The sequence below is a fragment of the Apium graveolens genome, chromosome 8, assembly GCF_009905375.1.
Source record: "Apium graveolens cultivar Ventura chromosome 8, ASM990537v1, whole genome shotgun sequence".
Taxonomy (NCBI): domain Eukaryota; kingdom Viridiplantae; phylum Streptophyta; class Magnoliopsida; order Apiales; family Apiaceae; genus Apium; species Apium graveolens.
Window position 1 is genome coordinate 234,314,677 of NC_133654.1, and position 72,089 is coordinate 234,386,765.

General features: G+C 34.6%; 4 protein-coding genes across 5 annotated transcripts; 2 read left to right on the forward strand and 2 right to left on the reverse strand.

Annotated features, from left to right (window-relative positions):
* Nucleotides 1–18,425: 18,425 nt before the first annotated feature.
* Nucleotides 18,426–24,969, reverse strand: LOC141680452 (uncharacterized). Its single transcript, XM_074486676.1, has 5 exons — nt 24,421–24,969; nt 21,989–22,110; nt 20,194–20,283; nt 20,043–20,084; nt 18,426–18,858 (listed from the first exon to the last, which is right to left on the reverse strand). The coding sequence occupies exons 1-5, from the start codon at nt 24,967–24,969 to the stop codon at nt 18,426–18,428; spliced, it is 1,236 nt and encodes a 411-aa protein (XP_074342777.1).
* Nucleotides 24,970–26,590: 1,621 nt separating this feature from the next.
* On the reverse strand, nt 26,591–27,358 carry LOC141680454 (uncharacterized). Its single transcript, XM_074486677.1, has 2 exons — nt 26,972–27,358; nt 26,591–26,884 (listed from the first exon to the last, which is right to left on the reverse strand). Exons 1-2 carry the CDS (start codon nt 27,356–27,358, stop codon nt 26,591–26,593), a joined length of 681 nt encoding a protein of 226 aa, XP_074342778.1.
* A 21,231-nt stretch (nt 27,359–48,589) lies between these two features.
* On the forward strand, nt 48,590–51,045 carry LOC141676566 (cullin-1-like). 2 transcript variants are annotated; one of them, XM_074482236.1, is made up of 5 exons: nt 48,590–48,784; nt 48,873–48,972; nt 49,682–49,867; nt 49,976–50,026; nt 50,802–51,045. In XM_074482236.1, exons 1-5 carry the CDS (start codon nt 48,651–48,653, stop codon nt 50,886–50,888), a joined length of 558 nt encoding a protein of 185 aa, XP_074338337.1. In that variant the 5' UTR covers nt 48,590–48,650; the 3' UTR covers nt 50,889–51,045. The 2 variants fall into 2 exon arrangements, with proteins under 2 accessions (XP_074338337.1, XP_074338338.1); XM_074482237.1 differs by having other exon boundaries at nt 49,976–50,022.
* Nucleotides 51,046–69,189: 18,144 nt separating this feature from the next.
* Nucleotides 69,190–69,710, forward strand: LOC141678899 (flowering-promoting factor 1-like protein 3). The gene has a single exon (XM_074485321.1). The coding sequence runs from the start codon at nt 69,224–69,226 to the stop codon at nt 69,548–69,550; it is 327 nt and encodes a 108-aa protein (XP_074341422.1). The 5' UTR covers nt 69,190–69,223; the 3' UTR covers nt 69,551–69,710.
* Nucleotides 69,711–72,089: the final 2,379 nt, after the last annotated feature.

Consider the following 72,089-nt stretch of genomic DNA (forward strand, 5'->3'; position numbering starts at 1 on the left):
TCCACTGTCCAACAGAATACTGATAAGCTTGTTTTGAGTATCCCCTTATATTTTCAGGGTATTAGAATCCTTCCATCCTGTCAGTGGATTCAGGGAAACCTTCACCTCCTTCTCTGGAATTGTAGTGGCAGCATCATCACCCTCCCAAACTATAGCTGTCTCTTCATTGTTCTGATCAGATTTTCCTCCTTCCTCTCCTATCATAATAAATAGTCTCTTCTTCCTACAGTTCTGGCCATGTTCAAATTTCTGGTCACAATAAAAACAAAGCCCCTTTTGTTTCCTGTAAGTAATTTCTGCCAGTATAAGTTTTTTATACCCCTCTGTATTGGTTGTTGTTAGGGTATTCTCTTGGTAAGGCTTAGTAGGTTTATTAGAGGTATAAGAAACTGAGTTTGGTTTCTGATTCTGGCCTGCAGACTTGTATCTCTTGTCAAGAACATTTAGGTAATGGTCTTGCCCTCTAGCTAGTTCTCTAGCTTCTTGGAGATTTTTTGGTTTGTGGTTATAGAGGTGTTGTGCTATCTCTTCCTTCAATCCACTGATAAAGTTATCCTCATAATATGACTCCCTGTGGAATCCCTCATCCACCATCACATAGTTTCTTAACTCGTCAAACTGATAGATATAATCATCTACTCTGCCTTTTTGCGTGAGCTTATTGAACTGTCCTACCAAATTCTCGTAACCCGACTTAGCAAATCTTTGGCATACTAAGGTCACAAATTCGGGCCACAATAAGTTGTATTTTCCCTTCCCCAAACATCTGTACCAAACATCTGCTTCACCCTCCATGTGTAGAGCAGCACATAAAACTGTGGACCTTAAATCAGTATGGGGGTGTAGTTGAAAGAATTTGTCACATTTACTGATCCATCCCCGGGGATCCTTACCCTCAAATTTGGGGAAATCAAGCTTAGGTACTTTATAAGTGAGATGGTTGGGGTTTGGTGGTCGGTTGTGAGTTTGTTCCATGTTGGTGTTTGTGTGTATTGCAGTGCTGGAAGATATAACACTAACAGGGGTGGTGCCTTGGGCGGAAAACATGGTGGAGTAGGAAGGGGGTGGGTACTGTAGATATAACGGTTGTGCAAAGGAATTGAGAGTTGAAGGTATGTATTGAGTGGAGTGGTGTGGCTGTTCAGTTTTAAAAGGTGGTGGATGAGTGAAGTTTCTAGGTGCAAGATGTCTGTATTCAGGTAACGAAAATGGGTCAATAAATTTAGCAGATAACTCGAAGGGCTGGGTAATAAGGTTGTAAACCTGCCCTTCCCAGTTTATGCTTCTAGATTTAGACTGCATATTACTAGTAGAATCATTAACTGTATCAAAATGAGTAGGGGTTTGGGGTGTATGACTTACAGTAGTGGTGAATAACGTGGTATGTGGGTTTCTTTGTTGTTCGGTGTCCCGCTCCTTGTTTCTCAGTAAAAAAAATCCCTTTTGAATAGCTCAGTGAGTTCTGCAATACTTTTCTTCATTTCCTTATCTTGAGAAATGGTCTCAAACTCAGATCTTAAGGAAGAGATCTGTTTTTCAGTAAAAGACTGACCTTCTTCAAACATATTCAGTTTATCGGCCATGGTAGAAATTGAGCTTTCACATTTCTGTAGACTACTTTCTCTGTCATGGTGATTGTGAGTTTTTGGGTAAGCAGCGGCCGAGGAGCTAACGCTCTAATACCAAGTGTCAGAGATAGGGTTAGGATTTTACAGTTAGATGTTTACATTACGAGACAAGACAGAAGGTAAAAGCAAAAGATAATTCTCAATTTATGATTTTACCAATAACATCCCCTGGACTATATATAGAGGCTGTAACACGATATGTGTCAGCAAACTACTAGTCCAATACTAACAACCACTAGTACTGCTATTTAAAATAATACTAGTTGAAATGTTAGCACATGATTGAGCACGTGATAATTGATAGACCAACAACATCATTATAACAATGCAATAATCTCATTCAGAGTAAATCATGACAAACTTCAAGGATGGTGTGTAAAATGATGCAAGACATCCGTACGGTTAAGAGGATGAGTAAATAATTCCCTTGAGTCACTTGAATATCTAATATCACTATCATTAGTTACAACTATGGGTTGGGAATCTTGATTTAATTACAATTTGATTTTTGAACCGCCCGTTACAAAATAGTGTTTTCTATTTCGTCCGACTTACTCTGACGACCCTACTATCATGTCATTACTTATTAATCAATTTTGTATGGTTTGACTCCCTAATGCTTAAATTGTGTGATGGGGTATATATGTTCTCTGCGTTTGTAAATTACTAATTGATGTGCCAACAATATTATTATTATTAGACTATAATTTTAGAAGATGATATATTTGCTTAATTTGCCAACCTCCTTCGATAAGGTTGTTGTCCTTTATTTATACCAAGTCTCAAATGGGCTTTATCTTATAAATTGGGCCTTCTTGGTCTTTACATAATGTTTCATAATTATTATAACTGTAATAACCCCCAAAATTTTGAACTTTTTGTAACCCTTGTGAATAGTGTTTTAGCTGAATGAGGAAACTTTTCATGCCACACTATGTAGGGGTTCTGTTATGGATATTCTGAGATTTTATCAGTACTCTATATGATATATGAGTGTATGTAAAGATCGTCAGAATCCAATTCCGAACACTTTGATTTTTCCCGGAAATACACTAGATACGGAGAGAATTGAGTATAAGGTAACAGGATATGAAGGATTTAAATTAAAGGATTATAAGAGAGGATCATAAAAAGGAAAATAAAGTATTTAGAAAGGTTAAGGGAACCTAAGTAAGTGTGTTAGGAAGTTGGTAAGACACCCGCGAAGGAATCCCCTTAAAACTCGTAAAGGTTAAATTATTAAAAATGGTGGAGCCGAGGGTACTCGAGTGACTTAAGAGAATCAGTAAGCGCAAAACGAGCGTTAGAGTCTGAGTTGGCTAGAGTATAGATTTACAAGTGACTTTGGTTTAATTCCAACTTACTTCTTGCTTATAGGTTACCAGACTCGTCCCAAGCCATTCGTAACCCCCAGTTGCTCAGGCAAGTTTTCTACCCGTTATAACTGTTGTTGTGATGTATATATGTATATGCATTATCTTGCGATAGATGCATGTTGGTTAATTAGCAAATGTTGCAATATATTGAAGCATGCTGCTATGGTATATATATATATGCATGCCTGTTTCGTATTCTTTCCATATATATCTGTTGATTCAGTTGATAATACCTATGCTAGAGGATAGCGGTAATTTGCATATACCCTTAGTATAGGGACCCAAAGGTGAAAACATATTTCTAAACCGGGAGTCGATGTTCCCGAGGATAATATATATATTTTTATATATATATGGTTATAGTTTTCAAACTATTAATCGAATAAGGTTTATTCGATAACTTTAACTTCATTTTATTATTGAATATTATTTGAATATTCATTCGAGGGCTTATGACTCAGTTTATATTATTAATGATTATTAATTGGATATTCATTTGAGGATGTATGACTCCTTTATTTCATGAATATTAATTATAGTATTCATTCGAGGTATTATGACTCCGTTTATTACTTAATAATATTCTTTATTGTATTAAAGAATAAGGTGTCGATAATCAAACTTATTTTTGATTATTCAAATAAAGATATTACTTTCGTATAAGTATATCTTTGATTATTTGCTATTCATTCAAGTATAAGTTTTCCAACTTCTACCTCAATTATTCTTATGGGAATATTATTTAAATAATAATATTCAGATATTCCTTTCATATCGGGACTGATTTATTTTAATAAATCAGTATTACTCCAAACACTCTTTAAAGTGTTTTCGAGTCTTCAAAATGATTTTTAAAAGTTAGAGCGGATCCCAAAACTCATTTTTTTATATTTAAGATCTTCCTTTTTAAGGGGATTTAAATACTCGCTCAAAACCTGAGGGATCCGGCTCTGTGGTGTATTTTATATTCGCAACAAGGTTGCAGTTTTGGTAAATGAATTGATTACTTACCCAACGTTCGGGAAGTAAGTCCATCTATTGAGTCGGCATAAGCAACATGGGCTCAGTGGGCGTCCATGATAGTGTAAGTGGCTCAGTGGGAGTCCATCAAATGCATAAGTGGCTGAATGGCAGTCCAGCATAAGGTCCTATTACGACCAGGGTGATGACCAGTGGGGAATTCGTCCATCTACTAGTAGAAAAGGTTACTTATGGGTATCTTTGCCTGATCAGCAAGATATCTGGTTTATGCCAAAATTCTTTTCCTTTCCAAATTTATTGGATATTGCAATTTTGTTCATACTTTACATGGCAGAGGTTTTCTGGAAATGTATAAAGGAAGATGTATATGTGGATATATATATATATATATATATATATCAGAACTTAATGAAGTATGTCATAACTTCATTTCCTTTAATAATATTTTAAAGATTTAATCTATTCAAATCTTGTCTTGTAGTCTCATCTATGTGATGAACTGTTGAAAGCTCATTATACTTTGAACAATGGTAGTTCAAGTAGCTTTATAAATGATATAAGTGTAGTGAAGTATTTGGTAACTTCATCTTTTAAACTTATATCTAGTTAATAATTGTCTTATGAATGACAAAGATTTTCAGAAAAATGTTGAGACAAGGTCAGATATATGAGATCACCTTGCAACGATATTTTTTTATACAGTTATACACTGGAACTCTGTGTGTATTATGCATGGAAGAGGACTTCCAATATTTTGAAAAATATATATGTATATATACTGAATATTTTGCGACTTCATCGCATTAAGATATCAAACTTGGTTCATTTCTTTTGACCAAGACTTTCATGAGTACTATGAGAAGGCTCATATTGTTAATCATTATACATATTATCTTGGTGGGCTTGCTACTCACCCTTGCTTTCTTCTTTCATCACACAACAACAGATAGAAAAGATGAACAGGACCAAGCTCCCGATTCGCAAGCGATTAGGAGACGTTCCGCAGTTTTCTAGAAGCATTGATGCCGCCGTAGCTGAGGTAGGAACTACCAATAGGCTAGGCTTTCAACTTTTGATTTACCAGATTTATGTATATTTATGAATTGTAATAATGGCAAAGAAATGTAAATTTATTCAGAAAACCTTTTAAGGTGTATGGACAGATAATTGTGGAATAAAATGACTTGTGGTTATTTTTGGATGTTCATCTCTGAGACTATAACGTGTGGTGTGTGTATTTATTGTGGGGTCACAGTACAGAGTAGTTGAGTAATTATTAAGATTGGGTGGTATGTTGGGAAATGGAACTCGTGACAACCCGGATCCCCGACCCCGGATTTGGGGGTGTTACAGAAATGGTATCAGAGCTAAGCGTTATAAACCTCAGAGATGATGTGACGTTAAGATAATAAGTTCACTAAGATAATAAGAACTCTTGCCAAGTTCATAGTCGGGCTACCTAACGTAGCACTGACAGTTAAAACCCTTACGGAAACCCTTATAAGTATCGTGATAGTAACATAGTTCGTTCTCGTATAGGGCAGCGGGGCACCGAACCTTGAGGTTCAGGAGCATCAGCATGAGGATGTTTTATTACAAGTTGGAGATCAAATTGTGAATCCGATGGAGTACCCTAATGAGGGACCGGATGAGGTTCAGATAGAGAATGTTGCGGTTGAGGATGTTATTCCGGAAAGGATTGTGGCTGAGGAGGATCTCATGGAGGATCCTGATGAGAATGAAGAGAGGACCGCTGAGGAACAGATGACCGTAGTCAGGGCGACTACCAGAGCAAGAATGGCCGCAAGGGTGGCACTAGAGGATGAAGAGTTACCAAGGGCACAAAGGTTAATGAGGGCAGAAGGAGTGGGGCCTTCCACGACCCCAATTATACCAGTATCAGACCCTCTTCCAGAGGCTCCTGTAGACATCCATGAGGTTCCACCAATTCCTGTTCCCTCCCCTGTACAGAGCCCAGCACATACTGAGGAAATGCCACCTTTATCCCCTGCACCATTGTCACCTGATACCGTGCTTGGTTATCCATTTGGATCTCCTGGGTCTGCACCACCTGCACCCCATGGACTGCTAGATGCTACCACTCAGGCTTCTCTTATCGCTGATTATCATATGACTTTGGGTGGCCTATCAGAGGCCCGGAATGTTAGGAGTGATCTGTTGGATCGACTTACTGCACCAAGGATTGAGGGTGGGATACTTCCGGCAGGATTAGCGTATAGCATGGAAAGGATTGAGGCTACCACCCGTGTTACAGCTAGAGGCCATCTTGAGGGTCAGGTTGATCCAGCTCTACTTGCGACTATCTTAGACCTCATCACCTCTGTGATGGAGCAGGTTAGGGATGTCGTGCGTGCTCGCATCTCTTAATCCATGGTAGTGTGCAGAGCCAGAGCAATCAAACAAGGGTTTCATGTAGCACCGCTTTTGGAGGATTAGCCTAAGTTATGAATGATTAGTTTTAATGACGAGATGACTATCTATGGTAGTATTTTTGGGATAGGAGCGATAAGTTCATATGATGTAATCCTCTTTAATATGTTCAGTTGTTGTACCCTCGAACAAATGGTTATGTATATATTCGTTAATTTCAGTTCAGATCAGTTTGTTTGTGATAAAATCACATTGTTAATTGCTCTATTAACACTTAAGAGAGTGTCATAAAGTTTATCGAACTTGAGAATTCATAATTTGCAATCGTGCAAGGACTAAACGAGGGGAAGACTTAAGCAAAGTAAGTAAGACAAATATTCGGAGATTCTCAAAATTTTCCAAGTAATATGCCCCCACAAGGAATAAGATTAGGGGCAAACCTTGAATGTGATAATCAGGGAGGTCGCAATTAAGATATAAAGAATCCGGAATATAATAAAGTGGAAAATGAAGATTTTAAATTAAAAGATGACCCCAATTATGGGGAGTAGGAAGAAATATTTAGACTAAGACAGCAGAAGTCGAGCGAGATAAGGAGACCCGAGATGGTACTCCTATACGGAAATTCATGAACCTGTCTAAACAGAACTTATATTTTATTCCCAACCACCACCTTGAGGAAACAATGTGGTGTGAAATTCTTTCAGGACCTCTAAGTCGCTAAGCTCTCAGAGTTCCAAGGAACAAGCTGACCTAGTCGAGGCAAGAGCCTGGCTAAAGGAAATATAGGAATCATTTGAGATTCTAAATGATTGACGAATCACAAAAGACTATTTTTATCACTTACCCTCCTAAGAGAGAGACCACCCGCTGGTGAAAGACCAAGGAAGGCACGGAGCAAGAGATTATAATAAACTGATTTAAGTTCAGTCAATTGTTTTCAGGAAAGTACTTCCCAAGGTTATAGAGATAGAGTAAAAGCTTTAGAGCCAGAACAAAGGCAGACGAGTATGATGAATTATGAATCTAAGTTGTAAAAGTTGTCAAGATTCGTTCTAAGGACACGAATCCAGAATGACGGGATGTTTGAAATCAATGATTATGTTGTGTTGGTTCATGAAATAATGATAAGAGAAAGGGAAATAAAAAGGAACTGAAGTGGAAAGGGATATAAAGGCAATAGAGTTTGAGGTATGATAAGGGAGTCGGGTATGAGGAAACCCTAAAGACTCGTAGCAATAGAAATAGGAAAGTATGTAATCATTGGTATGGGGGTGATTCACCATGAGTTAAAGTTGATGGTTGAAGGCATACGAGTTATGTACATTTTATCCCCTTTAAGTTGGGAGGATTTAAGGAAACCTTTAGATAGTTCGAAGGATAAATAATAAGACGCGGATAGACTAAGGAGACAAGAAAGTAAGAAAGGTGGAAAATTGGATGAAGGAAGTGACCTTCAATAATGTGAAATGTAAGACCGGTGGCTCGATACTCAGAAAGGGAGACGCCAGGTATGAGAGGTATCCCAACATTGAGATGACTGTTGAGATAAACAACAAAAGTAAATAAGGAATTATTAAGAAGAAGTTCACGTTGAACATGACCAATATCTTCCAGAACATCCATGTTATCATTACCAAATCAGGAAAGAAAAGCGGATGACCATTGTTATCTTTTGGAGGCCATATGGATTGACCTCAATTTGAATAAGGATGCTATTATGAAGTTAGGTATAGACTATCGAGGTGGGAATGATGAATAAGATAATCTATCAAGGATATATGACTTGATTTATCCATGGAAGGATGCAGGTACCTTTTAAAGGTGGAATTAAGGATAGAACATTGGTAACATAAAATGAATCCTAGGGGACTGCATAAAGGTTGGCATGTCACCCTTAATTGGGACAGTATGAGTTTTGATAGTATAATTGGGATAGGGTTAAGGTAACAACAACCTTTAAGAATCAGTGGAGAAATTTTTCAGAAGAATATAGACAATGGTTCTAGTATTAGTAAATGGTATTGTGATATGCCCTGTATCGAGGGAATACTGGAGGAACGATTGAAGGATAACCTTAGAGGTTTTACAAGGAAAAAGGTAATATTCAAAATTCTCAAGAATAGAAATGTGGATAAAGGAAATATGACGTAATTATAATGATGCCAAGTGGGGCACGTGTTAAACCACGAGAAAGTATGGATCGAACCAGTAAAGGTCGAAATTGTTCAGGGCAATTGGGACTTAAGATAAAAGATGTTCTAATTATGATTGAGAGTCAGTCATTACAGTGATTAACCTCTAAAGACTGAGGGGATAACTTATGGAAAAATGGTAATTTTTTTTTCTCATCAGATTTTAAGGAAAGCATTTTCACATAAGTTGTGATTGAAATAAGGTAGAAAATTTATTTGGAGGTGGTTAAAATGACATTGACTGTAAGGAAATTTTACTATCAAGAAAGGCCAAAGAGGTGGCCGACACTTTAAAGGTAAGAGGATAATTATAGGCGCTTGTGCCAAAGGAATGCCGTGATGATGGTTAAAGCTGTGAAGGTTGTATTATGGTTTGGAAGATTGACATTCCTTCTGATGACTGTGCAATACCCAACCGTAATAGTAGTTGGTAAAGGTTTAATTCCTGTAATCGCCATGAGCGGGCTATCTATCTCAGAAGGCACTATCTTGAGATAAGCCAGGACCATGTTATAAAAAGGACTAGACGAACCTTTGAGTTAAGTCTTCTATTGAAGGCATATGCTTAAGAATGGTATTAACCTGCTATCATTGCTTTGATTGAAACTCTTCTGCAATTTTATCTGCTTCATGTCATGAAAGTACGTCAGGATCTGGGGTGTTCTTCATGAATTATGAATGGTAATTATGTTAACTCCTTAGAAGAATTTGATACGACAGGTATGGACTCCATATGGTTAGCTATTAAGATTCCAAGGAAAATGAATGACGACAGTAGGTCAGTGGTGGACCATAGTAATGCAGAAACGATTCTTTGAATAATGAGCCGATTACAACCGTGTGAGTTGTATTGGAATGGATGTTGAGATTGAGTACCACTAAACGGGTCGTGGTAGTGTATAAGCTATCATTGATAGACTAATTAAGTCGATTATCTACCTATTGAATACTTATTCCTTCTTATCAATAGAGAGTCGTATTACTATACGAGGAAGGTTGTAGTGCAAGCATAGAATTTTAGTAACGGTGATGTCTAGAATGAAAACCCAGATTCGATTTTCGATGTCGAGGGAGTTTCAAAGGTGATTGTGTATAAGCTCGAGCAAGAGCATGGGTCAATAGAATGATGGACGGAATAGCAAAAATATTTAGGCATGAGAAATAGGATGCTATAATACTTGATGTTGATATAAATACATATATGTTTTGTTCTCCTATGACAAACCTCTATAGTTCAGAGGTAGGTTCCAAGCCAGATATTTTGTGGCAGTATATTTTTTTTATATATACAATTCTCTTCAGTTCGTTCTTTTTTCTTCTTTTCATTTCATGTAAGTTGAGAAGAACAACCCTTCCAGAAGGGGAGGTATTGCCGAATGACTGTCTATCTGTGTGATAGAAGCCTAGTAGGATACTATCTATTGTTTAATTGCTTGTCAAGTACTAAAGGCTGGCCATCTTCTGTACTAACTATGCGATATAACAAGTGTTCATGATCATAGTGATCTCTCAACAAATTCCTTTACTTCTATATGAAGGATTAAGCTTTCGAAAATAGAAACAGCTGAAAAAGGAGTAATAAAGTTTTGGTGGTATTCGGAATGGAAACACATTCGTGATACTAAGGTTGACGTGGTTATTAAAAGGTTATAGAACGCTAACAAAAAAAATGTATAACTAGTATAATATTAGGAACGGAAGGTTGTAGCGATTACGAACTAGAAAAGAATGGGTATTGAGAAGCAAAAGCTCTAATGCTAAACGCTATAATGAGAGTCTGTGCAATAGACTTGAAATAATTTGGAATGATCAGTTATCACGGATTGAGTTTTCTTACGATAATAGATCATATGTCAGTATTGAGATATCGCCTTATGAGATCCTTGAGGGCAGACAATGTCGATCTCCCTTATGTTAGGATGAAGTTGTAGAGCGTAAGATGCTCAGACCCGCAGTAGTCCAAAGGATCAAGGATATAATAGATCTAATCAGAGGACGGCTGGTAGTAACCCAAGATGGACATAAGAAGTATGTTGATTTGACACGAAAGGACAAAGAATAGGAAGTAGGGGACCTAGTGTTGTTAAAGGTATCCCCTTGGAAACCCTTGGAAAGGATTGATGAGATTCAGAAAGAAAGGAAAGCTAAGTCCACAATTTGTCAGACCCTTGGATATATTAAGAAGTATTGGGAAGTTAGCGTATGAGCTAGCCTTACCCCAGAACATGTAGCAAGTCATAACGTGTTTCACGTATCAATGTTAAGGAAGTGTAATTCGGATGCCAGATAAATAGGGGCATATGAGCGCATAGACATGCAACCAGACGTAACCTATATGGAGCAACCAGGAAGGGTTATAGAGTGAAAAGGAACAAGTACTTAGGAGAAGGGTTATCAAACTAGGCGGAGTTTGGTGGTAGGACCACAATGTGGGAAAATTTACTCGAGAGTTAGAAAGTGCAATGCTAAGAGAGTATCCCTATTTATTTTCAATTTGATTCCGGGACGGAATCCTTTTAAGGAGGGGAGACTGTAATAACCCCCAAAATTTTGAACTTTTTGTAACCCTTGTGAATAGTGTTTTAGCTGAATGAGGAAACTTTTCATGCCACACTATGTAGGGGTTCTGTTATGGATATTCTGAGATTTTATCAGTACTCTATATGATATATGAGTGTATGTAAAGATCGTCAGAATCCAATTCCGAACACTTTGATTTTTCCCGGAAATACACTAGATACTGAGAGAATTGAGTATAAGGTAACAGGATACGAAGGATTTAAATTAAAGGATTATAAGAGAGGATCATAAAAAGGAAAATAATGTATTTAGAAAGGTTAAGGGAACCTAAGTAATAAGATCCCGGGTATGTTCCTTCAAACGATAAACGAAAATGAAAGTTAATCGAACCGTATAACAGATCAGCGGTCATTAGGCAAACAATTAGGAAGTTAATCAAAGGGATTAGAGAGGATGATGTCACCCAACCAATGAGAAGAGGACAAGGAGGGGAGGATGACATCATGATGATGACACAAGCATGACATGGGAAGGAAGGAGATGTGGTGGCTTTTTAACCATACAAAATCAAGGGCAACTAGGTAATTTACTAAAACAAACACAAAAATCAAACCAACCAAGCCAAGCAAATCATTTTTCATCAAAATCAAAAAGAAACCAAGGCATTGTTCTTCATGCTCTCGGCTTTTACTATTGCAAAAGGGCAAGAAATTCAAAACTCAAGATCCAAGCCTCCTAAATTGGTGAGTTAATTCCCTAATCATCTTTATGCTTAGTTAGGGCTATATCATGAGTTTAAGCCATCAATTCCTTCTCAATCTTCTTCATTTAATCAAAGAAGAAGACAATGAATAGTGTTTTCAAGTTTTTAACTTGAAATTTTTCTTGTTTTCCTTGAAGATCCAAGCATTCCTAAGACTTCTCAAAGCTTCTTAAGGCTTCCTAGCTCCTCCCACCACTTCAAGGAAGGTATATCATCTCCAAACCCTAGATTCCTATGTATTATAAGATGATTTTGATTAGTAGGGTGATATTGTAGCTTAATGTTTGTGATTTAGAGTTTGGGATTGAAATGGTATTGAAATGGAATGGTAAATCTTGTTGTTTCGGTTAAAAGAATGTAGTATAGTTAAATTCAAGCTTAGGCATAAGTATGAATGTTAAAATTGAATTGGTTGGGGTTGTTATGATGTGATAAGGATGGATGTTGGTTGTATGTTGGATTTGAGGTTGAATTGGGTTGGTTTTGAATGGTTTTAAATTGGGAAATCGCGTAAACATAGTCGTCGTAACGTCCGATTTTCTGTAGACTGTTTTTGTGCATAACATTAGGACCCGAGAACCCCCTGCTAGATTATGACCATTGCCATGTCTAGATAGCTCGTGTTACGAGCTTCGTTTTGATATGTAGTTCATTCGATTCCGATGCACGGTTTAGGAGAAACGACCGTTTCAAGTAACGGCGTTTCGCGAACGAAACTTTTCCCCTCGCCTTACTTTGAAACATAGGTTAAAGACCAAAAAGGGTTAATTAATGTATGAAACATTTATGGTAAGTGTGTTAGGCAGTTGGTAAGACACTCGCGAAGGAATCGCCTTAAAACTCGTAAAGGTTAAATTATTAAAAATGGTGGAGCCGAGGGTACTCGAGTGACTTAAGAGAATCAATAAGCGCAAAACGAGCGTTAGAGTCTGAGTTGGCTAGAGTATAGATTTACAAGTGACTTTGGTTTAATTCCAACTTACTTGTTGCTTATAGGTTACCAGACTCGTCCCGAGCCATTCGTAACCCCCAGTCGCTCAGGCAAGTTTTCTACCCGTTATAACTGTTGTTGTGATGTATATATGTATATGCATTATCTTGCGATAGATGCATGTTGGTTAATTAGCAAATGTTGCAATATATTGAAGCATGCTGCTATGGTATATATATATGCATGCATGTTTCGTATTCTTTCCATATATATCTGTTGATTCAGTTGATAATACCTATGCTAGAGGATGGCGGTAATTTGCATATACCCTTAGTATAGGGACCCAAAGGTGAAAACATATTTCTAAATCGGGAGTCGATGTTCCCGAGGATAATATATATATATATTTATATATATATGGTAATAGTTTTCAAACTATTAATCGAATAAGGTTTATTCGATAACTTTAACTTTATTTTATTATTGAATATTATTTGAATATTCATTCGAGGGCTTATGATTCAGTTTATATTATTAATGATTATTAATTGGATATTCATTTGAGGATGTATGACTCCTTTATTTCATGAATATTAATTATAGTATTCATTCGAGGTATTATGACTCCGTTTATTACTTAATAATATTCTTTATTGTATTAAAGAATAAGGTGTCGATAATCAAACTTATTTTTGATTATCCAAATAAAATATTACTTTCGTATAAGTATATCTTTGATTATTTGCTATTCATTCAAGTATAAGTTTTCCAACTTCTACCTCAATTATTCTTATGGGAATATTATTTAAATAATAATATTCAGATATTCCTTTCATATCGGGACTGATTTATTTTAATAAATCAGTATTACTCCAAACGCTCTTTAAAGTGTTTTCGAGTCTTCAAAATGATTTTTAAAAGTTAGAGCGGATCCCAAAACTCATTTTTTTATATTTAAGATCTTCCTTTTTAAGGGGATTAAAATACTCGCTCAAAACCTGAGGGATCCGGCTCTGTGGTGTATTTTATATTCGCAACAAGGTTGCAGTTTTGGTAAATGAATTGATTACTTACCCAACGTTCGGGAAGTAAGTCCATCTATTGAGTCGGCATAAGCAACATGGGCTCAGTAGGCGTCCATGATAGTGTAAGTGGCTCAGTGGGAGTCCATCAAATGCATAAGTGGCTGAGTGGCAGTCCAGCATAAGGTCCTATTATGACCAGGGTGATGACCAGTGGGGAATTCGTCCATCTACTAGTAGAAAAGGTTACTTATGGGTATCTTTGCCTGATCAGCAAGATATCTGGTTTATGCCAAAATTCTTTTCCTTTCCAAATTTATGGGATATTGCAATTCTGTTCATACTTTACATGGCAGAGGTTTTCAGGAAATGCATAAAGGAAGATGTATATGTGGATATATATATATATATCAGAACTTAATAAAGTATGTCATAACTTCATTTCCTTTAATAATATTTTAAAGATTTAATCTATTCAAATCTTGTCTTGTAGTCTCATGTATGTGATGAACTGTTGAAAGCTCATTATACTTTGAACAATGGTAGTTCAAGTAGCTTTATAAATGATATAAGTGTAGTGAAGTATTTGGTAACTTCATCTTTTAAACTTATATCTAGTTAATAATTGTCTTATGAATGACAAAGATTTTCAGAAAAACGTTGAGACAAGGTCAGATATATGAGATCACCTTGCAACGATATTTTTTTTATACAGTTATACACTAGAACTCTGTGTGTATTATGCATGGAAGAGGACTTCCAATATTTTGAAAAGTATATATGTATATATACTGAATATTTTGCGACTTCATCGCATTAAGATATCAAACTTGGTTCATTTCTTTTGACCAAGACTTTCATGAGTACTATGAGAAGGCTCATATTGTTAATCATTATACATATTATCTTGGTGGGCTTGCTACTCACCCTTGCTTTCTTCTTTCATCACACAACAACAGATAAAAAAGATGAACAGGACCAAGCTCTCGATTCGCAAGCGATTAGGAGACGTTCCGCAGTTTTCTAGAAGCATTGATGTCGCCGTAGCTGAGGTAGGAACTACCAATAGGCTAGGCTTTCAACTTTTGATGTACCAGATTTATGTATATTTATGAATTGTAATAATGGCAAAGAAATGTAAATTTATTCAGAAAACCTTTTAAGGTGTATGGACAGATAATTGTGGAATAAAATGACTTGTGGTTATTTTTGGATGTTCATCTCTGAGACTATAACGTGTGGTGTGTGTGTTTATTGTGGGGTCACAGTACAGAGTAGTTGAGTAATTATTAAGATTGGGTGTTATTAAGGGAAATGGAACTCGTGACAACCCGGATCCCCGACCCCGGATTTGGGGGTGTTACAATAACTATGATTCCTTTGGGCCGTCTTGTCTTGGTCCAACATTTGTCCCCCTCCTGGTTCAAGCAATTATCTTTAGATTTGCGCTTTTATTTCGGGACCTGAGAATTATTGAAATGAGGAAAATGCGATAAAAAGAAAATAGAACAAAATAAAACAGTGGGATGATTAAATGTTAGTGAAATAAAAATAAAAATAAAAAGACAAGGGTATTGAGATAGGAGCGTATCTGTTGTGCATATTGTTATATTTGAACTTTATTTCTTTTCTTCTTTTTTCTCTTTTTTTTTGAAACGTATAAGTATTTTGGTCTTTATTTTCTGGGGACTATTGATTGGATATTGGAATCCCAAGACTGTTCGGCTTCTGATTCAGTTAAAAGAAGAGGAGCGGCTGGCCGGATTATTTCCTATTTCATCTCAAATTCTCGGCATCTGCAGTAACCACCTGTAAGTCATCTTCCACTTTCTAAATTACCTCTTGCTTCTCTTGATTTAGTTTGTTCGATTATAATAGTTTAATGGATCAATCTAGTTCGTCATCAATTTGTACTGCTTCTGGTCGAGACCCTGGTAAACGATCCCTCGAGGAGGGTGATCGAGAATCCTTCTGGAATTTGAATAATTTGGAGATTCCCGATTTAGAACAATGTGGATCTTTTGATTTTATGAATGAAGATGAGCTGTTAAAGGGCATTCCTACAGGACCTCTCCCTTCGCCTCCTTTGAGCCCTCAAACGTTCGATAGAAGGCGTCGAATTGTTGATGATAGCCTTCGTATTGGTATGGAAGAGTTCGGGGACAGGTCGAGTTTGAATTATTTAAGTTATTATATTACCATGGATCCCCCAGTAAGTAAGTTGAAATTATACGTGGATTTAGCGAATAGTTATCGTTATCGAGTGCCGATGGCTGATGAAAGGGTATGGATGATGCCGAGTATGGGATGCACGGGATACCGATAATCCTTTTTCACTTCGGGCTCCGGTTACCTATGCACCCATATTTCTTGACGATGTTCGAGGCTATTGGTTGCGGGGTTAGTCAATTGACGCCCAATTCCCTCGCACAACTTAGTGGGTATGTCGCTCTCTGTTGCGATAGGAATTTGATTCCTTCATTTAAGCTTTTCTTCTCGATTTACGCAGTTAGGTATCACGATGGGCAGGTTTACTTCGACTGTCCTACAAAAGGGTTAAGATTGTCAGTGTTAGGTCCTCTAACTCGGGGTATCACTCTAAGTGGTTGTATTTTGGGGGGGCGGATTTAGAGTTCGTAAATCCGTGTGGGAAAGTAAATCAGCTTACTATCGACTACTTGAATAATCTCGAGAAGTATGATGCTAAGTATTTGTACGGGTTTCATGGGGTGGCCTCGGTGTACACTCATCTTCAGTTAAAGGAACCTGATTTTTTAGAAATGCATGATTGTAAGAGGGGAATTTTTAGTTATTTGGTCGTTCTCTCTTTTTTTTATTGTTGTATTCTTTCCTTCTCTCCCCCTTTTCTTTTTACTGCTACTTCTTGTATTAATACTACTCGTGCTAAATTTTTCTTTTGGCTTGTTTTGCATTAGTGGCTGGAGCTTCTTTAGAGAAGATATTGAATAGCGGGGTTAAAGGAGAGATGGACAAGGCTATGATGTTGCTTATTAAGAGAGTCTCGAGGAAGAATGCTGATGGTGCCCCCTCTGGCCCGTCGAGGGTTGGGCATTCTGTGTCGATTGAGTTACTGGATGACTAAGGAAATAAAGTTGTGGAAGATCTTGGGAAGGCTATGCCAGATGTGGAGCCGGCTGATCTGAATCCTCGCAAGAGGGGTCGTCGAGAAGTCGAAAAGGAGAATTATGAAGATGGTGGGCTTGGTGAAGCGAACGGATCGGTTGGTGGGGTGAACAGGACCCTCACATTGGTTGGTAACAGGGCGATAATGGCCCCTACCATCGACCCCCGATCGAAGAAAGGAGTTGTGAGGGTTGATATTCAGCCCCACGAATGCTGGGCAGGTGGAACAACTGTTCCACTGAGGGTCTTCGATCTTTTTCATCTTCCTTAAGATGCGATTGCTTTCGATGGGCGTCGTCGAGAGGATTTAGCGGATCGCTGTAAGAGCCGAGCTGGAAGGGTATGTTAAAAAAATTGTTGTTTGTTTGTTTTGTTGTTTTTTTTAGTACCTCGTCTTGTTTCATTTCTGATTGTTATAATTTTGAATTATGGCAGTTTCTCGCTGATTTTATGCATGTCGTGGAAGAGTTTCGAGCTGGTGGAAGTGATGTGGTTCGAGAGAAGTTGGAAGCTGAAGTGAGCACTCTTAGGGAAGAGAAGAAGAAGCTCGAGACAAATTACTCGGGTTTAGAGAAAAGGTCATTTGAATTGGCTAATGCGAACACCGTATTGTCAAAGAAGGTAAGTGAGATGGATGTTAAAGGCCAATCGATGGATGTGCAGGTGTCGGAGCTCGAGCAGAAGCTTCGTGATGCTGAAAAAGAGCGCGATAGTCTGAGGGTTAAGTGAGAAGCTTTTGAGCGTCAAGTTGATAGGATGAATTCATCATATAAGCTTATTGTTGATGAAAATACCGCTTTGAAGGCGGAAGTTGAGAAAGGGATCGAGGACATTACGAATGCTCTCGGAGATGGTTATGGGCATTGTGTTACGCGAATGAAATGAGCGGGGTTCGACGTCACGGGGCACACTTTTAAAGACTATATATCTGACCTCGCGGCTTCACGTCCTGATGATCCGGCCGATAAGAATTGAAGGCGGGGAATGCCCCGTAGATGATGTATTGATTTTAAATTTCATTTAATGACTTTATGGTTTATTTGAAATTGTGAATTCTGACTTTCCTGATGTTGATCTTTGGATCTATATTATTTCCTGCTACTTGCTGTTGGTGAATTTCATTTGTTGTTTAATGGTATTTTGTGTGTTTATGTTTAAAAAGATATCTCTATCTTGAGCACTTAAAGTGTTCTTTTTGAGCTGCGATATAACTTTCCCGTAGTTAAAAAATTTCATTTTTCAAAAATATATTGTGTTATTGTTCCCCGTTCGTATTTGTCAGGCACATTTGTTTACTTGGCTCTCTTTTTTTTGGGTTAAGCGGGAGACGAATTATAGCATTTTCGCAAAATGACAAAGCTTTCATAACTTAAATTCCCTCGATGGGGATCTCATAACGACCCTCATTGCACCGAGGGTTGGTTTTTGGTAGGGCCTGCAGCCTCGAACTTTTAATCATTACATAGAGAATTAGTCATTGGTAGAATTTCTTGAGGTGGATTCCATTCCAGGCATTCTTAATTGGTTGACCATCGAGGTACGAGAGCTTGTAGGTTCCTGCACTGACGACCTTCGATACCTTGTATGGACCTTCCCATGTTGGTTTAAATTTTCCTGAGATTGTTGGCTGTGATGCGGCGGAGTCTCGAAGGACGAAGTCTCTTACTTCAAATCGTCTATTTTTAACTTTCTTGTTAAAGTACCTTGCCATCTTCTCTTGCTGAGCTATCATGCGAAGTCTAGATTCCTCTCTTGTTTCTTCAAGTAAGTCATTGTGAAAACATAATCCTTCAGCTGCAAGAGAGGGATCAAAGACCTCGATCCTAGGGGAAATCAAGCTGACCTCGACGGGCAAAACGGCATCGAGGCGGAAAGGAGTTTCTCCTGTTGCACTTCGAGGAGTTGTTCTATAGGACCACAACACATTAGGGAGCTCATCAACCCAACATCGAGGAATTTCTTTAATTCTTTTCTTTAATCACTACAAGAAAAAAGTCCATAGACATCGCTTTTTGGCCGATGTCTATGTTGTTTCCCAGCCGATGTTGATGTCGGTGATGTCTATTCTAGACATCGGTGAATACCCGATGTCTATACTCGATTAGACATCGATTTTAGTTAAAAAACAGATGTCTATTTGTTGATTATTTACATAAAATGCTATAAATAAATCATTTAATAACTAAATTACACCTAATTAAACATGTTAAACATATCATGAGCTATGTTTTTTGTCACAAAAACATCGATTTTAGTGAAAAATACTGATGTCTATGTGATGATTTTTTATAAAAAATGCTATAACAAAATTATTTAATAACTAAATTACACCTATTAAAACATATTAAACATATATTGAGCTATGTTTTTTGTCACAAAAACATCGATAATTTTGACAGAGGTGATGTAAAATGACATATTAAACATTTGTTTCTTTAATTAAAGGTGATGTCTAATTTAGCGTAGAGACATCAGTATTTTCTAGAATGAAGTGATGTTTATGTATCATTTAGACTTGAACATGTTAGTCTTTAACATCAGTTGTTTGTCTGAAACTGATGTACATTGTGTTTTTTGACATCAGTTTTGTTTGGTTAAAAATGATGTTTATAATGTTACTTGACATCAGTTTTATCTTAAACAAAGTGATTTTTATGTTTCATTTAGACTTGAACCTGAATTTCTTTGACATCAGTTTTTTACCTTAAAGTGATGTACATTATCTTTTTTGACATCAGCTTTTCTTAATTGAAAGTGATGTATAAGAAGTTTATAGACCAAATTTTATAGAGTTTTACATCACTAATTGTGTAATTGTTGTCTGAGAACGTCAACAAAAATAGTAAAACATATGATCTGAAATCTAAACTATTACATTCTCCAGAAAAGACATTCAGTCTAATGAAAATTGTAAGATAGTTTTTTCACTATCCTGTTTTGAACACTCTTCAAAATATGAGACACAAATCCTCTCTACACAAGACAGCAAAGGCCTATATAAGTTCCCATTATTTAGATATCTCAACAACTGGAAAGGATAAGATGAGCAAGCCGCTTTATCCTAAGCAAGCAAGTATGATCCCCCACTTACTGGACATATGCCATGTGCACGATCAAATCAACCACACGGGTGCTGCATTAACCACCCAAAAAGACATATGTAAAAGAATTTAACAGTCAACTTTGCTCATAAGAGAAACAACTGAACCACAAATCATAATTAGATGAGATCGACTGTTTACCTGTATCCCCATTCATTGTCATACCACGAAACAAGCTTGCCAAAGTTATCATTTAGAGCGATTCCTGCTTTGGCATCAAAGATGCTTGACCTGAAAAAAATTTAAATTCGACCAGAAATAACAATTATTATATAACAATTATTCCCAAAATTCAACCCCAACAATTCATCAGAACATATTTGAGAATCAAGAAGCTGTTATCTAATTATGTTCAACAAATTATATATTTACATGTCTAGCTCAAATTTAAACACCGCCATACATATATAAGGTTGTTAACATCTCAGTTGCATTTATTTGACTCTGGATTATTTATAGATAGCTCAATATAAATTCTTTCCAGGTTTATGAATATAAATATACATTTTTTCCCACTTTCCATTACTAAAATCCAACACCTTTGCTCAGTGTTACAACTAACAAGCTAACAACTCTGTTCAACATCAGGTCATACCTACAGTCACATTTCCAACAATCTAAACTTTGTAACTTTATATTAACGTTTCTATCTATTAGTACTTGGCTGACAACAGCTTCAAGAACTAAGAATATACAAGCAAACAAAACAAACAGTGTTTGATGTGATCTCAACATGGTCCAAGGATGATATCATTCTCATGCTACAATGCTAGTTAGTACCAGACTTACAACATTATTACTTGGCCTAGACCACATTAGATTAAGAACTTTAAATAACATGCACTGATGTGTTCCGGAGACCCTTAACTATATATAGCTAGAGCAATGGTGCATACCTCATTGTAATTAAAATTCAAACTTATATCCAGAGTTTACAATAGTGTGTCAATTACATCATTGAAAAGGGTGAGAAAACACATAATTATCTTAGCGAAAATGGTTAAAGTATGGGAAGACTAACCAGATTGTGAGGCAGCTGAGGTGACAGCAACATTACTAAGTCTATTAATTAATTTTCTTGATAAATTGCTCCATTTCAATGTGGTCATTTGTTAGAGGCTGAATCACAGTTTCCATCTGGATGCATGAAAGTGCTTTTTCACTTGCCTACCAATGTAATAATCAAAGTAGAGGCTATTATTCAGTTACACAAACTTGCATACTAAAGAAGCCATATGAAGTTAAACAAGTGATGTGCAATGCAGCAGAATGTATCCCATAAATAAGCTAACTGAAGAAGAAAATAAAATAAATACTAAGATTATGTCATACCAGCAGAGGCAAAATGCTAAACTTAATGTGAAATAAAATCCAATAATATGTTTTAGAATCCAATTCAGATTCTAAATCTACAGTATTCTTCATATATAGTCTGCGGGAGGTTGTCATTGGGCATAAAGAAAAGCAAAAATTCTTTAGCTAGAGCTAGACTGATCGATCATTTTAGACAAACAGGACTCTCATTTACTTTGTATATGGTACTCCTGAACTAATTCTCCTTAGAACAGAACAGATAAGACAATGAGGAAGATACCGAGTTGCTTTACAATAAACTCAAATCTCTATCAATTATTAGTTTCAAGGTTTTTTGACAAGCACGCATTTTTTACGGGAAAAAAATGTCCTGAACTATAACATATAACACTGGATTACACAGTCTGGATAGCTAAGTTGGCTGGAGTAGATAAACTATATGATGGCGAATTTCAATTTCAGCAAGGCCACTAAAACATTGGTTTTAACCTTTAAATATTTGACTATAGGACTATATTAAATCTTTATCAATTAAAATTTGAATGTCATGCCGTCTCATTTATTCTAGAACCTGGTTATCTCAATTTTATAACATTTTACGTTAATAGCACTTGTATAAAACCTGTTATCCAGACAATGCTCTGCAAAGGTGAACCACTCTCCATATGAAACATGTAGCCATGGGTTACTACTCAATTTCATCTCCCTCTGGACCAAGTCCTCGTATCGCAGAGCCAAACAACTCTATCAGAATAGCAGCAAATATAAAATTGATGTATTTAACCACTCAAATAGCATCATCACTCATATATTCGTAACAGTTACACACAAATAAATAAAAATTTCACAAATAATAGAACTATCCACCTGATTCAGTAGCTCAATCGATAATCATCCGTACAACAATATAAACCACTTCATATCCAGAAACGGCCTCATAAAATGAACGGAAAAAGAATTGCTCAATCAGATTTTAATCAACTATAAACAGATTAAACAGATGAAAAGCATACCTAACACATGGATCGTCTAAGATGTTCTAACAACTAAAACATGCTTCAACTTCACCAGAACAAGCAATAGCACGAATGAGAGATATTAACTTATCGTTATGATGTTGCTTCGTAAATTGCCCAACTTCTCAAACTAAATTATCGAAATTACCTAACTTATCAAACTACATTATCGAACCAGCACATAAAATTTAATAGATAATTTGCTCGAATCAGTCATAGATCAATAGAGACATATCTATTATCTAACAAACAAAATACGCAATAGAAGGACAAATTAAACACGGAGCAGTTATGCTGTTGGATCGAGTAAAACCTAACTCTCTTATCTATCTATACACTATAAATGTACATATGTGTAATTGCGTCAATGTTGTTCAATACTGTACTTCAATATCACATTTTGCACACGGTTGTAGAAATATTGAGCCATCCATGTTACCATTTATAAAGCTCGAGTATTTTTACAAAATAAATACTGATCCAAGAGTCCTGCCATTATCTATAAGGAAATCAACAAAATAAGACCGAAGCTTAACAATTATACTATACTTCTACGAAAAATGGGTGATTTTACGACATCTTCTCTTTAAGAGTGTCATTGTGAGTGCTGCTCCACATTTATGCTGAAGCACTCAAGTAATGTCCTGTATCATTAAAGATAAACGCTCGATGTAAGATTACACTCATACAGTATTATGAACCTCATCTTTAGAAGTGCAGGCAATTAAAAATAGTAATGGTAAGAACAAGAAGATAAAGCCATGTGACAACTTACAATAACTCTATAGTAACATTGTCATGAGCCTCTCGTACCCGGGCAGAGCGCGCATATAAACAACTTAATTTCGATAACTTGTCTATAAAATTAAGGAGATAAATCTATAACAAGCACCAAGCACCAAATCAAAACATTTAAAACCAAATCATATCCGTAATAAAATAATAGATCAGCATTTATAACGAGCAAAATTAGATAAACAACACTAAATCAAATCACAAATCACAACTAAAGCAAAAAAATGAGGATTAAAGTTAAAAAAAGACCATGTAATTAGTAGAGATGAAAGGATCGTTAACTTTACATAATTTACAAAAAAACAAAAACAAACAAAAATACAAATGAACAACTAAAAACACCCAAATTACCTAAAGCTTTAAATCTTTTTCTCATATTAGGTCCTGTATACAACAAGAAGAAAAGTATTAGCAACAAGTTTAGACACTAAATTAATAAAAAAATAAGGGTTTCGAATTAGAAAAAACCCCAATTTACAAAATTAGGGTTTTGAATTCAAAAATCCTCAACTTTTAAAACTGGTCTTCATGCAAAGAAGACCAATTCGATTCAAGTAGATACAACACTTACCGAAGTAGAGAGGTTAACTGAAAGAGGCTTAACGGAGAGATTGAGAGCGGAGAGAGGTTCAGAGAGAGAGGAGTTCCAGAGACAGGTTCGAGAGAGAGAGGTTCGAGAGAGAGAGGTTCGAGAGATTGTGATGGTGAGATGATGGTCGGAGTTCAGAGAGATTGTGAGGGGAGAGAGGCTCGATCGAGAGAGAGAGAGAGAGAGAGAGAGAGAGAGAGAGCAGATTTCTGTTTTTTAGTTTTTAGTTTTGATTTTTTAGTTTTTAGTTTTTGTTTTGATTTTGTGCTGAAGATTGATTTGGGGGGACCAAAATTTGGTTAAGGGGGGAGAATTTTGGGATTGGGGGGGATTTAGAATTAAAACTGAATGAAAATTTGACCAAGGGGGGAAAGAAAAGGTGGGCGCGAAATTTTTTTTTTTGGTGAATTTTAGACATCGGTTTAATTATAACTGATGTCTACAAAGAACAAAGACATCACAAAAACACGGGGTGATATCAATACTTCTTTTAACATCAGTGGCAAAGTTAACCGATGTCTAATGTGTGATGTCTATTGACATTATTCTTGTAGTGAATCCTTGTATGATGGTTCTGTTTGTTACTTCTGCAAGGCCATTGGCCTGTGGGTATGCAACTGACGCTTTGATGTGCTAGATTTTCAAGTCGTTTACAACTTTCTCGAATTGTGCGCCAATAAATTGCGTCCCGTTATCTGAAACTAAAATCCTTGGAATTCCAAATCGAAATACCACATATTCCATAAAAAATCCAATCATCTCTTTTTCTCTGATCTTTGAGAGAGGTTTTGCCTCGACCCATTTTGTCGCGTAGTCGACTGCAACCACGATGTATTGGCATTGACCTTTAGACTTGAGAAAAGGTCCCACGATATCGACTCCCCATTGATAAAAAAGGCAGGGAGCGAGAATCGAGTTGAACTCCGTTGTGGGTCGATGACTCACGTTCCCATGTCGCTGGCATGCCTGACATTTGCGCACGTAATCCTCATAATCTTTTCGGAGTGTGGGCCAACACATCCCCTGTCTCATGATTTTAAGAGCTAGGTTCCTTCCCCCGAGATGTTCGCCACATATCCCCGTGTGAACCTCGAGAATTGCTTGATTGGCCTCTTCCGGGCTTAAGCATCGGAGAAGTGGTTCAGTTAGAGCACGTCGATATAACACTGAACCGATCGTGCAATAATTTCTTGCTTTAAACATGATAGCGCGGGCTTCACTTTTTCCCGTGGAAAGTTTTTTTCTAGGATATACTCAAGGATAGGGCTTCGCCAGTCGGGATTGCTTTGAATATTATGGACCATCACCATGTCGATAGTGGGGGATTTTAGGCTGTCAACATATACTGGGTCGAGGTTCAATTTCAGATTGGACGAGGCTAGCTTGGCGAGGGAATCCACCCATTGATTTTCATTTCTATCCACATTTGACAATTTCCAGGAGGAGAACTTTTTGAGCAGCTCTTGTGTCATTGCAAGGTATTTAGCCATGCTTTGATTGTGGGTCTTAAACTCTCCGCTTATTTGCTTAGCCACCAGCTGGGAATCACCAAATATGTCGATGATATCTACCTCGAGGTCCGTTGCTAATTTTAATCCTGCAATTAATGCCTCGTATTCGGCCACGTTATTTGTTGCCTAAAATTCGAACTTAAGGGCCTGCTGGACGTTAAATCCTTCTGGGCTGATAAGAATTATCCCTGCGCCACCAGAACTTGAGGTCGATGATCCGTCAACGAACAATAGCCATAGCCTTGGCCGGATTTCCTCGGGGTCTGACCCTTTAGTCTTGAATTGGCATTCTGCCACAAAATCCGAGAGGACCTGAGCCCTTATAGCTGTTCGTGGCTTATATTCGATATAGAATTGAATTAATTTGATGGTCCATGTGGCGAGTCTTCCTGTCATATCAGTTTTGTGCAAGATTCTTTTGAGTGGAGCATTTGTCAACACATGTATTTCTCTTGCTTGGAAATAATGTCGAAGCTTTCTGCTTGCAATGACCAAGACATACACGAGCTTTTCGACCTGAGGGTATCGGGTTTCAGCGTCTCGTAGGGAGTGACTAATGTAGTACACGGGAACTTCCCTTCCTTCATCGAGTCGAACCAGGACGTCTGCAACTGTTTCATCGGATGCTGACAGATAAATGCGAAGAGCTTCGCCTGTGATTGGCCTAGTGAGAATGGGAGGGTTTGTTAAAAAATGTTTTGAGTTCTGAGAAGCTGGATTTGCACTCGTCGTTCCATTCAAATGGTTGACCTTGAAGCCTTTTTTATGGTGGCGAAGAAAGGAAGACATCTTTTGGATGATTGGGGGATAAATCTTCGAAGTGCTGCTATGCACCTTGTTAGCTTTTGCAAGACTTTGATGGATTTTGGATCCTTCATTTCTAGGATCGCTTTTGTCTGCGCGGGGTTGGCCTCGATGCCTCGCTGCGTGATCAGAAATCCCAAGAACTTGCTGGACGTAAGCCCGAATGAGCATTTGTTAGGGTTGAGACGCAAGTTATGTTTCCGGGCATTTTCAAAAGTCTCACGAAGGTCAAGTAAGTGGTTAGCGGCGAGCTTGGACTTGGTTATCATGTCATCGACATAGATTAACATGTTTTTTCCTATTTGCAAGCCAAAGATTGTGTCCATCATCTGCTGGAAGGTTGCGCCAGCATTAATCATTCTAAAAGGCATGACTCGATACCCGAAGACTCCTCTGTGAGTAATGAATGCCATTTTTTCCCAATCACGAGAATCCATTTTTATCTGGTTGTACCCTGAAAACGCGTCCATAAAGGAGAGGAGTTCATTTCCTGCTGTAGAGTCGATCAGCTAATCGATGTTTGGAAGTGGGTAGAAGTCTTTGGGGCATGCTTTGTTAACATCCGAATAATCGACACACATTCGCCATTTTCCATTGTGTTTCTTGACTAAAATGACATTGGAGATCCATGTGGGGAACTGAACAGGCTCGATGAATTTAGCTTCGAGGAGTCGGTCAATTTCTTGCTCGATAGCTGTCCTTTTTTCATCGGAGAATATTCGACGCTTCTGTCGTATTGGAACGACATTTTTATTGATGTGGAGAGAGTGGCGTGCGACAACCTCGGGGATTCCTGGCATATCCTTCGGGTCCCAGGTGAAAATATCAGCGAATTATCTAACAAGGGAAATGATATCTCGTTTCAAATGTTCAGGGAGTCCTTTTCCCACCTTGGTTATCTTTGATGGGTTGCTAATGACCACTTCGATTTCTTCTGTTTCTTCTGCAGGGAAACATGAATTCTGGTTTGTAGATTCAATTGAGTTGCGGGGGTCAATCTCGAGTACCTGGTTCACTTCTAGATCTTCTTCCCCCTTTTTCCTTGGGGAAACTGTTGTCAGGTAACATTGTCTCGCGGTCGTTTGATCTCCCATCATTTCTCCGATCCCGAAGTTCGTGGGAAATTTCATCTTCAAATGGGAGATTGAAGTTATTGCCTTTAGGGCTGTGATAGTGGTGCGGCCCAAAATGGCATTAAAGCTGGAAGAAGCACTGATCACATGAAACTTAACGACTTTCCAAACCTGACAAGGTGGTGAGCCAAAGAGAACTGGCATATCAATGGTTCCTACCACATGGACCTCATTTCCAGTAAATCCGTACAACGGCGTTCGAGAGTTTTCGAGCCGTCAATCCCCGATGTCCATTCACGAAAAGGCGTGATGATAGAGGACATCGACAGAACTTCCGTTGTCGACGAGCATCATTTTCACAGTATTATTTCCTACTCGGGTTGTGATGACAAGAGCATCTTGATGACCCGCGATGAGACCCGGATGATAATCATCATCAGAGAAGGAAATGACAGGGGTCGGTTCACGCGAGGGCGTTAAACTGTCGGAGGATTGACATTGAAGACTTCCCGAGCGTATGCTTTCCTGGAGTTGTGAGAGAATCCTCCAGAAGCTGCTCCGCCGAATATGACGTCGATGACCGGATCGTCTTGATCTCGATGGTGACGTCTAGGATTGTCCTCTTGTTGTATGTAATGTACCAACTGTCCTCGATGAATCTTTCCTTCTATGAGGTTGATATGTTGAAAGCATTGTTCTGTGGTGTGACCGGTATCTTCATGATACTCACAATATCTAAAACTGGGGGGTCTCCCGGATTTCATGGGCCTCGGTGGTCTGTAGTCCGGTTCTGTTTTTAGAACTGCCAGAATTGTTGTTTTCTCTGTGTTCAATTTGGTGAATTCTTTTTCTGGTCAAGTGTGGGGCTGCCAGTCCCTTTCCCTTCTATCCCTCGGAAACCGATCATCCATATGCTGTGGAGGTGATCGACGACGCTCACGGCGTCTTTCTCGCGCGGGGGATCGCGGGCTATAACTACGACGGCGTTCATGCCTTGAAGAGCGTCGTGGTGACTGAATACAACTTACTGCTTCTTGTAGCATCATACGATGTTCAATAATTTGGAATGCTGCTTGGAGAGTTTTTGGCCTTTTTTCAAAGATTTCTTCTAGGAGTAATCCATGTCGTGACTTATCGATGTCTGCCGTTAAGAAGTTGACGGCCATTTGTTCAATTAAATCTGGAATCTCGGCGATCTCTTCCCTAAATCAGGTTAAAAAGCTGCGAAGGCTCTCACCTGAGCACTGATGCATTGTCATCAAAGATGCTGTGACCTTAATGCCTTTGTAATTACTGGAGAACCGGGCTTAAAATTTGCTTTTTAAGGCTGCCCATGAATCAATGGATCGAGGTGGCAAATTGTTATACCATCGGAGTGCTGTGCCTTGAAGGCATGTAGAGAAAAACTGACAACGGGCAATTTCAGAGTGGCCGAAGAAAGCCATTCGTCCGTCAAAGTGTTCAGAAATGCTAACGGGTCTGAGGATCCGTCAAAGTGATCGAGGGATGGGGTTTTTAATGATCTGTCGATACGTGCTTTCTCGAGGAGGAGGGATAAGGGGCTTTCAGAGACAGCCTCGAATCACGATTGATTCCTCATGATGTTACGCATTTGAGCGATTTCTTCTTGCATTTTAGCAAATTCTTCATGTGATATAGACTCCGTGGACTCAGTTTGGCGTGCAACCTCGGCGGATGATACTGTCCGCTGTCGACGCTCACGAGGCTGTGAGTAGGTCGACTCTGCCGATGGCTCGTATTCATACTCTGCATCATCGTCATCATCATAAAATTCTTCATCATGCTTTTTGCTCTGTATCGTTGTTTGTTGGAGCTCCCGTCTAAGATGGTGAATTTCGCGCTTTCGCTCGAGTTTGGCCTGTAGCCTCCGAGTCTCGCGCTCCAGTAACTCTAGCTCTTCATCTGAATCACATGGTTCTTCTGGTTCTTCCAGATTTTCTTGATTTTGAACTCTTAGTTTTTCTTTCTTTTCTAAAAGGCAGTCGCATGTCGCTTGAAAGAACTTTTTTGCCTCCGGAGGTTTGTATTCTAAAACGTTGATTTGACACGGATTTTCTCTTTTTGTCTCTTTGACGTGTGTTTTTCCAGCTTTCCGGTTGATCCTCAGGAAGGCTCTCAGGTGGAGGGAACAGACATTTTGGCTTTAATGCCGACTGCTTCGGAAGCTCACAGCCATCGAAGGTCGAGGCATCGGCGGCAGGTTCTGCCGTCAATTCTTTCACTTGCGTTGGTCCGGCTGTCCCCGGATCAATCTCTTCTACAATCATTTTCTGGTTGGATCTGTTAAAGCAAAACTCCTTCTAGCGCCAAATGATGTGCCAACAATATTATTATTATTAGATCATAATTTTAGGAGATGATTTCTTTGCTTAATTTGCCAACCTCCTTCAATGAGGTTGTTGTCCTTTATTTATACCAAGTCCCAAATGGGCTTTATCTTACAAATTGGACCTTCTTGGGATTTACATAATGTTTCATAATTATTCTAACTATGATTCCTTTGAGCCGTCTTGGTCCAACCCTAATTTACCTTCAATTGATGCTAGGTATAATAGTTGAACCGAAGTAAATAACTATCATATTTGTATTAACTTTGTAGTTTTCATTAGGCACAAAGCACTACATACATTATCAGATCATTGCTCAGTATAGAAAATTTGCGCCTGCATGAATTATATGTATCTAAACCATGACTTGCACTGTCTCTGCTATATAAGTTGAGGTTGTTGATGTTTTCTGTTGTTTGGTTGATTGTAATGTATCAGAGGTAGCATTATAACGCAAAATTTGGGGAGAATGACATAAAGAATGTGTCGTGAAAATTGGCGACACCAAATTATAATATACTATGTTAATATCTTAACAAAATTTGTTTAAATATTATGGGGCTCTGAGGTTGGCTTAATGAGCAGTTTTTCCATACATATGGGCAGAATTGTGTAATGTTAAGTAAGATAACGGTCGTCCTATCTACAACTCCAGGCAATATTTGTCTTGCCAATAGCAGTCTCTAGAATCGGTATATCTTTCTCAATGAATAATTTATCTCACGTGTTTCCTGTATCAAATAATTCACGGTCTTATGCCACACGATATATTTGTTTTATATTGAGCTGAAACTGTTTGTTGTTGAAACCAAACATAAAACTCTATGTATTTTCTAGTCTTTTAAATATTTTTCACCTATTACTGTTATACTGATCAATCTCACAATTGCATAAAACCTCTCAAACATCAAAGAAAAAGAATCTTGGTTTGAGCAGCAAAAACTTTAGGTAGGCGTAAGTGCAATTGTATCCATATATCTAAGCTCCATATATACTAGTATATTTTTGCTAAAGGGATTATACAAAATGGTCTCCAACTAATCAGTATATTCACTTTTTTGTTTACACAACTAATTACATAATCTTAGTAGTTCCAAAAAGCAATAAAATAAGTTAGAAATTTCTAAGAAAATTCTAAATTGAAGAGGAATATTTTAAAGTTTAGGAACGCATACTCTAGTTTTTTTGTTTAATTATATTGTATCTTTATTGTAATCAAAATACATCAATTATCTAATGTCGAGCATTATGGAGTAATCTCAAGCCACTAGAAAGTGTGGTAATGCTTATTATTTTTTGTTTTCGAAATTGCATATTGTCTTCTTTTTCTGCGTTATATTGAAAATACAATACTTGTTAATGATGTTTTAGAAATTGAGGGACTAAAAAGAAAACTCTCCAGCAAACTTGGAGCTACATCAGCTGGTCTTAGCAGGTACTAATTCCTACTGTACTTTTGTTTTTGAGCATTAACAGACCGAGGTCTGAAGCTTGATTTATAAGAGTGTGATCAGATCACAAAAATGCTAACTTTTTCACTTTTGCTCGATTTTGTTCGAAGCTACATGCAGCTCCAAGTATGCAACCCTTCCTAAAAAGAAGTAAGTTTATTTAGGACAGATATTTAACATGATACAGCTACAGGATTAGATAAATATTTCGGAAATACATACTGATCTAATATTACCATTTCTTGTATACATCCTTTTGTAATAACAGTACATTTATCTGTTTTTATGTCTCCTACTGCTATGTATATTTCAGGTTTATTCATGGCAATTAATAAAACGATAGATAAATGCTGGGATGGAGTCCCTATTATCAGCCTTCTTTCAAGGTTTATTAATCCCTAATCATATCTTGAACTTCTTCTTGTAGTGTGTGGGCTGCTTCCATCGATGCACTTACAGCATTCATAAAAAGCTTTCTTTCTCCCGGTGATGTGAACCAGAAAATTTTGCTTCAACATGTGCTACTATACCTGAGTGTGTATGGCGAAGTTCTAAGAATCTTCGTTAGCCTTGATATATAAAAATATATTAGTAACAATTTTTTACATTTTAAATATTTAACTGTAACATGTTATTAGATCATGGCTTTGTCCTATGTAACTTTTTTATCTGCAAAGGAACAACCTAATATAAATCAGGCATTGGACTTTTTCACAATCAGAATATTAATAGCTTACTCGTCCCTTTTTGATCCAATGACATATAAGAGTGACCACCAACAAGTTATTCAGATATGCATGACGCCTTTTAGGTATTTATAAACATGTCTGTTGCTATTGCCTTTATTATGGGGGATTAGTACTTTCATGTTAAAGTATTGTTGCAAGGTATAGCTGTCGCCCATTTTTTAAATTTGGTCCAATTTTCCTGTAATATTTATGCTTCTATTTCCTTATGTAGGACTAGCAAAACAGGGATCCATCTGCTTGTGAGGAAAGCTCATGCCTGAGAATGCTGTTAGATAAGAGTGATGCTTGGTTGGGACCTTGGATTCCTAGAATATATATATTTAGAGAATGGAATATATACTTAAGTACTTTCATAGGACTAAGGAGTATATATTAGTTTATAGTTCCTTGGATTTTTTGCCTCTGGGATATACCGATTCAGATTTCTAGACAGATAGGGATAAGAGAAAGTCCACCTCAGGATGTGTTTTTATCTTAGGAGGTACAGCCGTAATATGGAGGAGTGTAAAGCAGAAATGCATTGCAGACTCAACCAAGGAAGCCGAGTATGTGGCAGCCAGTGAGGCAGCCAAAGAGACTTTATGGTTCCTAAACTTCCTGCTGGATTTGGATGTAGTTCCTGATTTGCCACGGCAAATCACGATTTATTGTGATAATACTGGTGTAGTGGCGAATACCAAGGAGCCACGGGCTCATAAGACAACGAACACATAGAGCGTAAGTATCACCTCATACGTCAGTTTGTTAAGAGAGGAGATATTATTGTGGCTGATATAGCGTCAAAGGATAACCGGGCAGATCCTTTCACGAAGAGCTTACCAGCTAAGGCTTTTCAGGAGCACGTGGAAGCGATAGGAGTCAGACACTTGGTCACATAGTTATATAGTTGGTGGTGGATTGATTGTAATAAACACTAGTTGGTGGTGGATTGATTGTAATAAACACTGATATACTCAAAGAATAGCTTAAGTATAAGTGGGAGGTTGTTAGGGTATATACTGAACTATTCGTTTGAAGTATATAATAATCTTTTGAGAATCTTGAATGTATGTTTTCACAATGTCTGTATATTATATATTATAGACAATCTAGTATCAAATGGGATAGGAGAAGATTATATTGTCAGATTCCTTATATAATATAGTAAAAGGTTCATAGTCTAAGTGGTGTTAGACAAATCACTGGAACGACTGAAGTATTATTTGGAAATAGTTTATCTTGACTATTGAATAATACTTGTGCATATTGAACAAGATCGAAATAGTAGAATAGTTATTTTTTCTGACAATAAGGAAGCACTAAGATTCTACGATATTATTATTGCTTAGGTTCTTAATCCGGATATAGTGATTGACACTTGTATTTGGTGCACATGCCTTGATTCATACATTAAATAATTTATTTTAAATTGCGAATTTATGTATTGGGCAATGACATTATATACATAGTGGGATATTGACTATAAAAGGAAACCATGTCTAAAGAATAGTTTCGGGTGATGATGTCCTCTTGAAAGCTCATAAAGATAATTGTGCTTTAGTCTTGCAGGCAGATTTGTTCTTGCACAATTATAAGGATGAGTGGATGATCAAGGATATAAGATATTGATTAAATTCATTATCAGAAATTAATTCAATCAATGAACATGCGATATCTTAAATATGATGATTTAATAGGAAAATAATATGGGAGATGAAATAAATATTTAATTTGCGGAATTAGGAAAAGTAGTGCAAATATTAATACTTTAGTGGATTGAATTAATATTTAATGACATTAGACTTGGCCCAGAATGTCATTAAGAGACTCGGCCTAATTATCCATGTTCCCAACTGTAGCCTATAAATATTCTAATTCTCCTAAAGCTGAAAATAAGGATAACGACACAGACGTGTGCGTACATGTATGTGCGATAACACAGAAAATAACATCCTAGGGTTTGAGTGAGGCAAATATTTTTCTCAAGGAGCCAGCTAGGATTTTGGATTTTCGGAGCTATCAGGAGAGGTAAACCTTGGGAGATCGAAGCCCACACTTCGTCCAAGGAGAATCGAGGAATACAGGAGAAGGCGTGGATTTGAATCGCTTGCGCCATAGCGATTAAGGTTAATGTTCTGTTCGAATTCTCTATAGAAAAATTCATATCATAAAACGCAGGGCCGAGATCCCGTTGTCTCAACAATTGGCATCAGAGCCTGGTTCGAGGTTCTGCATTTATGATATGAAGTCCATGTCATAATTATATATACATGTATATAGTGGTATGCTTGTATTGATTCTGTGATGCAGGTTGGTATTCACTATTATGGCCATGTTTTAATTATGTGTTTGGATCCCACGTGGTTTAATCGTGGTTATTTTATTATGGTTAAGATCCACGTGGTTTATCGTGGTTTTGTTGTAAATCGCGAGGGTTGATCGTGATAGTCTTTTCTATTCTAGTTTAGTAATCTTGTAGTCTCAATTTGTAATTGATCAAGGTTATGATCTGATGTAATAGAATATGCTAGTTCAGTAGTATTAAGTTGTATGTAATTGTAGTAGCGATTAAGCTGCAAGAAACAAAGATTTTTCGCTGCTGTATTCTATTTCGGGGAGCTTCGCTGTTGTAGCTGCAGACTTTGCATATGATATCCGTTGATCAGGACATCCGTTGATGAGGACATCCGTTGATCTGGACATCCGTTGATCAGGACATCATTTGATCAGGACATCCGTTGATCAAGACGTCCATTGATCAGTTTATATGAGGCCATAATAGTGAATGAGCTTTATTAGTTTATGCTGATCTTGATTATTCCTACTATGTGTTTCTTTTCTGTGTTATTATGTCATGTGATACTAACCCCAGCATGCTAGAATGACATGGACATAGGAATGTTTTAAATGCTTTAATCATGCGAGTATGCTGCTATGTTATGTGTTCTTTGTTTTTTACGTATTACATATGGAATTTGAAGAAATAATATATATAGGACGATGCATCTAGATTAAAATACTCAAAGTAAATACTAAGTGGGAGAGAGAATTGATATGAAATCAAATCCCATGGTCTCCATTATTGTTTGTATGTAATTTAACATAGAGACAAATATAAATTATATATACGTCACCCATCGTGACATGTAATTTATGATTTCTGGAATGTTAAGGAGATTACTAGAACAAACTTCTTACATTAATAATGAATATCGGAAGGTATACATGTCACACATCGTGGCGTACCATGTTTCATAGATTTCCGATAATTATAAGATATCATTTGATGGTATCTGATATAATTATGATTTAAGATTTGATAATGGTATACACTTAGCTATGAAAAATAATATTGACCACCCCAACGTGGCGTATTATTTAGTAATAGGACTGAATTAACATTTAAAATTTAGGTGGTATACATGTCACCCATCGTGACATACCAGAAACTTATGGTGTTTAAATGTTAGTGCATTAATTTTAATAATTGTTAGAGGAACCAATATGACTTAATATTTAATGCACCCTTTATTTGTTATGTGATGTTTTTATGCATGATTCTCTAGATACAATGGGGTTTAATCCACTGTTCACCATACTTAAGGATAACAAACTTACCGGACCTAACTATATTGAATGAAAACGAAATTTGGATATTGTGTTGACTGCTGAGGAGTACAAGTTTTGCATTTATGAACCCAAGGCAGATCAGCCTGCTACTGATGCTCTTGAAGATGAGAAAGAGTATTATAAGCGATGGATTAAGGCCGATGAGATGTCGCGATATTACATTCTGGCAGCAATGTCGGGTGTTTTGGAGCATCTGCATCAGTCTATGGCCACAACTTCGGATATGCTTTTTAATCTTAAGGAACTTTTTGGAGATCAGAATAGGGCTGCTAGGAAAGTAGCCATGAAGGCTTTAATGAACACTCAGATGACTGAAGGAACGCCTGTAAGGGATCATGTTCTCAAGATGATGTCTCATATGAATGAGATAGAGATCCTTGGTGCTGAACTTGACGAGGAAACCCAGATTGACATTGTCCTTATGAGCTTGCCTAAGAGTTTTGAGCAGTTTTGCTTGAATTACAACATGAACAAGAGGTTGTATAGTCTTGCGGAACTTCTGACAAAACTTCAGGCAGCTGAAGGATTATATCGGCAGAATGTTCAAGTGCATGTGGCTGAGAAAGGTTCTCCCTCTAAACCGAAAGGTAAGAAGAAGAAGAAGAAAACTCAGACACAGAAAGCTGCGAATGCAGTGGGAGTTCAAGGTGGTGTGAAAAAGCCTAAGGAAAAGTGCTTCAGGTGCAAGCAGTCAGGTCACTGGAAACAGGATTGTCCTCTTCCTAGGAAGATAAACAATACCGGTATGTCTCTTTCTCTAGTTACAGAAATATATATAGCGGCTATATCTACGAGCACTTGGTGTGTAAATACAGGAGCCACTGATCATGTTTATAATTATATGCAGGGATTCCAACTATCGAGAACGCTTAGAGATGGTGAGATATACGTGTTCATGGGAGATGCTACGAAAGTAGCAGTAGTTGCAGTAGGAGTTATTCATTTATCTTTTAGTTCTCATAGGATTTTGGTTTTGAACAATTGTCTTTATGTACCTTCATTTAGAAGAAATCTAATTTCGGTTTCTAAGCTTGCTATGGATGGCTATAATGTTTGTTTGGATCGTAATTTTTCTATCATGATGAATAAATGAATTATATTCTGGTACATTGCAAGACAATTTGTATATAATTAATCCTAGTCAACCTGCACTGCAACTATAATATAGGGAATTAAATAACACGTCTTCTACATCTATTAAAAGAAAGGAACCTTCTAGTTTGAACCAAACATATCGCTGACACTTGAGATTAGGTCATATTAACTTGAGAAGGATTCAAAGACTGGTAGTAGACGGGCCTTTAAGCTCATTGGCAGTGGAATCATTTCCAATTTGTGAATCCTTCTTGGAAGGTAAAATGACTAATAAGCATTTCAAGGCAAAGGGGAATAGAGCCAAAGAAGTGTTAGAATTGGTTTATACTGATTTATGTGGACCCATGAATATCCAAGCAAGAGGTGGTTATGAGTATTTCGTCACATTCGTTGATGATTATTCTAGATATGGGTACGTTAATTTGTTGCACCGTAAGTCTGAGTGCTTTGAGAAGTTCAAAGAGGACAAAGCTAAAATGGAGAAGCGACTTGGTGAAAGTATCAAGTGGCAAATACTTGGTTGGAGAATTTAGGGAATATTTATCAGAGAATGGGATAGAATCCCAGTTGACTAAACCAGGCATACCCCAGCAAAATGGTGTAGTAGAAAGAAGGAACCAGACTCTTTTAGAAAGTGTTAGATCGATGATGAGTTATTCAGATTTACCCAAGTCATTTTGGGGACATGCCTTAGAAACAACAGCTTATCTTCTAAACCTAGTACCTTCTAAATTGGTTCCTAAAACCCCCTTAGAATTGTGAACCGGGGACAAACCAAGTCTAAGACACATTCAGATATGGGATTGTCCAGCACATGTGTTGAACAGGAACTCGACTAAGTTAGAATCTCATACAGAAGTAAGGCTGTTTGTAGGCTAACCCATGGGAATGAAAGGTTATTTATTTTATAGTCCGAAGAATCGGGATGTCAATGTAAGCACAAATGCTAGATTCTTAGAGTAAGACTATATAATGAATCACAAACCCATAAGTAGTGTCGTTTTAGAGGAACTAGTGGGAGGGACAGATAATACCCAAAATCCGATAGTACAAGTAGAACAACCACAACAAAATGCACAACATGTCACTAATACCGCACCAGTGACTTGTCGTAGTGGGATGGTTGTTCGTCAGCCTGATAGATTCATATTTTTGGGAGAGTCTTCGGACTTGGCCTCTGGTGAACATGATGATGATCCCAGGACATACAAAGATGCACTACAAGACAAAGATGCAGATCTTTAACGAAAAGCAATGGAATCTGAGATGGAATCGATGTATTGTAATCAGGTCTGGGAGCTCGTGCAATCACCCAAAGGTGTAAAATCCATTGGATGTAAGTGGATCTACAATAAAAAGAGAGGATTAGATAAAAAGGTGAAAGCCTGGAAAGCAAGACTTGTTGAGAAAGGGTATACTCAGAAAGAAGGTATCGATTATGAGGAAACCTTTTCGCCAGTGGTCATGCTTAAGTCAATCTGTATTCTTTTATCTATAGCATCTCATCTCGATTATGAGATTTGGCAAATGGATGTCAAGATAGCTTTCCTTAATAGAAGTCTTGAAGAAACCATCTATATGCAGCAACTAGGGGGATCCATTAAAGAAGGCCAAGAACATCTTGTATGTAAGCTTAAGAAGTCTATTCATGGACTTAAACAAGCTTTTAGGTATTGGAACATTCATTTTGATCAGGCAGCTCAGTCGTATGGGTTTGATCAAAGTTTAAGAGAAGCATGCGTGTATAAGAGATGTGAGGGAAATGCATTGGTTTTTCTAGCGCTATATATTGATGACATTTTACTCATTTGAAACAATGTTAAGATGTTATCTTCAATAAAGACATGGTTGTTCAAACAATTCGAAATGAAGGACTTAAGTGAAGCGGCATACATCCTTGGGAATAAAGTTATAAGGGATCGCAAGAAAAGGATGTTGGCTTTATCTCAAGAGCCCTGCATAGATAACGTATTAGCTCGTTTTAATATGTAGGACTCCAAGAAGGGTAATTTTTACCTTTTAGACATGGAGTTTCTCTATCAAAGAGTCAGTGTCCTTCGACACCTAAGGAGATAGAGAACATGAAGGTAGTTCCTTATGCGTTAGCATGCGGAAGCCTAATGTATGTCATGTTATGTACGAGGCCTGATATCTGTTTTATCGTGGGCATGGTTAGCAGATACCAGTCTAACCCAGGACATGAACATTGGAGTGCAGTAAAAACAATACTCAAGTACTTGCATAGGACTAAGGAATATATGTTAGTTTACAGGTCCTCAAATTTCTTGCCTCTGAGATATACCGATTCAGATTTCCAGACCAGATAGGGATAAGAGAAAGTGCACCTCAGGATGTGTTTTTACCTTGGGAGGTGGAGCCGTAATATGGAGGAGTGTAAAGCAGAAATGCATTGCAGACTCAACCATGGAAGCTGAGTATGTGGCAGCCAAAGAGGCTCTATGGTTCCGAAACTTCCTGCTGGATTTGGATGTAGTTCCTGATTTGCCATGGCAAATCATGATTTATTGTGATAATACTGGTGCAGTGGCGAATACCAAGGAGCCACAGGCCCATAAGGAAGCGAAACACTTAGAGCGTAAGTATCACCTCATGTCAGTTCGTTAAGCGAGGAGATATTATTATGGCTGATATAGCGTCAAAGGATAACTGGGCAGATCCTTTCATGAAGAGCTTACAAGCTAAGGCTTTTCAGGAGCAGGTGGAAGAGATAGGAGTCAGACACTTGGTCACTTAGTTATATAGTTGGTGGTGGATTGATTGTAATAAACACTGATATACTCAAAGAATAGCTTAAATATAAGTGGGAGATTGTTAGGGTATATACTGAACTATTCGTTTGAAGTATATAATAATCTTTTGAGAATCTTGAATGCATGTTTTCACAATATACATATTATATATTATAGACAATCTAGTATTAAATGGGATAGCAAAAGATTAGATTGTCAGATTCCTTATATAATATAGTAAAAGGTTCACAGTCTAAGTGGTGTTAGACAAACCACTGGAACGACTGAAGTATTATTTGGAAATAGTTTATCTAGATTATTGAATAATACTTGTCCATATTGAACATGATTGAAATAATAGAAAAGTTCTTTTATTCTGAAAATAAAGAAGAACTAAGATTATATGATATTATTATTGCTTAGGTTCTTAATCCAGATATAGTGATTGACACTTGTATTTGGTGCACATGCCTTGATTCATACATTAGGTAATTTATTTTAAATTGTGAATTTATGTATTGGGCAATGACATTATATACAGAGTGGGATATTGACTATAAAAGGAAACCATGTCCAAAAAATAGTTTCGGGTGATGATGTCCTCTTGAAAGCTCATAAAGATAATTATCCTTTAGTCCTGCAGGCAGATTTGTTCTTGCACAATTATAAGGATAAGTGGATGATCAAGGATATAAGATATTGATTAAATTGATTATCAGAAATTAATTCAATCAATGGACATGTGATATCTTAAACATGGGGATTTAATAAGCAAATAATATGGGAGATGAATTAAATATTTAATTTACGGAATTAGGAAAGATAGTGCAAATATTAATTCTTTAGTGGATTAAATTAATATTTAATGAGATTGGGCTTGGCCCAGAATGTCATTGGGAGGCCCGACCTAATTATCCATGATCCCTACTGTAGCCTATAAATATTTTAATTCTCCTGAAGCTGAAAATAAGGATAACAACATGGACGTGTGCGTGCATGTATGTACGATAACAGAGAAAATAACACTCAAGGGTTTGAGAGAAGCAAACGATTTTCTCAAGTAGCCAACTACAGTTTTGGATTTTCGGAGCTATCAGGAGAGGTAAACCTTGGGAGATCGAACCTCACACTTCGTTCAAGGAGAATCGAGGAATACAGTAGAAGACGTGGATTTGAATCGCTTGCGCCGTAGCGATTAAGGCTAACATTCTGTTCGAACTCTCTATAGAAAAATTCATATCGTAAAATGCAGGGCCGAGATCTCGTTGTCCGAACATGCTCTAATAATTATGAATGTAAATGTAGAAGATTCAAGAGTTTCTTTTATTATTGTCCTCTATGAACTAGTTCAGTGCCACACTTTCAGCCCCGAGCTTCAGTGTTTATTAAACTTTAAAAATAATAGAGGGTTTTCCATGTCACATGCAATGACGAGTTTTCTTTGGCAGAAAATTGAACGTGGTTGATGTCATATTAGACTATATATTGAGTCAATTGATGGATCTTATACAATTATTTTATTCATTTGATATTATTTAATTTTTATTTTGGATAGAGTATATTATTTAAGTTCTCAAAAGACAGAGCCTGAAGTAAATTATTTATTTAGGTCATTCAGCTTTTACTTCTTTTTATTTTCTCACGATCAGCTCTATTTTGTTTCTCCACAGGATAGTAGGTGTAGTTTGGCATGCCTCTTCTTATATAGTTACCTGTTTGAAGTGCAACGATGAATGAAAGTATATATATCCCCTTCCCAGGGTAAATATCTAACAAAAAGCTATCAAGAAAGCAAAAGATGCTCTTCTGAACCATATCTCTTTCTCTTGTCTTCATACCCGCTACAACAACATCAACAACAATTTCCTAGTGAAATTAACTTAGAATCTAACAATATTATACATTGTTACTTTTGTGCTCCTGTACTTTGGTATCAATGTTGATCGAGTATGTTTAGGTGATTATCGTGTATTCATTTGGATATAATATATATATAAAGTAGGTTGGATAAGTGTTATAGTTGTGGTTTTGGTATTAAAGTTATGGTTTAGTATTCTGAAGTATGTTTTGGTGATGTTGTATATGGGATTGTTGCTTGAACAAGGCAGATATTTTAAATTTAATACAATTAGAATTTGCATTAGCTTATTTAGTTTAATATATTTAAATATTAAAGGATTACATTAAAAACTATTATTGCACGGTTAAAACAAATTAGTGTTACAATACATAAAATAGAATGTTGTATTAGTTTACATGGGTCCCACATTGAGTCCCATTTCTGTAAAATAATTCCAACCTAATGTAACATCTATAATTCGTTACAATTAGAAATACAGTGTTACATTAGGGGTCTATTATAATATTTTTCTTCCTATTATAATAGATAGCTAAAGTGTTAATAGGGGGCCTGATATAATACTCGCAAGTGCAACGCCCCTTAGTGTTATAATAGCTCTATTGCAATGCTTTTCTGAAATATTATAATAGTAGAAAGGTATTGCATCAGGCCACTTATGGCGTAGTGTATACATCAATTTTTTCTTTAAAATTATGATGTATTTAAACCCAACAAGCACCAAACCAAAAAAATAAGGAAAAAATGAACTAATAACACACTTATATTAACCTTAACCAACATTAAAATAAAGTATCAATGGTTCTTACCTAACCAACCAAAACTAAAGTAATAACTATTGACCAGCTTAAATATTAAATATATTAGCAAACTAATAAGATCAAAAAATTTCTTTTTTGATTAAGGGCAGCTTTTTAGTGGCAAATGAAGAAGTCAACCAATCTTTAAATGTAAATTCTTTTTCCCGTTGTCTCAAAATTTTATCAGTATCTAGATTCTATATACCTTCAACGAAATCTTGCTGACCCCTAGGAGCAACAGGCGTGGAATCAATCATAAGGTAGGTTCTTCAATATAAAATAAAGTTAAGTCCATTGGCTATCCTATTTCTATTCCTGTACTATTTAGATTTATAGTTATAACTCTTTGAGGGTTTCACATAGTGGATATGTGCTATGTTGCGGTAAAACTCTTTTTTTCCTTAAACAAGTATGACATTTGTGAGCAAGCGGCATCTACCTTTGGATCAGGGGCTGCTCCAGGAGATGGATTATCAATACATCCTCTAATTCTCTCTATTAAGGAATCATCCTCTTAATAAAATTTTCCAAAATTGCTCAATATCTGTGAGAATAACAAATATAATTATCATAAAAGGTAGTTTAGAAAAATTCAAGAACCCGCTAGAGAATTTAAAAGAGAGAAATTTTACGTTAACCACCCTGTATTACTGATAGTGTGAAACGCGAGATTTTTTTCCTGCTCTTCTTCTAGCCAATCAGACAGATGATTTACAAGCACATCTACATGCTCTTCAGCTTTCCGCCTAAACTATTAGCTTAAAATCATATGGGAAAGGTGAAGGTAATTACATGAAATTCTTTTAAAGTATAATATTTGACATACTTCCTCATATATTTCTGCTTTGCACCTAACCATCCAAGCAAAACTACTACTGTGTTGGACTTGGCCAATGAAAAACCAGAATTCTCAATTACATCCCTGGTATTGGGATGGGGAAAATGCCATTTATACAATATGTCTTCAGATAATGGTTGTATAGGGAGATTGGACATATATACAAGAAACTAATAATTCAATTACAAAAAAATTAAAATATGTAAGCATTACCCCTATGACTTTAGATTGCGTTTGGAAACGCGAATTTCATTTCAAATAGTGGAATTCAATTCTAGGAATTGAATTAAACCATTTCAAATTCAAATTTCCTGTTCGGTAAGTATAGTAATTTTAAATTCTGGATTTCAAATTCCAACATTGTTTGACAACGACTAGAATTTTATTTGAAATCTCAATTTAACAATACATCAAAAATCACTGAAAATACATTTTAAATACATAATATTTAGAGATGCATAATCTTCGTAAACGACTGATCCATACAAAATGCTATCTAACGACCGTTTAAAGCTAATTTTAATTTAATTCTACTACAACCACAACCACAACCACCATCATTTCCATCTCGGAGAGAACAGCCAACACTAGCTTTCACTCTACAGCTGTTGTCGACCTTGTCATTCTAGTTACTTCGCAAATATTAAACCTTCTCGCTGACATCACCATCTCCTGGTACTCTAACTTCTCTTCACCACCTTGTGCTCCGAAAAACAAAACAAACCAAAATCAATTTAAAACGGAATTACAAGTAGCACAATCAAGATATTAACACAAATTAAAATCCCAACACAACACTTCACGAGAAAATCCTACAAAATAGAAATTAACGCAGATTACAGCCCCAATAAAAAACTAAATTTTACAAGAAAATCCTATAGAATAACAATAAAAACATATATAAATCCCAACAAAAAATAAAACTTTATGATAATATCCAACAAAATAGCAATAATACAACAAATCAAATACAAACAACAATTTGAGTTAATAGTATAATCATTAAGTATAATTGGTAATCATTATGTATAAGTCATATGAAAGAGATACTCCCCTAGTGAAAACAAGAACAAACATCAACAGTCTTAATTGACAAAGACAGTGAAATATAAGATGATAGTCAGAAATTACCCATTTCAGAACTTCGATATCAGATTACATAAGCTTGTCAGCTTCTTTAACAGAATCTGCAGAAATCAGAAGTCCGCCAAAGCTTGTATGATTATACTCCATCAATTGCTTATCAAATTCAATCTCGCCTCTGTAAAAAATTCAACGTATATAAACAGAGATAGCAAGAAAAAATACAAGTATATTTGATGCATAAATCATTTGAATCCACGAAACTATATATCTGTATGTACACTATTATATTGAAGTCAAATTAGAGATAATATGGTTGTACGTTAGTCGATACTTGTGATCATATAAACTAGAAATAGAAAGCTAGCATAAGCACTAAATTACAAGTAAATGGTAGAAATGGTTACAGTTCACTAAACAACATATCTATATGTTAAATAAAAAGCAGAAGTAAAGATAATATGTTTATACATACAGAGCAAGTTCTCGAACAGATCTATGTAACGTGACATTTACAACTATGCAATTTAAGATGACTTTCAAATTTTTAATTCCCTTCAGCAACATCAGCTGACTTTAGACCATATTCTTTTCGTGGAGAGTTGTCGTCAAATTATGATTATAGAGTACATTCCAGCGTGATCACTGCACCAAGCCAAAACATTCTATAATGTCTATTATTAGCACTAAACATGGGCCAGTGACAAGTTTTAATAATTACTCTCTTCACTGAATCATGCATAGGTATTAACACTAAAATGATCATTATTCTACAATGCACTAAATTAAAGATATAAACTTCTACTTTTTTAGCACTGTTTACCTTAACACTGGAATCATGATGTTTAAAATTTCCGACTAGAAATCATATATAACAAACTAATTAAAATCTACCCAAACTAACCAAAAAATGATCTTATCTAATCTTCTGAACCACTTAACGCCAATTAATCATAGAAGCATATATACATATCATACACAATTAAACAAAATACTAGGCATGCCGATATCAAATTAAGGCATGTGATTATTCCTAAATATGTCGATTTCAATTACTATGCAAATTATATATCATCATCATTGTCATCATTATCCATTGAATGCTTTCGTGAAATGTTCGAATATATACAAGTTCAAAAAAAGCAGAGAGGTACTCAACTAAAACCAACAGTTATAGCAATAAAGCACAAATTGAGACAAATCAGTGAGAATTTAAATAGAAAAATGTGTAATATAATAACACTTGAGCTGATTTCTCCTGTGAACTGCAAAAACAGCCAATAAAATCAGCTATTTTCAATTATCAAACATATAGATCTAATCAATATGTTGCGTGTCTGTGACACGATTGAATTTATTAGGTATTTGTATATACATATATTGAATCAATTAGGTGTAATATGTATATACACACACGCGTAGCATACTTATATTGATTGATGAAGCAAAAATATAAGAGTAAAAAGAGGGAAAGAGAGAGAGATGGAGAGAGAGAGAGATAATAAGTACAGATTCGAGAGAATTTTTGAGAGAGAGGCGACCGGGAGCGACTGAGAGAGTGAGAGAGTGATGTCTGGAGTTTATTTGATAATTGGGCTCATTTCAAATGACATATTTGAAATTGGTATTCCAAATTCCCAAGCATGGGCATTAGTTTTAAATAGGTAGAAATTGGGCCAAATTCTAATCCAAATCCCTCACCTATCCAAACAGAAAATTTGAGTTAAATTCAGCATTTGAAATGAAATGAGGCTATTCAAACAAGCCATTAGCCAATTTATTTAATTTCAAGTTTGGAGAGTATAATATGAACACGTCGTTTTCCTTTATTTCAAGTATCTAATTGTAAACCCAGCTAAATCTTCTTGGGTACCAGCTTACCTTTCAGGAAAACTCAGCTACATAACTAGATGAATATCACAGTTATGTTAAGTAATTCACAAAATAAAATTGTTATAAGTTATGTTAGTATCATTTATCACTAATCTTCGAAGTAATAAGTGTTAGCTCTCAAACAAATTAAAAGCTTTTTAACCGGCCTTTGTCACAAGCAGGTTAACAATTCTATCACGGATTCCACTCCAGTGTTGTCTTTGGTTCAATCTCTGGATTACAAAATTAACAAGTCAGTAAGAAACACCTAATAACAAAATAACAAATACAAAAACCTCAACAACAATTTAAACAAAACCCCAAAAATAAAAATCAAAATTTACCCAACTCAAGATTACAAAACCTTATAACCTGCGTAAATCCCCCTGCATATAAATTCGAAAAGAAAAAGAAGAAACAAATTTTAAAAAAAATCTAATTGCAAGCACAACTAAAATAAATTTTTTCTCATGTATATAAACACATACAAATTAAAAACTTTGTGATTACATAAATAATTTAAAAATTGAAGACTTCTCTCAATCACCCAAATTGATTCTCCGTGTGCCAAATTTTGTTCTAAAAATAAGAAAAAATGAATTAAAAAACTAGGATTCTAAGTTAAAAAACCCCCAAAATGAAAAAATCAAAAAATTTGATCTTACGCAAACATACCCACTTACCAATTCGAGATTTTGAACTTTGAACAAACTTATTTGAACTATCAATCGAACAAATCGATTTGGTTTTCAAGAAATAGACTTGTAAGATTTCAAGTCCTGAGACTCGTGTATTACGAACGGTGAGATTTCTGAAGTTGAGAGATTCGATGGATGAGAGAATTGTGAGGAGTGAGTTTTTAGTTTTATTTAATTTTTATTTGTGTTAGAGTTTCAAGGTGGGAACAAAATTTGGTGAAGGGGAATACAATTTGGCAATAAGCGGGTAAACAATTTATGTAATGGGGAAATATTTGGGCAAGCGCGAGTTCAATTTTTTTAGGCATCGATTATAAATTAAGCGATGTCTTAAAAATAAAAAGATATCATATTTTCATGGGATAATGTTATTGTATTATTTAACATCAGTGATATTAACAACAAATGTCAAATATATGATTTTATTAACATTTTTCTTGTAGTAAAATTCAATTGAATTTAGTTTCAATGTAATCATCTACTAAGTTTGTAAAAAAAACCAATGTGTAGTACAAGGCTAACATATTCAGTACCAATATATGTACATAAAATATGGATGCATGTACAAAACATTTATGGATCTATGGACGTAACAGAGCATATTGTATAACAAATGAAAATGATGAACATACAGTTGATATTTGTGATTTAAGACATGCTATGTATTCATTTTTTGGTTCCCAGCACTACTCAATATCAATAAAATAACAACCACCTTATGAGACTTAAAGAGCTTTAAATAGCAAATAGCTCAAAAAACTAAGAACTCAAAATCGCTTGTCTCCGTGAAAGATTAGGATGATTGAATCAATTAACTGAAATTCTACGTTGTAGAATATTTCTTCGGCCAGAATCTAATTGCTATTTTATTTGTTAATATTAGAAGTTCGCAATATGGACTGCCATAATCATAGACAAGCAAAATATGTGATAAAACTTTAAAATTTCAAATTTTCTTTAAGTAAATATATGTAAAATTGCACGGTATATGCATGTTATCACTTCATAAACTGGTTTCGAATAACGTCCCAAGGAGTGATAATGAGTCAACACATTCACACGAGCGGTTCATTGTTCGGTTCGAAAAAAGTTCGGCTCAAATTCAGTTCAATTTATTGATTTATTAACAAGTCGAATATTAATATAATTTTCAGGTTCGTTTTTGTAAATGAGCAGAACTTGAACACAACATAGTTTGAATTGAAAGTCCGCGAATAAGTTTGATAATAATATTCGTACAAGTTTATTAATATAGTTCGTGAACATGATCGTTGACATAACTTGTAAAAAGGTATATAAATTACTAGTTATATATGCTCCTAAACATGTATGAACACACACTTTTTAATACAATTATTTAGTGAATAATTATGTATATATTTATCTGCAAAAAAATACCAATTTAATTCATTTTTATTTTTTTACAAATTATAAATTTTATATATTTATAAGATTTAAATTGTAATACATGCTAGATGGTAATTATATAATTATTTTATTTATATTACGTTCATGTTTTCAACTAGTGTGTATATATCATTATTTAAAAAGAACCAATGTAATTAGTCAAAATCAAAATACTAAACACTCAAATTTATTTGTTTGAATTTTGGATAAAAAGAAAAAAATTATGCTTGTTTATTATCACATTCCTAAAATTTATGAAGTTAAGAAAGTATTAAAAAGTAAGGATATATTTGAATTATTTTCTATCTAAAATTTTTTCATTAAAAATGAGACCATTCACAGAGGAAGTTGAGAAAGCTTGGGGAACGACTTGAAATGGTGCGCTTCATTACGAATTTACAGAGACAGTAGTCTGTATCAAAATATAAATCTTCAGCAGAAGCAGAGTATCAAAAATACCGGGATTAAAATTCTTTAAATTCTAACTGGGAAAAAATATATTTAGACACGGTTTTAGTACATTACAAAATAATGACATATTTGATGAAATGATGATTGTAATTAAAAATAACTTTATTTATACGAAAAAACTCTTTGCATGTCACCTAACGTTACGTTACTTAAACCCCTATATATAAAATCACATCTCTCGTCTCTCTCAATCGCAATCACTGCTTCTCAACAGGTCTCTCTCGATCGATCATACACACACATATAGTTTCGATTACTTTGTTTTATGTTATGTTTAATTACTCACACACACGATCCTTTACAAGTTCTAATTGATTTTGTTGTGATTGTGTGTATTTTTACTGTGTAATAATTGTTTTGGTTGCGATAGACAGGGTTTATGAAATTGTGATGTTATGATCGAGTTTGCTGGTTGTGTTTGATAAGTTAATAACTGAGTTCGTTGAAATGATGTTCAGGTTGTCAAGATGTATGAGCACAATACTATCGATTTTGGCAGTGGATGGGAAGTTATTCAGAAAGGGATCTCTAAGTTTAAGAAGATTCTGGAAGGACAAAATGAGACACAGTTTAGCTCTGAGGACTACATGGAGCTTTACAAGTATGTTTTTTTCGATTTGTACTTGTGTAATTAAAGTCGTATGTGTCTGTAGTCTTTACTGATGTTTTATTGTTTCGGGTGTGTACAGTACTATCTATAAAATGTGTACACAGAAGCCTCCACATGATTATTCTCAACATCTGTATGAAAAGTACCGTGAGGTGTTTGAGGAGTACATAACTTCAACTGTAAGACTAATAACTTTGCCAATGCTCGTCTGTTGTAGGTCAAGTGCTGTGTATTTTTAACTATGATAGAGTTCGGATTTAATTGTTTTGTGAGAAGCTACGTTTGTGTATAGAAGTGTATGTTAACCATAGTTGTATGTATTTGTCATCGGTTAGAAGTTTTTAAATAGTCATTAGTCATATAATCCTATCCAGTTTTGGAGATTAAGTTATTTCTCATTTGCAATCAGCACAAGGAATATTGTTTTTGCAGTTTCATACCAAATTAATCGGTTCATATGTAGCTAAGGATATTATTCCCTTTTTCATTTTCGTTGAGCAATCCATAATGCAAGTAATTGAATCAAATGTTTAAATCTTAGTGGAATACGTACTTCTATAAGATGTTTATCGTATGGAAGAATCCGAAATTGGATAGAATTGTAACAGAACTTCAGAGAGTAGTAATCAGAGAGTAGTAATCAGAGAGTAGTCCACCAATATTGTTAATTAATATTATTTAATAGTAAGAACCCCACACTTGGATCCGCATTCCTGTAGACACCAATGGAGGTTCCTTTTGAATTAATTTCTTATTACCTGATTCGCGAAAACTGCAATTCTTCTACTGTATTTTATGACCTTGCCTAGCCTTGTAGACCTGCAGGAGGGAACATGTTAGCCTCTTTTTAATGTATAGCTAATTTTTATGTGTTTGATTCTGATTCAGGTACTGCCTTCATTGCAAGAGAAGCATGATGAGTTTTTGTTGAGAGAGTTTGTTAATAGCTGGAATAACCATAGAGTCTTGGTCAGGTGGCTTTCTCGATTCTTTCATTATCTTGATAAGTACTTTACTGCGCGAAGGGCACTTCCTGCACTTAATGAAGTTTCACTCAAGTGCTTCCGGGATCTGGTAACATTTGTTTGGAAGTGTTACATTAATTCTGATGCATTAAGATGAAGCCAATATAGTAGAAAGTTAGATTGTTTTTAATGTTGTTGGAACTTTTTTGTTGGTCAGGTCTATCAGGAGTTGGAAGTTGAACTGAGGGATGCTGTAATATCTCTGCAAGTATGTTCTTTTCTTTTAGAGTTAATTGCACTTTGCATCCTACTATTATGTTTTAAAAATAAATTTATACCAGAACTTTAGAAAATTCAGTTTGCACCCCTATACTTCAACTTTAGATTTCTTTATGCACCCCTTTCCAGAATTTTGTTGAATTGGATAGGGGCAAAACCGGAAATTCAGCAAAAATATTAAGTAAATTAATTTCATATCTTTTAAAATAATGTTAAAAATTTAATTTTGATACAAAATTGTAAGTTTTTAATTTTTTAAATGATAATAGTAATTTGAGTTTTGATTTCATTTTATATTATTAATTAAAGTATTTTGTAATTCTACAAAAAAATATTTAACAATTAATTTTGATTATATAGCTAAATTTAATTAAGTAGAGTATAAAAAAATTGAAATTTATATTAAAAAATGATAATCGAATGTAAAATTAATAATGTTATTTGAAAATTAAAAATTTATAATTTTATAGTTGCTATAAAATAATATACAATTTTTAATAATATTTGAACAAGCTAAATTTTATTTTGATTAAGTATATTGTTGAATTTCCGGTTTTATCTCTACCCAATTCAACAAAATTCTGAAAAGGAGTGCATAATGAATCCCAAAGTTGAAGTATGAGGGTGCAAACTGCATTTCTGAAAGTTCCGATACAAATTTGTTTTTGAAACATAGTAGTAGAGTGCAAATCGCAATTAACCCTTTCTTTTAATATTTTCTTGGTTTACATTCAGGTCACATGATGAATGTATTATTTTAACAGATGAATCAAGAGCATGGGGGGGGACAGATTGACCAAGCTTTGCTGAATAATGTTTTAGATATACTTGTTGAAATAGAACAGGCGTGAGAGAGATTGATTCAGAATTTATCCCTTTTATCTGTTATGTGAAACCGAACAAGATTTGTATCCAAATACTGATGATTCAGCTCCCAGGCAACCTTTTTAATCTTTAAAAAGACTGCATTGATGATTAATAGTTATTGCAGAATAGACTATCCTACTAAACCAGTTTGTCAATAGATTTTTCGCTTGGGATGATCATTAAGGAGTGAAAAAGTTACAATTTTATTTGTTTAATCATTTCTGCTAAACAGATTGCTCATAAAATTGTTGCAGCACATTCTGCATTGTTCATTTTTAAAATGGAGTTATATAGCTGGGGTGACCAAGTGATTTTTGATTACTTCATATACTAGAGATCCCGGACATGCCCGGTTATATTATTTTTTTTATAATAATATATTTTAAAATATTTTAATTTCAATATATATTATATTTATATTATGTTATGATGCTAAGAAATAGAATAAAATTACAAATATAAATGTTTAAAAAGAGTATGACAAAAATTATAAATTTTTGTATTATAATTTTTTTTATTTATAAAAATAAAAATATATAATAAATTGATAAATATTTAAATTAGTGGAAGAGCGAATTAGTGGAATAGAGAATTAGTTGATACTTAAAAAATGAGAAGAGTTGAGAACGAATCAAATCAGATGGTTCTATTTCTCAATCTTTCTGATTTGCTCCTACGGAACCAAGACCGAAAAGATTGAAAAACAAGTCATTCACAACCACTGATGAAGGATTCCTCGAAAAGAGGATTAGTAATCTTTTTTAGAAATCGAATGGATTCGGTCTTATACATACGCGACAAAATGAGAAATAAGGAAGAGAGAGAATGAGTGAAGGAACATGTGCAGTGAAAATATTGAAAATATAATTGATTAGATGAACATATATTGAAAATATAATTGATTAGATGAATATGTTAGTGAAAGATAAGATTTGATGATATTAGCACGAGAGTTTGACATATTAGCAAGTATGACATCAGTTGTACTCTATTTTAGTATATTATATATATAGGCCAATACTCCATGGAGTACCAAATTATATAGAGTACGGTGGAGAACTCACCCAATTAATCTCAGCCATAGGATGACAAACAGATCTAACGGCCCATATAGTTTTTATAATTAAATGAAAAATAAATACACACAAACTCTTACAGGTTAATATCTCTCCGACTTCATCTCTCTCCGATGAATTACTCCGTCAATTTTTCCAATCATTTTATCTATTCTATCTCTGAATATAAACTCATATATCTCTGACGATTTCTATCTCCCTGTAATCATGTCGATCTCTGCAATTTTAATAAAAAGTATGTCTCTATCTCAATCAAGTTCAAGTTTTTGATTCTATAATTGAAATTTCGGTTTTATTAGCTTTCTTTCTTCCTCTTTACTTTTTTGTCGTAATGATTGTTGAATTCAAATTTGTCCCGATGAATTTAAGTTCCTAACGGTTACAATTTTATAGTAAAGTTTGATTCTCCTACTAAATTCATTAATTAGGGTTTTTATATTAAATTATATGCATCATAATAAAAATGAAGGCCATATTTGATTTTTTGGAGGTTAATTATGGTTGAAAACTGATACTGCTTGATGATTTTACTAACAGTTAACACCAATTTTTGTGGTCTATAGTGGAATCATATCAAATTGTCTAGATACATGTAGACTGTAAAATCAATTTTTGTTGTAGTGGTATTATTTTATTACTATTCATCTTATTGAAATTTTGCTGAGAGAATTTTTCGAATGTAGAATCAAATGTACATAATTAGAGGAACAAATCATATACCTAAGTATTTCATTACAAAATAATATATTTAAATTTAATTTTTTTTGTAGAATCTACTTAAATTATTTTTGAATGTATAAATATAAAAAGCATTAATTTGGTTACACATCCTATATGTTAGACTGACTTTAAATTACGTATTTATTTGTGTCTCTTTGTTCCGGTGAAAAAAATTGCTTCTATATTAGACTTTATAGGGAGTTTAATTTGGATTTGTCAAGATATGAACTTGATGTAAATTTTATGATTCTACCAGGGAATCAAAATGTTTACATAGTAAATAATCAATTGAATTGATTATTTTTTTACGTGTGATTCTATATTATAACCATTTTCAAATTTTCTTATTTGATCTATGTTTCAATTTATTCACATTTTAGAATTTATTATAGTATGTTTTCCATAATAATTTAATGATTTTAAAGTAGAATTGAAAGTTTATAATTACAAAATATGAGTTTGTTGCTTGTTTTGGAAAGTGCTTATCGTTTTGCTCAACTACGTAACTATTAGAGTGTTTCCGGTAGTTTTCAGTTATTCTATTCTTTTCGAATATTGTGTTATGATATTAAATTAGAAGAAAATGTTGCTTTCCGCTAATGTGTTGCAATTTGTGGTGCTTCCTGAGATTGCTTTAGGTTTTGACCTTTAGATTTCTTTTGACATTTAGGCTTTTTTATTAGTATTAAAATCTTATGCTCAAAATTTTAAGCGGGTTTTGTGAATCTACTATAGAATTAAATTAACTAGTTTATTTGGTTATTATATTAATTTTTTTGGATTCTATTGTAGAGAAGTTCAATGCATATATTCTTGTTTTATAGTTTTTTATTTGTAATGCTAGTATTGCACTTTATTGTTTATATTTCAAGTGCATAATTTATGTTTTTATATTTTTTTAATTTTTAAGGTCTTTTTTTACATTTAGGTATTTTTCAAAAAAAATATTAGTAATAGAAACAATGATTTTTTGCTAGTCCTATTTTCTATATTTTAAGATGCACCTTCGATATTATACTCTAGAAATGTAAAAAACTGCGTGTTTGGCTGTGTTTGTTACTTAAACTTCTTTTTTAAAAGATTCTAATTATTTTTCTCTTAAAACCTATTATATTTTGTACAAAATATTTGATGATTCAAGAGTAAGGTTGTGTCACGTGTTTAGAATTTCTAACTTCTACATTATATATCATTTTGAAATATGATGCATAGTTGCTGAATTTTGTATGGGTGTGCACAAATGTGCCAGTGTTCTCCATGTTAGACACCATAATACAATGGTCTTTTAATATATTTTTTCTGCCTTGTGACATCACAGCTATTAAATTTTCAGAATGACTATCATTTGATGTAATTGTAAAGGAGCAGATCAAGACATGTTTGCTCAAGATAATTTCTTCCCCGTACATAATGCGCGATGTACTCGATCAACTGCATCACAAGTTATTGCCAAGGTTGCCTACATCGAGCATCTGCTGAAACATTGGTCTGAGTTGATAGTATCATTATTGGGAAACTTACATCACGTCCTTATCGTGTAAGAACCTATATTTTCCACACGTTGGTAAGTAATTCACATCTAAATATAGATTATTCGAATATTGTGAGATTTTACTTGCAGTGCATGTTTTTTTTTTGCACGGGCATGTTGGGTTCCAAGGCATAAAACGCAGCGGATAAACGTAAATAAAACCAAAAATTTCGAAACCCAAAAACAGGATCCATGTATAATCGTGGGCAGATTATGGAGATAACGAATCATACCTTTCAAGAGCTTAACTTTCACGAACTCAACGGAGATCCTAGTTATCACGCTTTATGTCTACCTCTCAGAGAAACACCTCTATGGTATCCACACGAGCACCTCCAAGAACGTCTCACGAACTTGGCTACGAAATGGATGTACTAGCCTCCTTCTTGACGATCCGAATTGCCTCTGTCTCTCTTTGCTGTTAGGGTTTTCTCAAAAACGTACACACTCTTTAACCTATCATTATCTATTTATAATGCCTGATTAAAAAGGCCCATAATAGCAAAGCCCAACCCTAGTAGGCATTGGATTAAATAATAAAACGAATTTCTATTATTTAATTAATAACTAAGTCATACTTAATTATTATGGGCAAAAACATTCCTTTTAATTCGAATTTATATTATCTCAATTAAGTCTTACTTAATTATAATAAAATTTGAATAATCATCAATTAATTTAAATCCATAATTTAAATTAACTATTCCATTAAGTGCTCTATTTGTGCGACCCTATAGGCTATTATTTAATTGGCAATAATTTTATTCTCTAATAAAATTATAAACAATGAGCGGTATCTAGTAATACATCATTGTTACCCAATTAAACAATAATTAAATCGTGATTAGATAAAACCTTTTGTGATTAATGTTTTTCGTGTAATATAATCCCTTTAACCATACATATTATAGATTAAACTCGAGGCATGTATTTAGTCATCCTCTTCAACATTTAATCCGGGTTTACTTGATCCATGAGTAGACTATCAAGACAAATCATTATTTGAGCATGACCATGCTTTTATAATCTCACTCAATCAAGAGGCCAATAATATCTCTCCTAATTATAGGAGGGTTAAATCATTTATCGATCATTCATATCTCTCATACGACTCATGATATACCCGATGTCCACTTTTATCATCACCCGATCAAAAGTAACTTTTAATGTAGTCAAAGTATATTAATCCTCGTATAGAAATATAATGATTTCAAGTCAAAGGATCATTACACCATTATCACTGTGAGTCTTTATTATGTGTATCATGCTAACAAAATATCGCAGTAATTAAGGATCATTTCAAGTCATGTACTTAAACTATACAATGTGTATCATGATTCTAAGGATATTTATTATGCTAACAAAATATCGCAGTAATTAAGGTCATAATAAATACATTTATTGAATGATCAACTGACATAAAGATTTAAAAGAATAATGTATTGCCTCTAGGGCACCTACACTAACAATCTCCCACTTGCACTAGAGCCAATCACCCATATATCTAATACCCATGGAACTAGTGTGACCATCGTGCTTCTGCTGCGATAAGCCTTTGGTCAGTGGGTCTGCAATGTTATCATTTGTGTGCACTTTACATATGTGTATATCACCCCTTTCATAAATCTCTCGAATAAGGTGAAATCTCCTGAGTATATGTTTGGCCCGGGAGTGTAATCTAGGTTCTTTAGCCTGTGCAATGGCTCCATTATTATCGCAGTATAGATCAATGGGATCTGCGATCGATGAAACCACTCTCAAATCAGAAATGAACTTTCGAATCCAAACGGCCTCCTTAGCTGCTTCACAAGCTGCAATGTACTCAGCCTCCATTGTATAATCAGCTACTGTTTCTTGCTTTGAACTCTTCCAGCTTACAGCACCTCCGTTTAGACAAAACACAAAACCAGATTGTGATACAGTATCATCGCTGTCTGTTTGGAAACTTGCATCGGTGTAACCTTTTACAACGAGTTTCTCTTCTCCTCCATACACCAAGAATGAATCTTTAGTTCTTTTCAGGTACTTAAGAATATTCTTGACTGCCGTCTAGTGACCTTCACCCGAATTAGACTGGTATCTGCTCGTCATGCTCAAGGCATACGAGACATCTGGGCGAGTACATACCATTGCATACATGATAGATCCAATTGCTGAAGCATATGGAACTTTATTCATGTGGTCCTTCTCATCCAATAATTTCGGACACTGGTCCTTAGAGATCGTTATCCCTTGAGACACGGGGACATATCCCCTTTTTGCATTCCAAAACGATGCAAAACTTTATCGATGTATGTGCTCTGACTTAGACCAATCATCCTTCTAGATCTTTCTCTATAGATCCTCATTCCTAGAATGTAGGATGCCTCTCCTAAGTCTTTCATGGAGAAATTGCTCCCTAACCAAGTCTTAACAGCCTTTAGAGAAAGGTATGTCATTCCCCATTAGTAGTATATCATCAACATATAGTACTATGAATGCCACATAGCTCCCACTAACCTTCTTGTAAACACACGGTTCATCTTCATTTTGAACAAAGCCATACTCTGTGACTATTTCATCAAAATGGATATTCCATCTCCTAGAGGATTGTTTCAATCCATAAATGGATCGACGCAATTTACATACCTTGCCAGCATTCCTTGGATCGACAAAACCCTCAGGTTGTGTCATGTACACATCCTCTTCAAGGCTTCCATTAAGGAAGGCTGTTTTGACATCCATTTTCCAGATTTCATAATCATGGAATGCTGCAATGGCAAGTAAAATCCTTATAGACTTGACCATAGCCACTGGTGAGAAAGTTTCATCATAGTCAATATCATGAATTTGTTTGAAACCTTTTGCAACCAGCCTAGCTTTATAGGTCTGAACATTTCCATCCATGCCCTTTTTCTTCTTAAAAACCCATTTGCACCCTATGGGTTTTACCCCTTCAGGTGGATCAACCAAAGTCCATACTTGGTTTTCGTACATGAAATCTATCTCAGATTTCATGGCTTCAAGCCATCTCTTAGAGTCTGGACTATTCATAGCATCTTGGTATGTGAGAGGCTCATCTTCATCTATGAGCATCAAATCACCACACTGAGTCATGAGAAATCCATATCTCTCTGGCTCATGGCGAAATCTACCAGATCTACGAACAACCTGTGTTTGTTGAGCATTATCATTATTATGCTCTTGTTCCACTTCAGGTTCAATGTTATTTTGTGGTTCTCGATCTTCATCGAGATCTATAGTTCTCCCACTGTTTCTTTTGGAAACAAAATCTCTTTCCATGAAGACAGCATCTCGAGCAATAAACACTTTCTACTCAAAAGGACTATAAAAATAATACGCCTTTGTTTCATTAGGGTATCCTACAAAAATGCACTCTTCGGATTTAGGTCCAAGCTTGTCAGATTCTTGATGTTTCACAAACTCCTTACATCCCCAAACTTTCATAAAGTTCATGCCTGACCGTTTCTCCTTCCATATCTCATATGGAGTCTTTTGAACCTTCTTAGTAAGAACACGGTTAAGTGTGAAAGCCGCTGTTTCTAGAGCGTAACCCCAGAAACTTATTGGAAGATCTGCATGACTCATCATCGATCGCACCATGTCCAATAAGGTGCGATTTCTCCTCTCTGAAACTCCATTCCATTGAGGTGTTCCTGGCGGAGTGAGTTGTGATACAATACCACACTCTTTCAAATACTCTCTAAATTCGGTGTTTAAGTATTCACCCCCACGATCGGATCGTAAGATCTTAATACTTGCATCTCCGCCAATTTGCTTCTCTACTTCAACCTTGTATTCTTTAAATTTTCAAAAGAATCGGATTTGTTCTTCATAAGATATACATATCCATATCTACCGAAATCATCAGTAAATGTTATGAAGTAGTAGTAGCCTCCTCTAGCCATTACACGCATTGGGTCACATACATCACTATGTATTAGCTCCAAACGTTTAGTGGCCCTTTGACCCTTACCAGTGAAAGGGGCTTTAGTCATCTTACCAAGCAAACTATATTCGCATTCTTGGTATGATTCAAAATCAAACTTATCCAAGTATCCATCCCTATATAATTTGGATATGTGTTTCTCATTTATGTGGCCTAGACGACAATGCCAGAGGTATGTTTGATTTGAGTCATTCATTTTAAGTCGTTTATTTTATATATTACAGACATGATTATCTAAATCAAGAACATATAAACCATTAAATAAACGCGCAACACCATAGGTTAAATTATTCAAAGCAAAAGAGCAAATGTTGTTCTTTATTGTAAACGAAAAACCTTTCTTGTCCAAACAAGAAACATAAATAATATTTCTGTGAATCGCAGGCACGTAAAAACACTCTTCTAGTTCTAAAACAAGCCCATAGGGCATAGATAAATAATAAGTCCCTACAGCTAAAGCAGCAACTTTTGCTCCATTACCTACTCTTAGGTCCACTTCTCCCTTAGCCAAAGTCCTACTTCTCTGCAGGCCCTGCACATTTATACAAATATGAGAAGCACATCCAGTATCAAATACCCAAGATGTAGAAATAGACAAATTGACTTCTATAACATAAATACCTGATCCAGAAATCTGAACTGCTTTCATTTTCTTCAGATCCTCCAAGTAAATTGGACAGTTTCTCTTCCAGTGACCAGCTTTCTTACAATAGTGACATTCACCCTTGGCCACACCACCTTTAGGCTTTAAAGCCTGTTTGGGACCTGATTTTGGCTTGGGTGTAGAATCAGATCCAATCTTCTTCTTACCCTTACACTTGCCCTTCCCTTTGGCCTTACCTTTATTTCCCACCATCAGTATGGGAGCAGGTTCAGCTGTCTTCATGTTGGTCTCATATGTTCTCAACATATGCAACAATTCAGTAGGTGTTTTGTCAAATTCATTCATATTGTAGTTCACAACAAACTGAGTGAATTTGTTGTTCAAAGAATTCATGATTAGGTCAATACCAGTTTCCGGACCAATCAGGAAACCCAAAGTTTCAAGGTACTCAATGTAACCAATCATCTTCAGAACATGTGGGCCAACTGGTTCACTTGCCCCTTGTTTGCAATTAAAAAGTGACTTACTCGTGTTGAACCTTTCTTGACGAGTTTGGCTTGCAAACATGCTTTGCAAGTGCTCATTGATAGTATATGCATCCATATGCACATGCTGTCTTTGAAGCTCAGCACTCATAGTTGCCAACATAAGACATGCAACATCATTTGCATCATTCTCATCCCTTGTGCGTGCTGCTCGTTCATCAGCAGTAGCACCCTCAGGAAGGGGGCCTGGATGAGGAATATCAATGACATGAAGCTTGCGCTCCTGCCTGAGGACAATCCTCAAATTCCTCTGCCAGTCTAAGAAGTTGTTTCCTCCTGTCAGCTTGTCCTTCTCTAGGACTGAACGTACGGATAGTGTGTTTGTGTTGTTTGCCATTACTCAGTATCTACAATAATAAAAGCGCAAAATAAACATTAGATTGTATGAGTTAAAATTTTATGTTCATATGATTATGATATATTCATAATATATCTCCCACTATTTTTTTATCAAATTAATAGCCCTAACTATTAATTCGGAAAGTATATCCCATAAATCTTTCTAGTGAGCCAAGATCCATATTTCGTCATGTCCTAAGTCAACCACTGGTATCCTTAAAACATGATTATTTAGGTAGACAACAGTTGTCAATTATATCATATATAATTCTTGGATAATTTGGTGAACAACAATTGATCTTATCTATCTAATAGATTTTTAACCAAACTCTATGCTTCTAAGTTCATAATAGTTGAATATAACTGTTTATATTCACCTTATTATGATGACTCAGATAAGTTAGACCCAATGATACAACGTCCGAATATAACCGTTTATATTCATCGCATTTCACCACGATAGATAGGAGTCCCCTGCCACTGACAGCCCTTCCCCTTATCGATCTAGGATTCAATGAGTGTTCATTCAATGGAAAGCATCTGATTAAAACTTAATATTTTTACTTAGGGATTTTTAATTTAGAACGATCATGATCCCATCATAAAGAGATTCCCAATTTTTTCTTGAATAAAATACTTCAAATCAATACTCGTCAATGGTTTGATTTCCAGGTAGTGGAGGAATCACATCGGTATCGCTTAAAACCCACAGCCTTACAAGTTCTATGAACCCGTTGTTGACAAAATTGCCCCATATCAGAAATAAAGAAAATTCGTATTTTATTCCGTATTTCATAAACACGAGAATCTCATGATCGTTTGTAAATTTTAAATCTTGAGTCGTTACAGATTTTATCTTGTTTAAAGGCATGGCATGGGTGATGTATTTAATACATACATGCATCATTAATCTAATTAAAACATGCATTTTCTACTCTACATATACTATTTATACATCATATGAAAAGTGCGTAAAGTAAACGTGCAATAGTCATGGTCCAATCCTATGTGATCTTTTCAGGCTAATGAAAAGATCAAGGTCAATCTATGGTATAAAAATAACTATTACATATGTCTTCTCTATTGCTTCGATTATCTCCTTGGCCTCCATAGGATGCCTCCTTGTTCCCTTGTCCTTCTTGGATGTTACATTAACAATTATACTAGTGAACTTACAAAAGAACTCGAGTTACATTCGAGATAAAACAACTACAAATAGAAAACGATATGCAAGTCGTATTTATTACAAACCAAAAGAATAAACCATTACAACTAAGGTCTTAAAGCCATAACTATGCACCATGCTCAAGTAACCATTAAAGAACATTATAGATCATATAAAGATGACATACTATTTATCACTTATCATGATCCAATCAAGAATAATAAATAAGTAAAACATATGTCATAAGCACAAATTAAAAATGAAACCCTAAGCACGCGGATCGATGGGGGGCAGCGAGCCCCCCGATGGCGGAAATTTTTGCAAAATCAAGTATCAGAATACTAGCAAAACATGTATCAGAATACTATTCCAGAAGCACGTATCAGTATACACACGATCCATATCCCAGTTACCAAAAACATGTATCAGTATACATATTTTAAGAGATCGCAGACATATGAGTTATGGCAGATCTTAAACATACTAGTATCATCATATAGATCATTAACAGATTCATCATATCATTCATATAACATAACTATTATCATGGCAGACTCATATAACATAACTGTTATCATGGCAGACTCATCACACATGCATACTTGTAAAAATACAAAATACGTAACCAAATCAGCCCCTTATACACGTAGCTCTAATGCCATTGTTGGGTTCCGAGGCATAAAACACAGCGGATAAACGTAAATAAAACCAAAAATTTCGAAACCCAAAAACAGGATCCATGTATAATCGTGGGCAGATTATGGAGATAACAAATCATACCTTTCAAGAGCTTAACTTTCACGAACTCAACGGAGATCCTAGCTATCACGCTTTGTGTCTACCTCTCGGAGAAACACCTCTATGGTATCCACACGAGCACCTCCAAGAACGTCTCACGAACTTGTCTACGGAATGGATGTACTAGCCTCCTTCTTGACGATCCGAATTGCCTCTGCCTCTCTTTGCTGCTAGGGTTTTCTCAAAAACGTACACACTCTTTAACCTATCATTATCTATTTATAATGGCTGATTAAAAAGGCCCATAACAGCAAAGCCCAACCCTAGTAGGTATTGGATTAAATAATAAAATGAATTTCTATTATTTAATTAATAACTAAGTCATACTTAATAATTATGGGCAAAAACATTCATTTTAATTCGAATTTATATTATCTCAATTAAGTCTTACTTAATTATAATAAAATTTGAATAATCATCAATTAATTTAAATCCATAATTTAAATTAACTATTCCATTAAGTGCTCTATTTGTTCGACCCTATAGGCTATTATTTAATTGGCAATAATTTTATTCTCTAATAAATTATAAACAATGAGCGTTATCTAGTAATACATCATTGTTACCCAATTAAACAATAATTAAATCGTGATTAGATAAAACCTTTTGTGATTAATGTTTTTCGTGTAATATAATCCCTTTAACCATACATATTATAGATTAAACTCGATGCATGTATTTAGTCATCCTCTTCAACATTTAATCTGGGTTTACTTGATCCATGAGTAGACTATCAAGACAAATCATTATTTGAGCATGGTCATGTTTTTATAATCTCACTCAATCAAGAGGCCAATAATATCTCTCCTAATTATAGGAGGGTTAAATCATTTACCTATCATTCATATTTCTCATACGACTCATGATATACCCGATGTCCACTTTTATCATCACCCGATCAAAAGTAACTTTTAATGTAGTCAAAGTATATTAATCCTCGTATAGAAATATAATGATTTCAAGTCAAAGGATCATTACACCATTATTACTGTGAGTCTTTCTTATGACTTTATTAAACATGAAGAATCTCACTGTGGGTCTGTCTAGTACCATGTACTCTCACATGTACCTATGTATTGACTTTAGTATCCCCATACTTATAACCAATGAGATGTGGTTATCTTGTCAAACAACAGACTAGTCTATCTATGTATTATTATTGTCCTATATAATAATACTCGACTAGGGACCTTTAAGAATATGATATATTATATAATCTCAAGTTCAAGTCATGTACTTAAACTATACAATGTGTATCATGATTCTAAGGATATTTATTATGCTAACAAAATATCGCAGTAATTAAGGTCATAATAAATACATTTATTGAATGATCAACTGACATAAAGATTTAAAATAATAATGTATTGCCTCTAGGGCACCTACACTAACAGGGCAGCTATCAGTATTTCTCAATCAAGTTATGTGGCATCAGATTCATTCAAAACTAGAACAACTGCTGCATCTATTTTTGTCATCCTAGACAGAAAGTCGGAAATAGACCTCAATGAAGAATCTAGTGTTACAATACCAAATTTAAATGGAAACATACATTTACACCACCTAAGCTTCATATATCCAACTCGACCTGATGTTCAAATTTTGCGAGACCGTAGCTTGACAATTTGAAGTGGCAAGGCAAGGCACATACAAGCATTAGCCGAATTCAGATTTAGTCTACTACAGAGTACAGGAACATTACATTACAATCACATTACAAAACCAATTATTATAGAAACACACTATAAAAAAATTCTACTAGAGAACACATACCAAAAAAATTCTACCACAAAGTAATTGCTAGGAAATACGAATGTATAACTCTAGTGTAGAATCATTACAATACACGAAAAAACTAAAAAAAACTTATTAAAAAGCTTCATCGTAGAATCAAAATTTATAAATAATTAAAAAATCAAGATAGTAAGATTTTGTAACTTCTACTATGGAATTAATATTATGATAAAATGCAGAAGTTTCTGGCAAAAGTAATCATTTTTTAGTTATATTAGAATAATTAAAACTAGAATATAAACGCAAAAATAAGCTTATAATCTAGAGGTAATATCAATTTTCCCAGTCTACTATAGAATCAACATATCTAGAATCAGATTATAAAATTACAAAACTCTAAACATCATTTTTATGTAAAATTAAACAATATAATGTAATAAATACTTCAAATTCTATGCATCTATCGTGGAATCAACAGACCTAGAATCAAATGATAAAATAAAATTTCTAAACATCATTTCTCTTTAAAATCAAACGCCATTAACACCAAAACAAGCTCCTAATTAATATCAATTTTCCCAATCTACCGTAGAAGTAACATATCAATGGATGTAGAATCAAATTATAAAAGTACTAAACTCTAAAACTGCTTCTATTGTAGAATGAAAATCATTTTTTATAAATCTACTACAGAATCAACAAATCTATAAAGAAATATACATTCACGTAAATTTATGTCATTATTTTACAAAAATTATAATATACAAGCATAAAATAAACTATAAATCTAGATTCCACAATAGAACTTCAAATATACAATCAAAAAACTCACCTATTAGAAACATCTTCTTGCAATACCAATTTGTGTATAAAATTTTCATGAAAAAAAGTAATTAAACTTTAAAAACGATTGCAAAACCCCTAAATATACAAAATAAGGCTTAATAACATAATATTTGAGTTAAAACAACGATTTTGAACCCTTTTTTTTGACTAAATCTTCGATTCTATGGCTTAAATAGCATTTGTAATTGTTGATTTGAATCTTCGATTAGCTCTCTCTTTCACTCTTTCTTTCTCCTCTCTCTTTCTCTTCAGCTTAGTGTATGCTGTGTGTAGGTCTGTGTATCGTTTGTGTATATTTGTCCATACAAGCCGTTATATAATTGACTGTTGTGTGTGTTTATTTTGATTTTATAAATTAAACTTAAAACTCTTATTAATTACAAGAATGCCATTACGCAATCGGTTATTAAAATGGATGGTTGAGATTGGTTCTCCATAATTTCTATATAAAAATTCTAACTTGAGTGGGATTATATATATATATATATTGTGTACATATGTGTCAATTTTTTTTCTTCCGAAAGTTAGCTAAATTCAAAAACGGCTTAAGATAATTAACAGAAAAGAATGTCTAAAATGTTTTTACCTCCCTTTTCAGATTGTCTGATCGGGTCAAGACTAATTAGGTTTTAAGAATGTTAAATTATGAGTAAAAAAAGGTTAATTTGGGTTGGAAATAAGCGGATCGGTCGGTTTCGTTCCTGATGAGTATATCATATAACGGAGTAAAATAGAAATTATAGTTATAGATTACAATAATATCCTTTTCTTCGCCATTATGCTCCATGTAGCGGGTCCATGAGATCGAACCGAATTTTTCTCATACCCAAATTATTTTTCAACTTTTTTACAATTACAAGTACATATGAGGAGCATATATAATCGGAGCGTTTTGCATGGTTTACAATATTTTTAAACTCTTTTTATATGTTTAATTAATAACATAGTGCTTGCATCCCGTCATTAACTACCGATTAAAATATGGAATATCATTATGTCAAAAACAATCACATGTCTTTTATTTGAATTGGAATACGATATTTTACCTAAGCCTGTTTGTCTACAGGTTTATAAGTTAATTTTAACTTATAAGCGCGTAAATAGTTATCCCGACAGTTTGTCGACCTAACTTATAAGTCTAATTTACAACTTATAAGTTAATAAGTTAAATTTTAGTAATTATGTATTTTTTCTCAACTTATTTTGATTTTTCACTTTTTTTATTGGTTTTAGTTTTTAAATATATGTTTTTAAATGTTAAGTTAAATTAAAAGTCATGAATTAAGATAATCATATTTAAAAAATATTTATTTTAGTTCATTTAAGTACACTCACATAACTTTTAATTATTCATCTGCTTATTACTTTTAAGCTATTTATTAATTTTAAATCATAAATTACTTATTTTAAAATTTTCCAAACGACCACATAGTTTTATATGTCTACAACTTTGTTATCCTGAAATTTAATTGTGTACAAATCCATCATCTCTGTGAAAGTTGAGCACATCCTAATGATAGTTTAATCATACAATATTTCTTAATAACCTTGATCGAATTTCACCCTATATAGACCCTACCAATCTCTCTCAAAAGCTTTGGAAAATTCCATTTGATTACCAAAAAATAAATATAAACTTTACTTTGTGCAGCCATTTTAGTATTTTAATCTGATATTGGAGAATAAATTCCTGCAATATCTTTTTTTAGTGTGATATTTTAACCCATGGACCTATTTTACATAAGCATTAAACGTAAATATATATAGATAAGTGATCAAATAAAAATTATTTTAATTGTATATATATGTATAAAATTAAAACACTTTAGTAGCTTTTTGAGAAACAAACGCCATAACTTTAAAATTTAGCACCATTATTTGCTAATATGTGTCCCTTTAAATAAAGCATTAGATATTCGTAAAACCCAACTTTCCTAAAAACATACATACATGACGACCATGAGTGTAGGACAATGTGTTTGTATATATGTTTAAATGTAGGAATTTGAATTTGGCTTTTTTTTTAAGTGTTCAACATAATTCACATGGGTCTTGTATAATAGGGTATTATTGTTTCATAATAAGTGATCAGAGAATTTCCTCCTTTAATTCGTGTGGGTAGGGGCTGCTTCTATCCCTCTGTTCAATTCTTTTCATTCTGGTTTTGATATATTGCTGGAGCTAGGGCATAAAAGCAAAGCATGTTGCAAAAGCTGGTCGGGCTGGGGCTATCATTGTTCCCTGCATAAACTTTATAGGGACAAACAGGCATGTACGAAATCTAATGGAAGCTGATTTGGCATCTACATGGCACCATCACACTGCAGACAAGTTGGAGAATCATAAGTCCAAATTGTTCGCCATTTGCTTCTCATGGAAATGGGTACATGCATTTTTACTGTCAGGTTGAATACCAAAATTTATTAACCTAATATTGATAATTTGGCTATTTTAGATGTTTTTATTAATAAAATTTATGTGACAAGAGTTCAATTAATAAGTAACATATCATTGTACATAATTACATCATGTGATATTTCAAAATTGTACTATAAAAATGGTTCTCGGATTGAATTTAGGTAAAGTGTCGCAAAAAAATTTCAGGAAAAGAAAAATTCCAGGAAAAATTTCTCAAAAAATTATATTGGAAAAAAATTCTAGCTCGAAAATAGAGATGGTGGTCGATTGGTCAAATACCGAGAAATTGACAATTATCAATTCTATTTAAATCTATACAGTAATATTTTCTAAGTTTTATGTGAATAATATAGTTATTACATATTTCGACCCATATTTTAAAGTTAAAATGTGAGTGGGAAATCAATCCAAACCATTGATTATTAGTTGGTCCATATTTATACTTGTTACGTAATGCCAGGTCTAGGATGGTCTAAAATTGAGTAAGATTGCTGACATGATTCACCTATACGCTGTAAAATATTGTTAATTCGTACAATATTATGAGGATTGAAGGATGCCACAAAATGGAAAGGAAGTTGGGGCAAAGAAATGGTCCGAGTCTTGGGGGCCATGAAAGGTGACAATAGATGAAACATTGTGTTAGGGGAGGATAGAATATTGATGCCGTAAAGGCATACAAAAATGTATCTATGCTGGGGAATAGTGCCCTTATCCTCCAATTACCAAGTTTTCACCAACTTTCATATATACTTTGTTGCTTTCTCCGAATACATTGCACATTTCTTACCTTTTCGTGTCCGACGCCAACTTGATATTTACGAATAAAGTCTTCCTCCACATTTTACTTTAATTTGGATGTATTTTTTATCCATTTAACATTTTTCTCAAATGTAATGATAAGATATACCTTCAACATTTTGTTTGAAAAAAGATAATTTTCAGATTTTTTTAAAATAAAATAAATTTTATATGATTTCAATCAATTGCATAGAGTACTCGTGATTATAAAAGTCGGTCGGTTCTATATGCATACAGTACTTATGATTATAAAAATCGGCCGCTTTCTAAAAATTATCGAAAAATCTCTCAAAAAAAGCTAAATTTTTTTTTTGATTTTATCGATATTCATAAATCGTCGATAAATTATCCAGTTTTTTAAAAATTATTAAATAAATCACAAATCAATATTTTAACTGAATTATTTCAATTTTTGAAATCCGTAAATATGACCGTACTAGGAAAATACTTATGTTATTTTATAAAGATGTGATAAGGTATGCTAATCCTTTGAGTTCAGGTTGTATGCATCATACGCTTATTTTTTGGCGCATATATATGTATGGTGGTCTCGTCTCGTCTCATTATGTAAAAAATATCAAATATATATCTTATACTTATATGTGGTAATAGAAAAAAAATACTATAGCATTTCTCTTAATGTAATAATCTAACAATAGAACGATCAACATTAATTACTTTAGTTTAGAATGATCGGATTTGTAATTTGTTCGATGGAGGAAGTGATCAAATTTTCCTTGTGCTACTACTAGTGAAGCGCGAATCATTTCTTCAGCGTGGTCCATCCCCAAAACAATTAATTTCATGAACCTCATACACATTTTGGAATCCGCATTCACGCTCCGAACATCCTTCTCCTTTCCGTTTCTAGAAAAATTATTCCAATTTTCATCTTCATCGCTTCCATTTTTGCCGACGTAATTAAGCCTCTCATCGATATATATTTAGTTAGAAATAATAGAATCTTGGACGTGGAACCATATATATACACAAGTCCTAATAAAAGTAATGTATGCTGTAGCACAGTTTTTCTAACTTGTTACCAAAACTAATATTCACCACAAGCTTCCAATCTGCTTTACAATTTGAAGCGAAAATGAATAATTTGTTTTTTACACGAAACATTTTGTAAAGACTATGTTTGTTTAGCAGTACAATGAAAGTTAACTATGCAAGATGAGCAGTCTCACAAGTCAGTTTTCTGCTAGTCATTTCTACAAAGTATCGGCAGTACACCTAGCTAATCATATTTCATTTGTTTTCCTTTAGAACAGACAAAGATTCCAAATGCTATTCAAAAGACTGCTTATTACAGGATTTTAATTTTGTTCGATTCTTTCTCCAATCCTATGCCTTCTCTTCTCTTACAAGTATCCATCCATCACTGGGCCGGCAGGAACAAATTTTTTAATTAAATCGCACCCAACTTTAATTAAAAATAAGTCATATTAAAAATTTCCGTTTCAGTTTTTGTATTGTAAAAAACTAAAACTTTCAACAAAAGCAAAAATCCATCTGTATACTAATGCACTTTAAAAGGTGAGTCCGGATTAGAGCGAGTGCCTGTATTAGCCTGATTCTGCCCCCGTGTAGGCGTGTAACACCCCTGACCCAGTGTCTGCGCACGTAAATATGTCATCACACCATTATCTCATACTACTTACTATATTAATATAAAAATAATCAGATATTTTCCCCTATAAATATCCTTGTCCATCCACCTTAGGCTCACCATCTTTTTCTTTACTACACTGTCTCTTCCTCTAATTTTCATTTGCTTCATCTTTCTAAAAATGTCTGGAGTTTGGGTATTCAAGAATGGTGTTGTTCGACTTGTGGAGAATCCGGGGGCTGACTCATTGGACGGAAGTCGCCATCGGAAAATGCTAGTCCATGTGGCGTCTGATGAAGTCATAACATCTTATGCAGTTCTCGAAAGAAAGCTTATGATGTTAGGCTGGGAAAGGTACTATGATGATCCTGACCTACTTCAGTACCACAAAAGATCCACTGTCCATCTCATCTCTCTTCCGAAAGATTTTAGCAAGTTTAAGTCCATGCATATGTATGATATCGTCGTTAAAAATCGTAATGTGTTCGAAGTTAGAGATATGAGATGAACGTTCCTTTATGAGATATCGTCGTTAAAAATCGTAATGTTTGATGCTAATTTATTTGTAAATAATACTCTAATTTATTGTAATGCTGATTGAGATTCATGTGTGTTTCAGTGCAGCTCTTTGGTATTTCTAGGTTTGTTCATAATGTTTGTAGAGTTCGGCTAGTGGTGTATATGAGTATGAAATTAATTAATTAGTAAAAAAAAAAAAAAATTTGAAATTCCGAGTTTAATAGCAGCTCTAGTGGTGTATGAGTATGTAATTAATTAACTAGTAAAAAAATAATAAATTTGGATCGATAAATAGTACCGGTCTAATTCTAATTAAAATTATTGTTATTAATTTTATATTTAAAATAATACATTTAATTAATAATAGTAATAATCAAATATTAAGATAAAATTGAATCTCATACAAGAATGGAATGCTTTTTATTATAAAAAGTTTAAAATACTAAAAAAATCATTTAATAATTTGAACCAAATTATTGAAGTTGAAGAAAATCTGGACCGAGACTTGATTCAAATTTGTACCAAATTATTGGAGTTGCACTACGTTTGAAAACGTAGAAGATATATATGTCTGAAAGTGTAGATGAAAAAACTAATATAAAGGCTTTTCGCTTTACAAAAGATGAAATTTCACCAACGAAAAAGGGTCCTAGCTCTATGCAGCTGTGTTATAAAGGAAATTTCAAAAGCCAAATTTAGTTTGAAACTGAAAATTCGTCAATAGACATTTGTTCATCCAATTGTGTACTATTTTGTAATTCCAAATATGTTTTACTTAATATAATATAATAAAACATGTTATTTTTTAAACATATTTTTTCCGGGATCCGTAGACGACACAATTTTAAGGATTCTTGGACAAAATTAGTTTTTAAATACAGGGCTAATAATTTATATTTGCATGATAAGAAATTTAAAATTTTTGAGATATATAATTAAACATTTATACCTTAAATGCGGGCTTATTCGCTCATAGTCGAGCTTAGTCTTCACCCCTGTGTTTCGTTTGCAACCCGAACATAATGATTACCAGTATTGAGGGCCCGTTTGAAATTTTTTAAAAATATATTTTATGACTTAAAATTATGTAATATGAAATCGTAACTTATAAGTTATTTAGGTGTTTAGATAATTTTACTTATAAGTTGTAAATTATTACTTATTAGTGATTTTGGCGTTTGTAAAAGTGCTTATAAATTGATTATAAGTTTTTGATGTGTTTGGTAAATGATAACTTATAAGTTATAATATTTTTTAAAAAATCAAACTTTTAACATATTAAATTCAAACATAAATATAAAATTCAAAAGACAAAATTTAAAACAAAAATATTGAAATGCAAATTACTAAAAACGAAAAATTGGAGTAAAAATTACAGGGTTTACATAATATGAGAAGCAATTTCATCACGTTTTGCAATCCACGTATTATCAGGGTCACCCTCTGTTTCGTTGTCTGATTCCCTAATATTATTTGTCGTGGTAGAATTTTCAGGAATGTAACTTTCACTTTTAGCAGCTTGAAACGCACTATCTTCAACATTTGACTTTCAAATATAATTGTAAATCGTCATTGTACCCAAAATGATGTCGGTTTACGTATCTATCGAATATGCTGGCATATTTTCCAAAATAAAAAATCTAGCTTCCAAACTCCAAATGTTTGTTCAATAACCATTCGACACGAAGAATGAAGATGATTAAATTTTCTTTTACATTTAATATGTGTGTTATCAATAGCTCCAATAGCATTCTGCATTTGAAATTAACAAATATTTAAAATCAATAGTTTTACATACTAAATAATAATGTACATGTACTTATACACTTACTTTAAAATTGTGGATAATATTGACGATGTTGAGGTTTATGATATCCAATTCCAGTATTATAATTTCATGCACGAATTATAACATCTTTCACCATTTTAAATATTGTTTTCAAAATAGAATGAAAATGCCAACTAATTGTCTCACCTGAGTGATTAAACATTTCTTGCATCAAACGATTTCCTGTCCCCTGAGCAACCGTCATTAGAAATATGTCAATTTCCTCGTATGCAGTCATTCCACACGTCGGTACCAATCCATACCTTTGAACTAAATTGTGACACAATGATTTAAATGCAAACTTAGTCATACGAACTTGATAACATCGAGTTTCGTTACCATATAATATTTCATTAATTAATTTATTTCCTGTGCGAATTGATGTACGATATGGTTCTTTGTGTATAAACGTGTTATAGTAATAGACCAAAGTATATGCAGCAGCAATACATACAGTTTTCCATTCTTGTAAATTATCTTCACTTTTTTCCTCATTTTCTTATGAAATTCCGTTCCATACATTACTAGTCGATGAAGAAGCGAAAGCATTATACACATTAGTAGTCGATGAATTTGCGAAAGCATCATATGTGTTAAAAATCACTGGAAATAGTATATGTGTTGAAAGAATTATCGAAAACATTATTGGAAGACTGGCCAAATTGATTACCGGAGTTGGAATACTGGCCAAGTGGATCAT

Excerpts from the sequence above, each read along its gene's own strand:
- LOC141680452 (XM_074486676.1), bottom strand. The coding sequence starts at position 24,969 with ATGTTTAAAGCAAGAAATTATTGCACGATCGGTTCAGTGTTATATCGA. Across the intron at positions 22,111-24,420 it reads GCGCACAATTCGAGAAAGTT|AGTTGTTTGGCTCTGCGATA; the intron begins GTAAACGACTTG and ends CTATTCTGATAG. Across the intron at positions 18,859-20,042 it reads GTGCACATGGCATATGTCCA|AACAACTCCTCGAAGTGCAA; the intron begins GTAAGTGGGGGA and ends GTGGTCCTATAG.
- LOC141680454 (XM_074486677.1), bottom strand. The coding sequence starts at position 27,358 with ATGCCAGTTCTCTTTGGCTCACCACCTTGTCAGGTTTGGAAAGTCGTT. Across the intron at positions 26,885-26,971 it reads ACCCATCAAAGATAACCAAG|GATATGCCAGGAATCCCCGA; the intron begins GTGGGAAAAGGA and ends TGGGACCCGAAG.
- LOC141676566 (XM_074482236.1), top strand. The coding sequence starts at position 48,651 with ATGTATGAGCACAATACTATCGATTTTGGCAGTGGATGGGAAGTTATT. Across the intron at positions 48,785-48,872 it reads GACTACATGGAGCTTTACAA|TACTATCTATAAAATGTGTA; the intron begins GTATGTTTTTTT and ends GGGTGTGTACAG. Across the intron at positions 48,973-49,681 it reads AGGAGTACATAACTTCAACT|GTACTGCCTTCATTGCAAGA; the intron begins GTAAGACTAATA and ends ATTCTGATTCAG.
- LOC141678899 (XM_074485321.1), top strand. The coding sequence starts at position 69,224 with ATGTCTGGAGTTTGGGTATTCAAGAATGGTGTTGTTCGACTTGTGGAG.